Source organism: Nicotiana tabacum, chromosome 15, assembly GCF_000715075.1.
Source record: "Nicotiana tabacum cultivar K326 chromosome 15, ASM71507v2, whole genome shotgun sequence".
Taxonomy (NCBI): domain Eukaryota; kingdom Viridiplantae; phylum Streptophyta; class Magnoliopsida; order Solanales; family Solanaceae; genus Nicotiana; species Nicotiana tabacum.
Genome location: NC_134094.1, coordinates 60,231,098 through 60,303,186, shown reverse-complemented (window position 1 = coordinate 60,303,186; position 72,089 = coordinate 60,231,098). Strand labels below are relative to the sequence as shown.

Sequence of the window (72,089 nt, the reverse complement as noted above, 5' to 3'; positions counted from 1 at the left end):
GCTCCGAAGAATAAGTAGTCCTAACTGGAATGAAGTGCGTGGACTTGGTCAGCCGATCCATAATCATCCAAATAGCATCGAACTTCTTCGAAGTCCGTGGGAGCCCAACTACAAAATCCATGGTGATCCGCTCCTGATGATAGGCTATAATTACGTATTTTAGTCGCTTATTATACTTTAATTTACTGCACTTTAATTGAGTTTGAGCTTTAATCGCTAGTATTTTGCACTAATTGTGTGTTTTATGCCTTGTAGGAGTGATTTCGAGCTATGTAGATGTTATGGAATGAATTCAAGTGATTTGGAGCTTTGAAGTCTAAGTAAAAGCCCAAGAAATTAAGCCGGGATCTTGTTCGGGGATCAACGGATGATAGTTAAGAACGAACGAAGAATCGAGTAGGCATATTGCGCACTGTCTAGTAAAATGCACATAACGTTTCTCTCAGAACTCCATTTGAGCTCCACAATATATGGTTGGAAATCTAACTCAAAGGGCTACAACTCTCATGTTTTATGTTTTTCTAAATTCCAAACAGAACAGGGTGAAAAACACGGTCGAATCCGCAGCCGCGGATGTGAGGCAGAACATTTGGTAAAATCCGCGGTTGAATCCGAGGCTGCGGACGTCCTGACCTGGAAAAGTGTCCTTTTTCACGTAGGAGAAGGTATAATTGTTTGGGCCCGACCCTACTTGGTATATATACATGGAAAATGGTATTTTGAGGACCTTGGACATACTTTTGACACAATTTAGACCTAAGGAGGCTAAGGAGACTGGGGATTCGACCTAAGGAGGCAAGAACACACTAGGAGCAAGGCGGAGAATTCTTCTACAAGTTTCTCACTTCCTTCTTCCTATTTTCTATTATTAGTTATGAATTCTAGTATTGTAGTTATGCATATTATTATGAATAGCTAATTTGTTATCTAGGGTTTTGATGGAACCTTTTGTAGGATAATTCTTGTTATGTTTTAATATAATTTAGCCTTTGAATTTATCTATTTGTTCAACTACGTATTTATTTCAGTTGATTGAATGGCCATCAATTGACTGTGCCTATTTATTATGTGTTGCTTGAGAAATGATACATATTTAGGTGGTTGCTGAACAATGTCACTCCTAACGTATGTGAGAAATCAATACAGTGGGTTTAAAGATAGGTTTAGAAATAACAAAGCCTTGACGTGGTCATAGTGAGCGGTTCGATGAAGCGAACTAGCGTAGTTCGAGAGAATATGTCTAGTAAATTATTGTAGTTGCTCGAGAGAGAATTACGGCACCTAAAGTGCTCACGATCAGTATAGAATACATCGGCAAAATTGTTGGGAACATAGTTGGAAGGATTCCGACAATTAGGAAAATCATAACTCTAAACCTCCTTAATTTAGTCTCCAACCCTTTGTCTCGTTAGTTGATAATTTTACCGCTTTCTAGTATTTGCTAGTTAATTCGTTAGAAATATAAATCTCAATCTTTATAATTTAGCAATTGTTTGAACTTGTGTTTCTTAGCAATATTGAATAATTATAGCTAAGCCTTAGTTCTCTGTGGGATTCAACTCCGGACTCTTAGACCGGATTATATTTGCAGCGACCGTTTATCCTTTTGAGGACTAGAGTTGGGCGTGATCAGCTCCCATTTCCACTCTGGAATCTCTAGCCTCTGAAGCAATCCAACTGGTCTCTGATGCTCATACTTCACCTGCTGACGGTTAAGGCACCGAGCTACATACCCCACGATATCCTTCTTCATTCTCCTCCACCAATAATGATGCCTCAAGTCCCGGTACATCTTTGCGGCACTTGGATGAATGGAATACTGCGAACTGTGGGCCTCATCAAGAATCAACTCACGTAGCCCATCTACATTAGGCACACAAATCCGACCCTACATCCTCAACACCCCATCATCCCCGATAGTAACATCCCTGGCATCACCATGCTGAACCTTGTCCTTAAGGACAAGCAAATGAGGATCATCATACCAGCGCTCTATGATGCGATCATATAAGGAAGACCGAGAAACCACACAAGCTAGAACCCGACTGGGCTCCGAAACATCTAATCTCACGAACTGATTGGCCAAGGCCTGAACATCAACCGCAAGAGGTCTCTCACCAACAGGAATGAATGTAAGGCTACCCATACTCACAGCCTTTCTACTCAAGGCATCGGCCACCACATTGGCCTTCTCGGGGTGATATAGAATAGTAATATCATAGTCTTTTAGCAGCTCCAACCATATTCGCTGCCTCAAATTTAGATCCTTTTGTTTGAACAAGTGCTGGAGGCTCCGATGATCCGTAAATACCTCACAAGATACACCGTAGAGATAAGCCTCCAAATCTTCAATGCATGAAAGATGGAAGCCAACTCCAAATCATGAACATGGTAGTTCTTCTCATGGGGCTTCAACTGACCCGAAGCATAAGCAATCACTCTACCTCCCTACATCAATACGCACCCAATACCAGTTCGAGAAGCATCACAATACATTGTATAATAACCAGAAGCTGAGGTGGAACTAGAATTAGAGTTGTGGTCAAGGCAGTCTTGAGCTTCTGAAAGCTCTCCTCACACTCATCCGACCACTTGAAAGGAGCACCCTTCTGGGTCAATTTGGTCAAAGGCGATGCAATAGACGAGAAACCCTCCACGAAGTGACGAAAATAACTGGCCAAGCCGAGAAAGCTCTGAATCTCAGTAGCTGAGGACGGCCTGGGCCAACTCTGAACCGCCTCTATCTTCTTTGGATCTACCTGAATCCCCTCACTGGACACTACGTGCCCCAAGAACGCCACCGAACTAAGCCAAAACTTACACTTGGAGAACTTGGCATAAAGCTTCTCATCCCTCAACCGCTGCAACACAATCCTCAAATACCGGCAATGCTCCTCCTGGCTACGAGAGTACACCAGGATATCATCAATGAATACTAAACTTGCTTATGACTTGTAGAACCTATAAACATAGAGCTCTGATACCAACTTGTCACGACCCCAATTTCCCATATTAGAATGTCGTGATAGCACCTAATCTCTAAGACTAGGTAAGTCTAACACATGCTGATTTAATAATACAATTGAACTATTTAATCATTTATCATAAACCATTAAATGACATACATAGCCGCAAGCGGCCAATAGTTATACATTTTCCAAAACCGGTAGTACGGAGTCATAAGCACTAGTAAAACACACTAGAATATCTAAACATAATACTATTTTGAATTACAATCTAACGGTAGCATAATGAGTAAGATGGTGACTCCGAGGCCCGCGAACATCAAGCAGGTATACCTTGAAGTCTCTTGTCGTGCAGACGCAACTCTCAACAACACAATCAGAATACCTGGATCTGCACAAAAACGTGCAGAAGCGTAGCATGAGTACACCACAACGGTACCCAGTAAGTATCAAGACTAACCTCGGTAGAGTAGTGACGAGGCCAGGTCAAGACACCTAGAAACCTGTTCAAGATATACATAAGCTAACAACGGAAAGAACATCAATGTAAGACCTACAACAGAAAAATTATTGATTTACAATCAACAATGAAGTAATAAAAACATAAATGGCAGCAAGTAATAAACAAGTAATAAAGAAACAACATAATCAGAACATCGATGAGATGTAAATGAACTCAAATAAGGCAAAACAGATGACAACTCAAATAATCAAATCGCTCCCAACGCATGGACTTACAACAAGAATTACCCCGAGGCACCACACCTCATAAACACAAGTCATGGACCACAATTTCCAAATCTTACACATATGATACCTCGTGCCCACAATAACAATCACCTTCACACGGCAAATCCCGCGTGCTACCATGTACTTTGCAATCGTGATAAATATTAATTTAGATGAACGAAAGATATATTTAAACACCAAAAAACATAATAACAATCATGAATAAAGTAAGGTGTCAAATACAATAATGAGTTTATTTTAGAAATCAAGTAAAGTAAAATAATATACAATTTGTACGAAACAGAGTATAAGATGGGTTTAGTTTAGAAATTAATAAAATTGAGTAAAAGTATCATTTTTAAACACAATAAAACATAAGTTAAATTAACGAATTTAATATAGAATTTGTTAAAGAAAAACATGATAACAAATTAAGTAAGGTCAACATCTAGCAGGGTGATGAGTATAATTTGAGAACCCAATTATAGTGAAAGTGTGATAACCATTTAGAATAATAAAGCACCGAGTAAGATAACGAGTTCTATCTTAAGAGACATATAAAATAAAGCATGTTAATAATTCTTTTATTTAAACCATTATGTTACCAACAACTCAATAAAATATGATATAGTGACTCCACATAATTAAATTTACATTGACAATCAATTCACCAAGTTATAACGGAGGCACAGATTGGCATGTTAAAGCAACACAACAAATCACGCAGAATGCATGACTCACAAAAGAAACCACAATCGTTCCAACACCAAGATAACAATGAATAACCAAACACAATCAAAATGTGGATGACTGATTGAAGGAAGAACAATAGCCGTTCAAATCAACAAGTTGTTCTAACATGGAATGTACAATGAAAATCACAATCGAGGTACTGCCTCGTATTCATATTTCACAATTTCAATCATGATCTTTCCTTATATCGCCGCGTGAGACTTACATTTAGTTTTGAAAATCATTTTTTTTGAAATAACTACACGCATTTTAGCCTACCTTATCTCACCACGTGGCTTCAAGTAGTTCCCCTACTAGCAACACGCGTATCAAGCCCATCTTATCTCACCGCATGCATATCAACCTCTAGTCTTATACCACCGCATGCGTATCAATATCACAGCACAATCACAACTCGCACCACAAGTGCCCATATGCCACAACTTTTCACAAAGTCAACAACACCAATATTTCCACAACAAATAGCCCATGGCTCAACCACAATGTGTACAAGAATTTCAACAATAACAAAATGAATGGGAATTCTCAACAAGGAAAGGTATCTCAACAATTAACAACTTCGCCTCAATGTGATAACGGCTAATACAACTTCAACACCAATCACTCAACAAAATGATATTCCACGAAATCACAACTTCAATTAAAAGTGATTCAACAATTAAGAGGTAACAAGACAATAAGGAAGGCAATAACTTCAACTAAAGCATATAAGAAAAAAATAACAAGTAAGAGGTACAACAAGTGCTAACAAAATCAAATAGAGAATGTAAGAGTAGATTAACAATAAGAGATATAACATGTTATGACAATTCAATTAAAGGCATGGAAGAGTCTAGATAATCTAAAGCGGTCAAATACCACATATAGCCCGTGTACCCACTCGTCACCTTGCGTACACGGCTTTCACATAACACAAATAGCATAATCAACCCTAAGGAGTAGTCCCCCCCCCCCATAAAGTTAGGGAAGATACTTACTTTCAACTAGGCCAACTCAACCCTCCGAAATAGCTTTTCCCCTAAAATTTGCCTCCACGTGGCTCAAATCTAACCAAAAATAACTTAATAACATCAAACAATGCAAGAGAAACCAATTACAATAAATAAAGTTATGGTCTTTACATTTTTCCCAAAAAGTCAACAAAAGTCAACGTCAGGCCCGCCTTGGATTCCGAATCCAAGCTTACTCGAGCGAAGCTCGAACCAATACAAGCTCACACAAATGAAAACCGACTCAATCGGAGTCCGATAGCTCAACCAATTCGCCAAAACATAGATCTTGGGTGTTCATAACTCAAGAGTCCAATCCACACTAATTGGGTCCCATATCTCTCGAAATACTCCTCCAAAACTCGCCAAATTTAAGTATATTGTTCTCCTAATATAGGAAAACAAAACTCCAAAAGAAATCGGGAAATAAACGCCTCTAACTCATTTTCAATTTTTAATATTTAGGACATAACCCTAGGTCTTGATTTAAAGAATTAAATGGGTTTTCTATTAAAATCATGGATTAAAGCTTAAACCAAGGGAATGAATCAAAAGGAAATACTTAGGTTATGGTTTAGACCTTACTCCATGGAAGAAACTTGAAGAACATCCTTGAATTCTCCCAATCCCAAACTTTAAAGATGATAAAAAAAAACTCCAACAACATTAATAGCCAAAAATGCCCAGTTGTTCTGCCTCGTTTCTTGTGCCAAACAATCTTGAAACTCGTTTTTTATGCCTCCAATGGATTCCTCGTGAAATTCCTCAAGTTAGGCTTTTGAATCACTCCATTTGACCTTATAATCAAGGAGATATGTTGGTTTCAATATTTGAAAATAGTGCAGATTTTTTAAATACGAATTCAGTGGCAGTTTCGTAATTAATCTGAAAAATCTAGCAACTCAATTTTTAGTAAAATAACCATAAGTTCCTCATACGATGTCGAAATTTGATGATTTCAGTTGTTATGGTTTTAAAATTATGATACGGATATAATGGTTTAGTTGAAACACGAATCGAAGGCCGTTTTGCTCAATATGGTAACCTTTATGCTCAAATAGACGTCAAAACCGAAAACAATCACCACACAACCCAAACTTATCCAAAACTCATCGAAATTTAATCAAACTTTGTGGACATGACCAAAATCATCGTACAAACTTATTGGAATAATTAAAACCCGATTCTGAGTCCGTTTACCGAAAAGTTAAACCATGGTCAACTCTTCCAACTCAAAGCTTCTAAAACGAGAATCACTCTTCCAAATCAATTCTGAACCACTCGAAAACTGAAACCAACCATACACGCAAGTCATAATACATAATATGAAACTACGCAAAGTCTCAAACCACCGAATAGAACGCTAAAGCTCAAAATGACAGTTGGGTCGTTACAACAACTGTTTTAGCTCATCAATCAGAGGTTGCAAATATACATCAATCAAACTCTTTGGATTACGGGGATCGTGAAGAACACAATTTAAAAAAATATATGGACTAGTTATACACATTTTAGGCGAAAGATTATATGGCATAATAAAGACTGGCCAGCATGAATATGGTGTTGCAGAAACAGAAAATGGCATGAAACCATCAGCACACAAACCCAATCGAACATTCCTCGGTTCACGAGAAAATTCTGGATACGTCCTATCAAAATGATTCCAAGCTTCCCCATCTAAAGGATGACACATAACACTGGGCGACTTTCAATTTTCATAGTGCCATCTCATATGAGGAGCAGAACTCATCGATGCGTACAACCTCTTTAATCTAAGAATAAGAGGTAAATAATGTATCAACTTCACAAGAACCTTCTTCCTGCTGGAAACCCGCTTAAAATGAGGTTTTTCACAAAATTTACAAATTTCTAAATCTGTATCATCCTTATAATACAACATGAAATCATCTTCACAACAATCGATTCTCATAGACGAGAATCCTAACTTAGAAACTAATCTTTTAGCCTTATAGAAATCTTCGGGTATATTGAAAGTTGGGTCAACTAGTTCACTCACAAGGCCAATGAAAGAATTCATTCCCACTTGAGAAATATTGGTATATGATTTGATACTTAATAATCTAACCGCAACAGACAATTGAAAGTGCATACTCCCTTCACATAGTGGATGACTAGCGGCCTCTAACTATTCATAAAAATATTTTGCCTCTTTGTTAGGAACTTGTTCAACACTTTCATAGGGTTCAAACTCGAAGTGCATCCCAATAGCATCCGCAACCATTTCATGGTATCTAGGATGTTGAACGATATTCTCCACCGACCTACTACTTTCACCAACAACTACGTTATGATATACACCATCACTACCATCAACCACTCCATGACTAGTCCACACAAAATAATTATCCATAAACTCCTTTCTATAAAGATGAGTCGTAACATCCTCTGAACCCAAAAAATTCAAACACTTGCACTTCGTACAAGGACACCTTATCATTCCTCCAATCCGAAACGGTTTAAGTGACATTCCATGCCTAATAAATTTCTTAACCCCTTCTATAAATTCCTCCCTTAAAAGCTGACGATTAGGAAAATTCCTATTATACATCCAACTACGATATTCCATCTACACAAAGAACAAATAAATTACATGTTATATTAATTGACTATTCAAATTAATTTATAGAATTCAGTTACATAATAAACTTTATTTACAAAATAGTTAATTTAAATAATTTGAGTGCATATTAATTTTAAAGTTCTCATATATCCATAAATAAGTTCTTTTCAAATTCAATTAGACCATTAACGGGCAATATAATTGAAAAACTTGCAAGATAGCTAACACTAACATTAATCGTAATTAGACTAACTCATTTAATTATAATTTGTTAACACATTCAACTAGACTAACTCATTCAATTATAATTTGTTAACACATTCAATTAGACACGCTCATTAAATTATAATTTGTTAACACATTCAATTAGACTAACACAATTAGTTAACCCTAGTTTTCTAAAAGTAATAAACACTAATAGAACAATATTAGTGTCCCCTAAATTAATAAACCCTAAATTTTTAAAAGCAATAAACACTAATGGAACACTAAATTAAACCCTAAATTAATAAACCCAAAATTTCTAAAAGCAATAAACACAAATAGAACAATAAATTAAATCCTAAATTAATAAACCCTAAATTTAAGAATTAAAGTAACAAAAAAAACTAGGTGACTAACCTTCAAGTGATGGAAGCAGCGACGGTTGAGCAATGGTGAGAAAGGGGGCAGGTGGTGGAAGCAGCGACGGCGGCGAAGCAGTGGTGGTGGAGGAGAAGAAAGTGAGGTTGTGGCGGCGGAGAAGGTGGCAGCAGCGGAGGCGGACGGGATGGGAATGATGGGGGCTTTGATTTTGGGGGAGAATGGAGGTAGGAATAGATTTTGGGTGGGATTTGGGTGAAATCGCTTTAGGGTGGAGGAGGGTGGAGGAGAAAATGAGATATAGAGAAAATAGAGAAATGAGGAAGAAAGCCCGTCGATGGGGCTCTAATTTACATATTTTCGACCGACTTCAATCGAAAAAGGCGGTCGGTACATTTAAGTGAATATTTGATCGTTTGACCATAAACTAAACGACCGAAATTGGTCAGTAATCTAATTTTTAATTTTTTTATTAACATAACCGGCCGAAGTTGGTCGGTATTTAGCGAAATAGTCACAATTAATTTTAATTAAGGACTATATATATCCTAAATATTTATATATATATATATATATATATATATATATACACACACACACACACATATGTATTTAATATTTTATTAGTTATCTACATATAGGATGTTACATATATGTAGATAACTAATAAAATATTAAATACATATGTGTGTGTGTGTGTGTGTGTGTATAAGTATATATAAGTGTGTGTGTATATATATATGTATATATATATATATACACACACACACACACACTATACTTATATATACACACACACATATATATATATTCCCTAATCGTGTGATTTGACCGAGTATATGTTGTTGTTGCTACAACTTAATTTTTAATATAGTACTATATCTTATAGCACTATACACTTGTTTTTAAATGTGTTATAGTGTGTTGAATGCCGATACTTAGACTAGATTGCTCCCACGTTAAAACTCAATATTTAATTTACTAAGGCCATCAGTATGCCCGAGCGTCTTGCCAGTTAAAATCAAGAATGATGCATGTTCTAGGTTAAATAAAGTGATAAAAAACATATCATAGGTTAATCGAATATAATTGAATTTCCAATTGATCCACTGATCAATTAGTGATGCATGATCCCCAACTCTCGATGTACTGTTCTCCAAAACTGCGATGTAAACTGCGTCCCCCGATCTGAAATGATAGACACCGGCACACTGTGAAGGCGAACAATCTCGCGGATGTAAATCTCAGCCAACCGCTCCGAAGAATAAGTAGTCCCAACTGGAATGAAGTGCGTGGACTTGGTCAGCCGATCCATAATCATCCAAATAGCATCGAACTTCTTCGAAGTCCGTGGGAGCCCAACTACAAAATCCATGGTGATCCGCTCCTGATGATAGGCTATAATTACGTATTTTAGTAGCTTATTATACTTTAATTTACTGCACTTTAATTGAGTTTGAGCTTTAATCGCTAGTATTTTGCACTAATTGTGTGTTTTATGCCTTGTAGGAGTGATTTCGAGCTATGTAGATGTTATGGAATGAATTCAAGTGATTTGGAGCTTTGAAGTCTGAGTAAAAGCCCAAGAAATTAAGCCGGGATCTTGTTCGGGGATCAACGGATGATAGTTAAGAACGAACGAAGAATCGAGTAGGCATATTGCGCACTGTCTAGTAAAATGCACATAACGTTTCTCTCAGAACTCCATTTGAGCTCCACAATATATGGTTGGAAATCTAACTCAAAGGGCTACAACTCTCATGTTTTATGTTTTTCTAAATTCCAAACAGAACAGGGTGAAAAACACGGTCGAATCCGCAGCCGCGGATGTGAGGCAGAACATTTGGTAAAATCCGCGGTTGAATCCGAGGCTGCGGACGTCCTGACCTGGAAAAGTGTCCTTTTTCACGTAGGAGAAGGTATAATTGTTTGGGCCCGACCCTACTTGGTATATATACATGGAAAATGGTATTTTGAGGACCTTGGACATACTTTTGACACAATTTAGACCTAAGGAGGCTAAGGAGACTGGGGATTCGACCTAAGGAGGCAAGAACACACTAGGAGCAAGGCGGAGAATTCTTCTACAAGTTTCTCACTTCCTTCTTCCTATTTTCTATTATTAGTTATGAATTCTAGTATTGTAGTTATGCATATTATTATGAATAGCTAATTTGTTATCTAGGGTTTTGATGGAACCTTTTGTAGGATAATTCTTGTTATGTTTTAATATAATTTAGCCTTTGAATTTATCTATTTGTTCAACTACGTATTTATTTCAGTTGATTGAATGGCCATCAATTGACTGTGCCTATTTATTATGTGTTGCTTGAGAAATGATACATATTTAGGTGGTTGCTGAACAATGTCACTCCTAACGTATGTGAGAAATCAATACAGTGGGTTTAAAGATAGGTTTAGAAATAACAAAGCCTTGACGTGGTCATAGTGAGCGGTTCGATGAAGCGAACTAGCGTAGTTCGAGAGAATATGTCTAGTAAATTATTGTAGTTGCTCGAGAGAGAATTACGGCACCTAAAGTGCTCACGATCAGTATAGAATACATCGGCGAAATTGTTGGGAACATAGTTGGAAGGATTCCGACAATTAGGAAAATCATAACTCTAAACCTCCTTAATTTAGTCTCCAACCCTTTGTCTCGTTAGTTGATAATTTTACCGCTTTCTAGTATTTGCTAGTTAATTCGTTAGAAATATAAATCTCAATCTTTATAATTTAGCAATTGTTTGAACTTGTGTTTCTTAGCAATATTGAACAATTATAGCTAAGCCTTAGTTCGCTGTGGGATTCAACTCCGGACTCTTAGACCGGATTATATTTGCAGCGACCGTTTATCCTTTTGAGGACTAGAGTTGGGCGTGATCAGCTCCCATTTCCACTCTGGAATCTCTAGCCTCTGAAGCAATCCAACTGGTCTCTGATGCTCATACTTCACCTGCTGACGGTTAAGGCACCGAGCTACATACCCCACGATATCCTTCTTCATTCTCCTCCACCAATAATGATGCCTCAAGTCCCGGTACATCTTTGCGGCACTTGGATGAATGGAATACTGCGAACTGTGGGCCTCATCAAGAATCAACTCACGTAGCCCATCTACATTAGGCACACAAATCCGACCCTACATCCTCAACACCCCATCATCCCCGATAGTAACATCCCTGGCATCACCATGCTGAACCTTGTCCTTAAGGACAAGCAAATGAGGATCATCATACCAGCGCTCTATGATGCGATCATATAAGGAAGACCGAGAAACCACACAAGCTAGAACCCGACTGGGCTCCGAAACATCTAATCTCACGAACTGATTGGCCAAGGCCTGAACATCAACCGCAAGAGGTCTCTCACCAACAGGAATGAATGTAAGGCTACCCATACTCACAGCCTTTCTACTCAAGGCATCGGCCACCACATTGGCCTTCTCGGGGTGATATAGAATAGTAATATCATAGTCTTTTAGCAGCTCCAACCATATTCGCTGCCTCAAATTTAGATCCTTTTGTTTGAACAAGTGCTGGAGGCTCCGATGATCCGTAAATACCTCACAAGATACACCGTAGAGATAAGCCTCCAAATCTTCAATGCATGAAAGATGGAAGCCAACTCCAAATCATGAACATGGTAGTTCTTCTCATGGGGCTTCAACTGACCCGAAGCATAAGCAATCACTCTACCTCCCTACATCAATACGCACCCAATACCAGTTCGAGAAGCATCACAATACATTGTATAATAACCAGAAGCTGAGGTAGAACTAGAATTAGAGTTGTGGTCAAGGCAGTCTTGAGCTTCTGAAAGCTCTCCTCACACTCATCCGACCACCTGAAAGGAGCACCCTTCTGGGTCAATTTGGTCAAAGGCGATGCAATAGACGAGAAACCCTCCACGAAGTGACGAAAATAACTGGCCAAGCCGAGAAAGCTCTGAATCTCAGTAGCTGAGGACGGCCTGGGCCAACTCTGAACCGCCTCTATCTTCTTTGGATCTACCTGAATCCCCTCACTGGACACTACGTGCCCCAAGAACGCCACCGAACTAAGCCAAAACTTACACTTAGAGAACTTGGCATAAAGCTTCTCATCCCTCAACCGCTGCAACACAATCCTCAAATACCGGCAATGCTCCTCCTGGCTACGAGAGTACACCAGGATATCATCAATGAATACTATGACAAACGAGTCGAGATAAGGCTGAAATACACTGTTCAACAGATGTATAAATGCTATTGGGGCGTTGGTCAGTCCAAAAGACATCACAAGGAACTCATAATGACCATAACAGGTCCTGAATGCTGTCTTTAGAATATCCGAGTCTCGAATCTTCAACTGGTGATACCTAGACCTCAAATCAATCTTAGAGAACACCCTCGCTCCCTGAAGCTGGTCAAATAGATCATCAATGCATGGCAAGGCATACTTGTTCTTCATTGTGACTTTGTTTCAACTGCCTATAGTCGATGCACATCCGCATATTACCATTCTTCTTATTCACAAACATAACCGGTGCACCCCAAGGCGACACACTAGGCCTAATAAATCCCTTATCAAGAAGTTTCTGAAATTGTTCTTTCAATTCCTTCAGCTCAGCTGGTGCCATACGATACGGAGGAATAGAAATGGGTTGAGTGGCCGGCACCAAATCAATACCAAAGTCAATATCCCTGTCGGGCGGCATGCCCGACAGGTCTGCAGGAAACACATCCGGGAAATCTTGCACCACCGGAACGGAATCAATAGTAGGGGTATCAGCACCAACATCCCTTACAAAGGCCAAATAATATAAACAACCCTTCCCAACCATCCGTTGGGCCTTCAAATATGAAATCACCCTGCTAGGAACATAATCTAGAGAATCTCTCCACTCGATCCTTGGCAACCCCGGCATCGCCAACGTCACGGTCTTAGCATGACAATCCAGCATAACATGACATAGAGGCAACCAATCCATACCCAAGATCATGTCGAAATCAACCATAGTAAGCAACAACAGATCAACTCTGGTCTCCAATCCCCCAATAGTCACTACACATGATCGATATACACGGTCCATAACAATAGTATCGCCCACTGGCGTAGATACATGGACTGATGAGACTAAGGACTCACGAGGCATATCCAGATAATGAGCAAAATACGATGATACATGCGAATAAGTGGAATCAGGGTCAAATAATACAGAAGCATCCATGTGGCATACTGAGACAGTACATGTGATCACTGCATCTGAAGCAACAATATCTGGCCTGGCAGGAATAGGATAAAATCGAGCATGACCGCCACCTGATCGGCCTCCCCCTCTAGGGCGACCTCTAGCTGCCTGGGCCCCACCTCGAGCTAGCTGGGTGGGCGGTGAAGTAACTGGTACTAAAGTCATAGCATGACTCCTCTGCTGCACTGAACCTCCCGGGCGACGAGGACACTGCCTCCACATATGCCTAAACTCCCCGCACTCGAAGGAACTCCCTAGAAGTGGTGGTGGTGGGGACTAAATCGGGGCTCGAGTACTAGAGTAACTACTAGAAGGGCCTGGCATAGATAAACCTTGAACGGATGGACCACGGGACGAACTCTAAGCTGGAAGGGCACTGAGAGATGACTGACTCTGACGAGCGCTGTATGAACCATGACTGTATGATGCACCACGATGAACTGGACGGACCATCTGAGCGTGCCTGTAAGGATGACCCCTGCTGTAGTAAGACTGTCCCCAGGAATGAACACCACTTGGACCACCCGAACCTCGAGGCCTCTTGGCCTCCCTCTCTTCACGCTCCTAACTACGGACCATCTCTATCTGCCCAGCAATATCGACCACCTCATTAAAAGTAGCACCAGATACCCTCTCCCTAGTCATGAGCAACTACAACTGATAGGTGAGGCCATCAATGAACCTCATAATCCTCTCCCTGTCCGTGGGAACCAACCAAACTACGTGACGAGCCAACTCGGAAAACCTCATCTTATACTGGGTCACAGACATGCCATCCTGGCGTAGCTGCTCAAACTGTCTGCGTAGCTCCTCCCTGAGAGACTGTGGCACGAACTTCTCTAAGAAGAGAACGGAGAACTCACGCCATGTAAGTGGTGCTGCACCGACTGGCCTCCGCTTCTCATAAGCCTCCCACCATCTGAAGGCAGCCCCAGTAAACTGAAAAGTAGTGAATTAGACCCGACTGGTCTCCAGAATACCTGCCGTGTGAAGAATCCACTGGCACCTGTCCAAAAAGTCCTGGGCATCCTCAGACTCAGCCCCACTAAATGCTGGAGGCTGGAGTCTCCCAAATCTCTCTAGTCTCCTCTGCTCATCATCAGTCATAACGGGACCCATATAGCCCTGAGCAACTGCAGCCGGCTGGGCTGGTAGTACCCCTGGTGTCTGAAGTCCCCGCATCACCTACTCTAGTGTATGGGCGGCGGGAGTCTGAGTACCTCCTCCGGCCTGAGAAGTGGCTACCACAATCGAAACAAAAACTGCCTGAGCAAGGCTAGTGCACACAGTCAAAATCTGAGCCAAAGCCTCCTGAAGGCCTGGAATCACAATGGGCACAGCTAGTGCCTGAGCTGGCCTCACTGGCTCAACCACATCTGGAACCTGCTCCTGAGCTGGAGCAACTGGGGGATTTGCAGGTGCTGCTCTAGCTGTTGTATGAGCTGTACCTCTGCCCCTACCGCGACACCTACTGCGACCTCGACCTCTCGTGGCCCTAGCTGGTGGTACTAGTGGTTGGCCATCCTGTCCGGTAGCACGTGTCCTCACCATCTGTGAGAGAATATAACAACAGAAGTTTAGTTTCCGGAATCAACAAATTCGCACGACAAGAATACAAGAATGTGAAGTTTTCTAAGGGTTCGGCAGCTTCTCGAAGATAAGTACAGACGTCATCGTACCGATCTGCATGACTCTACTAAACCTGCTCATGAATCGTGAGACCTATGCAACCTAGGCTCTGATATCAACTTGTCACGACCCAAAACTTAGCCTATCGTGATGGCGCGTAACGTGGTACTAGGCAAGCTGACAATTCAAAATACTTCCAACACTTTTAAGTAAACAATAAAATAACACAAGTTTGAATAATTAAAGTCCTCATAAACTGGATAGGAAGTCAAACTCAATACGGAAATTCCCAAAACCAGGGTGTCACTGAGTACATGAGCGTCTATGCAACACAAGTCTGAAAATACTGTTTATGAATAGCTGAAACTAAATACATAAAGCTGAAAGATAGGGAGGGAGAGTCAAGGTTTGTGAAGCCGGGCAGCTACCTTGAAATCTCCAAATGATCAGGCTGCACGGATAATCAACACCCACTGTGACCAGAAGCACCTGAATCTGCACACGAAGTGCAGAGTGTAGCGTGAGTATAACCAACTCAGTAAGTAACAAGACTAGCTATTAGACTAAAAGTAGTGACGAGCTTCACGGATGTAGTTCAATTTACAGATAATATAATACAAGGAAAATAGGCATGCTTCCAAGTTTGACATTTAAAGCCCAAAACAGTTAATTCATGTCAAGTTCAATTGAAACATGATATGGAATCTCTCAGGAATTTCATGATAGTGATATATGCCAGCTGAAGCACAACAGTACTGAAATCAAGTGCACATACTCAGAGTAACAGTCACTCAGTCCTCCCATTCACTCCAACCTCACAGTCACTCATTCCTCACAATCTCTCATTTCTCTCAGACATTCGGCACTTGCGCTCGGCACTCGCACTCGGTAGGTACCTGCGCTCACTGGGGGTGTACAGACTCAGGAGGGGCTCCTTCAGCCCAAGCGCTATAACAAGCCTTTCATGGCATAAATTAATAAAGCATGCTGCGGCATGCAGCCCACTCCCATAAATATCCTTACAATCAAGCCCTTGGCCTCACCTAGTCATCAATCTCTCCAACCTCTCGGGCTCTCAAAAATTATGATAATCAACCCAAACAACGATGATATAATGTATCAATAAAGAACAATATCAATAAAAATCAATAGAGATTGAGATATAATATGCAGTAAAACTGTGACTAAGTACAAAACAATAGTTTAGCAGATAATTCAACATGTAACATGACCTCTGTGGGTCCCTACAGTGCCAACACATAGCCTAAACATGATTTCTAACATGATTTGCAGTCCAATTTTTATAACACATGGAGAATATACGTATAACAACAGATTATTCAACTATACAGTTCCATAGAATTGATCAAGTCACAATCCCTACGGTGCACGCACCACACGCCCGTCACCTAGGATGTGCGTCACCTCAAAACCAATCACATGACACATAATACGGGATTTCATACCCTCAGAACCAAATTTAGAACTGTTACTTACCTCAATCTGTGCAAATCCCTACTCCAACATGCCTTGCGAATCTAGCCACAAATAGTCCCGAATCTAGCCACAAACAGTTCGATACAATCAACGCAAGCTAAAGGAAATAATTCCACAAGAAAATACTAAGTTATTAATCAAAAGTCAAAAGTCAACTTAAAAGTCGGCCCCCGGGTCCACGTCTCGAAATTCGATAAAAGTCATAAAATCCGAAAGCCCATTCAACCACGAGTCTAACCATACCAAATTTACCAAAATCCGAAACCAAATAGTTACTCAAATCTCCAAATTAAACTCTCCAAATCTCTAGTCTCAAATTCCCAATTTACACCTCAAAATCACACAATCTAGGTGGGAAAACCAATGGGGAAACATAATTATTAAACAAATTAAACCACAAGTGACTTACCTCAAGAATCCCTTCGAAATTCCTCTCAAAATCGCCTAATCCCGAGCTTGAAATGTTCAAAAATGAAGAAAATCTCGGAACCCTCGTTTTAATATACTGCCCAGCCTTTTCGCTTCTGCGGATCACTTAACCGCACATATAGACGTACTTTAAGGACTTAAAAGCTTACAAAATTTTTAAAATTGCTACAATAACTAAGAATTATGTTAGTTCGCCTTAATTTTAACTTTTTATATTTGTTTCCTTCCATTCTAAATTAGCTTGGTTCTTGTCAAATTTCTCGTTTGACTTGCATTATTAGATAACAGGACTCGATTATCGATTTATTATTTCAAGAGTTATTATCTAATGTTTGATTGGATTCTCTTACAAATATCCTCGGCCTTTACAATGACTGAAACTTTTATATTTTTTTTTTGGAAAAAATAAAATAATACTCTCACACCTAATTATTATTTCAGATAAAGTTGTAAGAGTCGGGAGAAAGACTAGATCTAAAATTTACTCGGACCCAATATTTACAATAATCAATGAATGTAAGATATGTCTTTCATACATATATTATGATTAAGTGAGATGTATTCTCACTTTAATTTGTACCGCTAGTATTAAATTATTTAATTTAATATACAATTGATACAAAATAATTTTTTATTCTTATTCTTAGTATTAGTAGTATTTTAAAAAAGAAGCACTAGTAGTCCTTGTTGAGCGTATTTACACCACAAAAGTGCAATATTCTAATCTTATCAACAGCTTTCTCTCAATTCAGTCCTTTTCTAATTTTATTCGTAGGTCTATCTCCATTGAGAAAAACATAGTAGTAGTAAGTAGAAAAAGAGAAAAGGGAAAAAATGTTTATAGATTGCTAGTACTGATGACTTAGTTGTAACTGATTCACTGGTCAGTAGAACCTCTTCCATTTCATGTGGCTCAAAATTTCCACGTCTTCTCAATCTTCCAAAAAAGAAAAAATGAAACACCACTTTTCAAATTACCACAGTCGCATACACTGACCTTTGGTCTCAGCTTACAGTCACCTTTCACACAATGACGCAAATATACTCCAAAACTATCATTGACATCAACATCACCATCGACTCTGTAAGAAAGAAAAAAGAAGAGTGTGGCTCCGAAACTCTCTTCTTTTTATCTCCCAATCCTTCCCTCTCTCCACACATTCTCTCCCATTTCCACACTTTCTCTTTCTCTCTCTAAACCCTTCACACAAACACTGCTTAATTTCACACACTCACTGTGCGATTGTGTGTGTAGGGAGAGAGTTCTGATCGGTTTATATGGCGGTGAACTCCGTGGCCAACGTCCCGCAGTTACTCTACGCGAACGGGCAGTCACCGAAGATTGTTGCGGGGAGTAAAGACGGCGTGTTTGTTGATTTCTTCGGATTGTACTGTAAATCCAGCAAGCGGGTTCGTCGAAGGATTGGTTATGCGGCAGCTAATAGGAGAAGCTTGATAAACAACAAGTGGAATGCAATTAACGCTGCTCTTGACCTTGAACGTGTTGCCACTAATGCATCTCACCAATCCTCTGATATTGTGCCTAAGGTGTGTGCTTGCTGTTGTATACTTTAGCTATGTTGAATTCTTATTAGAGTAGGTACAATAATTAGCTTCAATGGATTTCGTACTTAGCATATTATGTGAAGAAACATGCATGTTTGATTACTTTGCTGTTGAAAACTTGGGAAGACGGTGATAGGTTGGAAAACTTTTGCTTTAACAAAAAAGTCTGTTTAACATTAGGCATGTCCCTTTTTTGTATTATGACTAGCATAAGTAGGTCTAGTGTTAATCTCGATGCATTAAATTGAGTATGGACATAGTGCTATCATATGAGGTGGGAAGAGATTTCATACATGGAGCATCTTTTTGGAAAGTTACTGGTTGGAGTCCTTGGAATATGTGGTCTGCTGGCTTTCCATGTGCGAAAATGCTTCAGGTTTGTAGGTAGCAAAAATCCATTGAGTTATTTGGTTGAATTATATAAAGGTGAAATATAATTGACAAAATTAATTAGCAACTGCATGCTTTGCATGACCCCGAGGCTGCTGCTTACCTATCATAAGTATATTGCAACTCTTAACTTTGTAGATATTGGATATACGGATTTATGCCATGTGATATCTGAGGCGTGTGTTGATATCTGAGGCGCTTGAAGTTTTGCTAATGGTTGAGAGGTAGTTGGTCTTGATCAGCTTCATTGGCTTTTCTTCATGTGTTGTTTCCCAAGTTGACTATTGTCTGTCGAATTTGTTCTTGAAAGTAGGATTGGCGCATACACCTGCGTACTCAAATGTGATACTTTTCATGTCGCTTTTTAATCTAATTGTTTTGCTAACTTAAATTATGACATTCAAGTTGAAATGGAGAAAGTCTTGAAGACAGAGGCACATGTTTGATTCCTAAAAAATAATAAAAGAGAAAATATCAAAGTGGACAAATGCTTTTATGTGATATTTAAGTTATATGTAGATCAAGCTTTTTCCATAACATCTTCTGAAATGCTCTTCTCTTGGGGCTTTACTTTAGCTTCTCTCTCTATGTCCTTGTTCTACTCTGGCAATATAGCACAGAGATGTATTGCATTGTGGTAACTTCCCCTCTGATCCCCCATGTTTTACTAGGCATCTTACTTTCTGTGCCCCTTTTATTCAAGCCAGTTCACTCTGAGAACTCATCAAAAGACTACTGTCCTCTTGCAATATCTTTTTTTTTTTTTGGTTTTTCTCGTATATGTTTGCTTTGAAATACTGCTATTGAAATGAGTGACACAAGATGCCTAATGGAGTTTGTACCTGTTGTAGAATTCCAAAGCGTTTATTGGGTTTTGTGTAAATAATTCTAATGGAGGATAGAGTAGCATTTCCATGTCATTTCATGGTTAATTGGATGGAAAGATAGTAAGAGGGGGTAAGTCGCTGTTAAAATTGGAGGGAGTTACTTGCCTGATAAAGATGTATGGCATCACTTATGTTGCTATGAGGCATATTACTGACAATTTTAAATGCCAAATCAACAGAAGCCGAAGTAATAACACTGCTTGTTTCTTATGATGCAGCTGTTCATATTGTGCACAATTTTGTTGTGAAGTGATAACTCTGATTTTTTAATGTAAAAGTTACTATGAATAAATTTGTGAGGTTTGCTTTATGCTCAATTATACATAGTTGGTTATCCACCTGGAAATAATGAAAGCTTCTATAACGTCCATATTTGGTTTTGGGGCTCAAAAATCTGAAATGTCGGATATGGAACTGTTGCCCTCATCCACTGCGCAGCTATAAGAACTTTTTTCTCTTTTACTTTAAGGATATTTTGAGTAATTATCCTTCTTTATCACAACTGAATGTTGCACGGACTTATCTTCCCAGGAATAGCATTTTCTTATTTACTTAAAGAAAGTAATGCTCTTGAGCACCATCTCTTTTCAAGGTTTTAGAGCTTGGAGATTGTAGATTCTTGGAGTATTGCCTTTTTTTTGGGTGTAATCTTTTAACTTTTTTCCATAACCCTATGAAAGTACTCCATGTGGCAGGCTTAGATTTCATGGTTTAACTTTTTCAGGTTGCCGACTTGGATGATATAATATCTGAAAGAGGCGCATGTGGGGTTGGTTTTATCGCAAATTTGGACAATAAAGCATCACATGGAATCGTCAAGGATGCTCTTGTAGCTCTTGGCTGCATGGAACATCGTGGAGGTTGTGGAGCTGACAATGATTCTGGTGATGGTTCTGGAGTGATGACTTCAATTCCTTGGGATCTTGTCAATGATTGGGCTGAGAAAGAAGGGATTGCAGTCTTTGACAAGCTTCATACTGGTGTTGGAATGATTTTTCTTCCTAAGGATTGTAATCAGATGAATGAAGCCAAGAAAGGTCAGTCTTTAATATATAACTTTGGAGGATTTGCTAACAGATACTTTCCATTACAACATAGTTCCCCTATACTCATTACTTGGTTATAGGGAAGTTCTTGCCATATCAGTTATCAAAATAGAGTCTCTCTCTCCTCTTTTTTACCCTTGATTAACTTTTTCAGTTTGTGTTTGCCTCCCTGTAGTGTGGAAAAAGTTGAAATCTCTGTAAGTGATTTTAGACCACACATTGTACTCCCTCGCTTTAGATAAACTAAGTTGTTCTTTTTTCCCCCTCCAAAAATTATGTATAATTTTTAAGGAGCCTTCCTTCCCTATGTAGCAGAATCCAGTGCAGCTAAAATAGTTATTCTAGGTAATGTCAATAATATCATATTCAATATCATAACAAATTCACAAAGTAAGATGTTAGATATCTAAACGTAAATGGTTAGAGACTTAGGTATATATGTTCCACACTGGATAAGAATATATACTGTGAAGCATACCTGTAAAAGAATTCAAGTTTAAGGCATTTGTCCTACACATATCAATCTCTTCTCACAAATCTCTTATCTTTCACATGGTATCAAATTTTAGGAAGAAATTGCTCCCCGTCATTAACAGCAACATCTGGGAGAATGAGATATCTTCATACTGTGATTTTTCAACTGTCAAATTTGTTGGGGACGTCGTTGTCTTTGGTGAGTGCCGTGCATAGACTAGCACCATCACAAGAACCGGAACACTCGTGTAGCAAAACATTAAAAGCCATGTCCCGGTCGGAGCCACCACGGTGATCAGAGATCAAAACTTTTAGCAAAAATGTTTAGTGCGTTAACAAGTGATGAAGTTTCTGGTCACTTTCTTCCAAGCTTCTTTCCTCCATGGGAGTCGATTACTCCAATCCTACCCATCCAAGTTTTGACCACCTTCGAATTTCGATTAACCGAACCCAGTTTCCAACAATGTAACAACTCTCCAACAGAGTTCCTCGCTTTCCTACTAATTTTTCGCTGAATCTCCAACAATCGAGTAGACGACCGATGTATACAACAACAACATTTATTCCCTAGTCTGAAACAAAGTTGGGATATGCGATATGAATCCTCACGTCTTTCTTTAAGCTCAAATCATATCATCATCATCATCATGCCAAAATAAAATAAGTGTAGTAGTGAAAATAATTTAAATAATAATAATAATAATAGTAATAACATTAAAAGCTCTCTAACAAATTTAAAGCCTATTCCTAACTAGCAAGTATCACCTATATGGATCTTTTTCTTCAATTCGCTCCATCTTTAGCTAACTATGCAATGACTCCAAGGATTTGTAGGTCTTTCGAGACAACTTCTACATGGGATTTTAGGTCTATCTCATCCCTTTTTAACACCTTCATCTAGGGCTGCTTATCGGACGGATCGGGCGGTTATTTACTCTTAACGGTTCGGCTTATCGGTTATCGGCTTTTAAATGTATTAATCCGCTAGCCACCCGATAAGATATCGGGCGGATTGGTATCGGTTTAGCTATTATCGGGCAGTTATTGGGCCACCCAATAATTAAAAACCTGTTTGGACTGACTACTTTTATTATGGGACCGAACTAAAATTAAATAAAAGGGCTACTGGAAACACCAAGTATAATGTTACAGTTCAGCTAGCTAGTTTGTTGGTCTTGTTCACATAATGACAGAATCACAGTTCATAAAAGTTGTGTAGAACCTTGTGAATGTTCTAGTTAACGAAGTATAATGTTACACAGACAAATCGAATGAACAAGCAGACTAATCAATTGCAATCTAAATGATATAACTGTTAACGAAGGGTGTAGAACCTTGTGAATGTTCTAAGAAGATAATTACAATAAAATTATATTAGTTTTGTGTTTTAAGTGAGAATACAACAAAATGTTAATTAGCATGAAACTAGAGAGTAACATATGACTGAACCCCAAGATATATATTTATATATATATTGTTAACGGGTTAACGGATTATCCGTTAAGAAAATTGAATAATCCGCCCCCAAACCGATAAGCCGTTAATAAAAAAATTTCAATCCGTTCCCCATCCGTTAAACCGTTAACCCGATACCAATAAGCAATTAAGCCACTTTTGCGGTTCGGTTTTCGATTTCGGTTCGGTTTTGAACACCCCTACCTTCATCGATGCATGTGATTAATAATTTTTCGCGATCGAGAACCTAAATATGCAACTTTCTATCTGTTTTGGATTTCACTTTTGAGGCCACTTCTAATCATCCTTCTAGCATCTTTAGCCTCGTTACGGACTTGTGACTCACTATATCAATATCTAGTTTTTTTTGTAATTTTTTTTGCTTAGCTTTGCAATAAACAAAATATTCCATCTACTTTTTCCAGCTATCGTTTTAGGTAATTCTCCAGCAAGCTTAATTCTGTCTCCTGGTTTGTTCTTCGTCAATTCAAACCTTTTCTCTCAATTTGTGGCCATTTTGTCAATTATTAGGTAGGTTTTTAAATATTAATTACCGCCGAATTTGAGAATTCTTATCTAGATTTGATATTCTATACAACATCTGCTTGTACATATTTGAGAATTTCGATTACAAGAAAATGGGATCTGGTAATTCAAGCAATCAAATGCTTTTGTTGCATGATTGTATAATGGTAAAGAAAGAAGAGACTTGGGAATGCATTGCTTGATTATTCCTTCAAGCATGTTGGGGTTTAAAAAGTGTTTACATGTAATCCTAAAAAGAAAAGGAAGTAATTCCAATTTCTAATTACACAGTCTAAGGATTCTAACCTTTACCATATTTTTAAGCAATGAGCTTTTGCCATATTAACAATTTCCTAATTCTGAACACTCTTCCTCAAGTTGGAGCATACATATTGTATGCTTTTAACTTACCACGAATCCATGAGTGATTGTTAAGAATATCCACTAACTGATGGCTCAAACTGACAAATCTTGTCGCAATGCACCCTGGCGTAATGTTTAGCAAATGAAAGACTATCTATCTATATATACTTCATTCAGAGCAAAGTATATACGACCTGATTATCATAAATCAACCGCATTAGTGCATCTCCTCCGCACCTTAACTCTTTAAGAAGTTGCTTTAGCCATATAGGCTCACATGTAGCCAAAATCGGTGCTTGATATTCTGCATCATCACCTGATCTAGCTACTGCATATTGCTTTTTTTTTTTCCCCAAGATATTAGATCTCCTCCAATTAGAACATAGTACCCTGAAGCAGATTGTCTATCTGTAGTTGATCCTACTTAGTCTGTACCAGGGTATCAAATATTATTTGCAGGTTCCTTGTTCTAATACAATAGACCGTGTCCAGTTGAACCTTTAATATACCTTAGAATGCAAATCACCGCATTCCAATGGCTGTAACAAGGAGCTTGGGGAGGTAGCTGATCGTGGAGGTGAATGGTGGTTAGTGGTGGTGGTTGAGCAGTAAAGGCTAGTGTAGAGGTGGTTGCTAGTGGTGGCAGGTTGTGGAGGTAGTTGTTTGCGGTGGTAATATATAAAATAGTGATAAATATTACATGCACGAGAATCTTTAAGTTAACGTCTTAATGATTTTAAGACTCTGTATAAGATTTGAATGATTCAGACCTATTAAGAGTTATTTAGCGATTTTGTGAAAAAAATGCATTTATGGAGTGAGATTTGAATGATTCAGATTCAGATCTTCATAGAGTGGGAAAAAAATGGGGCCCTAGTGTCCCTAAAAGTGGTCTCGAAGGATATCAGAGGTTACCTGAGAAGTGAACTAAAGTTGAACTATCTAACAATGATTTGTTGATTCTCTACGTGGCATTCGTTGCCATACAGTGGTTTGTATCTTTGATATGCTGGGTTTGCTTTATGAAAAGGATTACTATACAAAGACTAGTGTACAATAACCATATGTAGATCTTCTGCCATTTACAGAGCCATCCCAATCCGCATCAGTAAAGACTCCTGTCTAGAGATAGCCATGTTTGGAGAAAAGCAGAACTTTCCCTAGAGCAGGCAGACTTCAGATATCACAAAATGTGAAAGACAACTTGCATATGATGATCTCGTGGATCATGCATGAACTAACTCATCAAGCTGATTGAATAGGCTATGTCTGGTCTAGTGTGAGAGCGATAATGAGTTTTCCAACCAACTTCTGATATCTCTCCTTTTCAATCGACTCTCCAACTCGTGTTTGTAACTTGTGATTACTTCTAATGGGCGAGTCTGCTGGTTTGCAACCTTTCATACCAGTCTCTTTCAAGAGATCCGGAGTATACTTCATTTGAGAAATAAAGATTCCTCTTTTTGATCTAGCAACCTCAATTCCCAAGAAGTACTGCAATTTTCCTAGGTCCTTGATTTTTAATTCATATGCCAACAACTTCTTCAATAAGGTCATCTTCTCTTTGTCATCTCTTGCAATTACTATGTCATCAATATAAACTAGGAGAAGAGTGAGTTTACCCTTTTGATGTCTTATGAAGAAGGGATAGAAGATTGGGTGTCTTTTGTAGAGAATCATGTTCTGATGTAAATTCTCTACGTCTTTGGTATACTTCGTGTACACGGGAGTTCTCTCCCTTTTGATTAATACAATTTACCTTATCAAAAAAATGAAGAAGGTGTGATCAACATTGCTTTGTTGGTAAGCGAAGGAGATCATCGCTTTGCTGAATCTACCTAACCATGCTCTAGGGGATTGCTTTAATCCGTACAAGGCTTTCTTCAATCTACACACTCTTTCTTGACTTTGTTCAGTGTCAAATCCAGGTGGAATCTCCATGTACACCTCTTTTTCTAGGTCTCCATGAAGAAATACATTCTTCACATCAAACTGTTGTAAGTCCCAATCAAGATTAGCTGCATAAGACAAAAGAATTCTAATAGTATTTGTTTTAGCAATAGAGGCAAATGTCTCTTGATAATCCATTCCATAAGTCTGAGTGAATCCCTTTGTCACAAATCTTGCTTTGTGTCTTTCAATCGAACCATCAGCTTTGTGTTTCATAGTGAACTCATTTGCAACCAACCAACTTCTTGTCTAGTAGTGAAATTGCAAGTTCCCAAGTCTCATTCCTTGACAAGGGCTTCATTTCTTTAGTTATAGCTTGTTTTTGTTTAGGATCTGCAAAAACTTTTCTTCAATTGACACAAAAGAAATAGACAAGGCAAAGGCTCTATAGGAGAGAAACAAAGAATTATAGGGGATAAAATTAGATAAAGGTGTTTGGTGCAGGATGCCAAGATCTGACTCCGTTTAATAGTGTTCAATAGGTGAATATAACTCATTATGAAATGCAGATAACTCACCAGTAGAAGAGGATTGAGTATCAGCAGATTGCATGATGACTTCTTCTGCTCTTTTCTCCTTGAGTAAGTTTCCAGATTAGGTCTATCCAACAGCCTAGTAGTCTCCTCCTTAATTCTTTCTCCATTTCACTTTCCCTAGCGGTAGTGGTTGTGGTTTCCACAGTTTCAACAATGGAACTTGGGAGAATCGTCTCTTCCTCCTTATTGCTCTCCCTTTGAAGGGGTGATGGTGTGATACTGAAATATGGCTCAAATTTTCGAAAGGTAACATTTATGCTAGCAAAAGATCTCTTAGAGGGAGGATGATAACATTTATACCCTTTATGTGTTGGAGAATACCCGATAAAGACACATTTAAGAGCTCTAAAATCAAGCTTTACAAAATTCCTAGTGTGAATCAAGCAGACACACCCAAACCTTTGGATGAACAGTATGGTTATTTTTACCCTTTAAAGGTTACAGAGGACTCTGAAAATTGAGAGTTTTAAGTGACATTCGATTGATGAGATAGACAGCTACTAGAATGACATCTCCAGTAAAATTTTGGTAGATTCATAATAAATAAAAGAGACCCTCAACAACCCCATTTTGTGCGCTAATGTAAGCAACTGGTTTGATGGATTATCCCATAAGACTCCAAATGAGCACCAAATCTTTTATCCTTGCCATCGTTAGTTTGTAAGATTTTTTATCTTACTCAAATTGAGTACAAATCATCTTGTGAAATGACCGAAAGCAAGAGAAAACTTCAATTTTAGCCTTTAACAAATATATCCAAGTCATCATAGTGCAACAATCAATAAAAATAATAAACTATCGACTACCAGACAAACTGACTGTTTGAGTAGGACCCTACACATCAGAATGAATAGGCGAAAACGGAGTTGTTCTTTTATTATCACCCAAAGGATAAGAGTTTCTACTATGCTTGGCATACTCACAAGTATCCTAAAACAAGGATTCAAACTTAGTTCTAGAAAACAAGCTAGGATCTAAGAGGTCGTTTGGTACGCAGACTAAATTATCCAAAGATTATAATCCTGAGATTATAATTCCTAGGTTAATTTATCCCACCTGGGAGGTGAGATAAAATAATACCAAGTCTGATGGGATAAGGTGGGATAAGATGGGATATACAAGATTAAGTCTGGGACAAAGTTTATACTATATTTGGTTGACGGTATAAATTTATCCTGGGATAAATTAATACCGTCAACCAAACATAAATTTATACCGTCAACCAAACATAGCATAAATTTAGTACCACACTTTATCCCACCTTATCCCATTTTATCTCGCGTACCAAACGACCCCTAACTTCTTTAAAACAAAAAATCAGGGGTGCCCCAACCGTCTATGCCACTATATTATTTCTTGGTTGACATCCTTATTTCCTCCAAAAAAAGGCTTGATCAGAGTCTCGAGTTCCATCAATCCAATATAAGTCATCGTGCAATCTACCATTGATAATTCTCTTCCTTGTTTGAACATCCTGAATAACTCAATGATCAGGAAAGAACTCGACAATATAGTTTAGTTTTTTGGTAATGGCGCTAACAGATAACACTGAGAACTTAGGGACATGAAAAACATATGATAATGTAATATCAGGTGTACAAACAACAGAACCCGTTCCAGAGACAAGAGTTAGAGAGCCATTGACTATTCTGACATAATTCCCATTGGGACTAGGAGAGTAGTTTTGAAAGCCTTTAGAGGAGCCTGTCCTGTGTCTATTCGCACCAGAATCAATAATTCAAGAATTTAGGTGAGCATTAAAGACAATGCCTCTCTGCACGTAATTGGAAGTGGCAACATTAGAAGAGTCAAGTTTGTCCAGGAGATGACGAAGATGTTGAACTTCATTCGAAGACAAAGCGTCTCCCGAAGTAGATGTCTCCACATTTCTGCAATATTTGCCTCACCCCTTGATGGACCTACACGTTTTTATCCACGACCTCTAGTTGGTCTACCATGTAGTTTCCAACATGCCTTCTTTGTATACCTTGGCTTTCTGCAGTAATCATAGTGGATGTGATCTTTATTGGAAGTGAATGCCTTTGGTTGCTCATGAGACATAGTTAACCCAAACTTCTCGGTTGATGCTGAATGAAGCATGATCCATCGTCGGCTCTCTTCCCGTCGAACGTAAGTTATGCATCCTCAAGAGTACTAACCCATCGTCGACTCTCTTCCTTTTGAACTAATTTATGAAAGAGAACTGCATCATCAGTACAGTTTGCTTGGATATGCTGATAGTACTCAATCTCCTGCCATAAACTAGTTAACTCGATATAGTAATTAGTGTTAGTCAACTCACCTTGCTTAGTGGCATGGATCTTATTTCAAATTTCAAAGATCTGTGCATCATTCCCTTGCGAGAGTAAGTGCACTTAGTTGAATTCCAGATCCTTTTAGCAGTATCAAGCAATAAATAATACTTAAATTCGCGGGGTGCATAGTATTCAAAAGCCATGTCATAATAAGAGAATTATCAGAATCCCATTGACCATACCTAGCATCAGTTCCAATATGTGCTTTCTTTTCTTCAGTAATATAACCAAGAAATTTTCTAGACTTAATAAAAAGCAAACAAGATCTTGATCCGGCAAGATACGTACTAGCCCTATCTAGTTTCACAACACTGATTTGTGAAAGGGAGTAAGTATCTACCGTCTTTGTATCTGCCATAGCATGAACAAATAATACTCTACGTCTTCAATTAGAGAGAAAAATTTCCAGAATCTAGGACCCAACTAACCTGTTTTTTAGAGATGAAAAGCTGGAGAATTCTTGCCGGAAAAGTCTCCATGCGCTGGCGCGTGGGTCTGACACTTTGTCAGTGCCGAAACTTCAGGAGGCGCGTGATGGTGATTCTCCTGGAGCGACTTTCTGGAGTTTGGTCGCCGGAGGCTGAGGAACCCTGTGGTGGTGATAGTTCTTGCAAAAAACAAAGTTTGAATATTCAATGCAAAGTCGCAAACATCATTGTTATGGCAGTGATGATGAAAGAGGGAGGAAAAACTCAACCTCTTGATACAAATATGGAACCCTAGTGCTACGGAGGGAGAAAACTCACCTAAAAAGGCAGCAGTAACTCTGATACCATGTTGATTTAAAAAGAAGAAAAGGCTTCTTTCGTATATGAGTATGTATGTACGTTCAATGAGCAAGGCTACTTATACTAGAGGTCCTATGACTAATTAAGGAAAGGAAATCAGGTACAATCAATTATAGAAAATTACAACAGATCAATTAGAATAAGAAGAAAAACTCCTACAATCAAGCTAGTTAATACTTATAAACACTTTTGGTTTGACCAAGAATTTTACTATTTTATCCTTAATATTTTTTTAATTCTCAAATTACCTTTTAGAAAATAAAACATCTAACCTCCTCTCTACTCCATTATAATTCCTCTTTTTCTCTTACAAACATATTTTTAAATTTGTAACTTTTTTGTAAAAATATTAAGTTTATTTTAGTCATTTTAACAAAAAAACAACTTATCAACACTTTTTTACCAAAAGCATCAACTGCATATTACCCATTTCAGTACTTATATCCAAACATGTAATTGCTTATTTATAAAATTAGATTCAACGGTTAAAAATACTTTGAAGCACTTAAAGCTTATTAAAGTATTTACTATTAGCTAATCCAAACGGGCTCTAAGTTCTAGTTGGAACAACTTGGTGTCTTGGAAGAGCAGAAACAAAGTGGGATGGCAAGATCTTACGAAAGTAGAATATTGGACAAACGCAACTTGTGAAAACTGGGGGGGGGGGGGGAGGGGGTAGGAGAGGTGGAGGAATATCTTGTTGCGTACCTCTTGTATATGGATATTTCCTATTTACTTACGAGAGAATGAAAATGTGAAAATCTCTAGGATGTGTTAGAATGCAAAAAACACGATAATAACAACAAATATACCTTAATGCTAAACTAGTTAGAATGTGCTATATGAATCCTTAATATCTGTGTTGTTACATTTCCACTATTCAATTGTTTGTTTTCTTAAGATAATTTAAGGGTTTTCTACCTTTAGAGGTCTATAAATTCTAAATCAATTTTATTGCATGTGTAACAAATTGACATAATATGCAATACAAAAAGCCAGAGATTCTCTACATGAATACGAAAAACCCAAATAAACTATGAAATTAAAAATCCCAACTGCTCCGTGTTGAATGAAATTCCTACAAAATCTATTTGAGCTTATCTGTCAAAAGTTGGGGCTTACTGGTCTCAAGGTATTATCTGCTTCACTGCATAAAACGAGAGCTTTAGGTGATGGATCTATCTAGAATATGCGGGTTTGAATATTGATTCAATTCTTTTCTCCAAATGTGCTGAATGTAAGCATTAATTTCAAATGCTTATGTGTTTGCGGTATCTCATGACTGCACAAGTTTTACCATTGACACTTTTTGGTTCTCAAAAATGTATATTATTCTGGTAGTTGCCTATAAGCTTTTCTTCATCTATTACCTTATACTTGTTTTTACCTCTTATTGGATCCTCGCATGAAGGGATAAGCATTATTGTGTTGTTTCTAATTTTTTTTTGAATATTGATGTAGTTATTTCCAATATCTTTAACAACGAGGGTCTTGAGGTGCTTGGATGGAGGCCGGTTCCCGTAGATTCTTCTGTAGTTGGATATTATGCAAAAGAAACTATGCCCAACATACAGCAGGTTTTTGTTCGAATTGTTAAAGAGGAAAATGTTGATGACATCGAAAGAGAACTCTATATCTGTCGAAAACTCATTGAGAGAGCTGTGAACTCAGAGATTTGGGGAAATGAACTTTATTTCTGTTCGTTGTCCAATCAAACTATAGTTTACAAGGGAATGCTTCGTTCTGAAGTCCTTGGGAGGTTTTATTATGACTTACAAAATGAGCTGTATACATCGCCTTTCGCTATTTACCATCGTAGATTCAGTACAAACACCAGTCCCAGGTGGCCTCTTGCTCAACCAATGAGGTTTCTGGGTCATAATGGAGAGATCAACACTATACAGGTAATTATAGATGTCAGTAACAGTTTCTTTGGGTTGCTGACTACGCGTATTGTGTCTGTTGTTTTTACATCAACAACCATCTGCAGGGAAACTTGAATTGGATGCAATCCAGAGAGGCCTCATTGAAATCAACTGTTTGGCGTGACCGTGAGAATGAAATCCGTCCTTTTGGCAACCCGAAGGCGTCTGATTCTGCAAATTTAGATAGTGCTGCTGAAGTATGGATCACTGCATCTTTTAGTTATCTAGTTTTAGTAATTATTGAGGGCATAATACCATTCTTTTCTCAGCACTAGGAACTGTTTGACCTTTAATGTTTATTAAGATGGGTTTCTTAGGAAAAAACAAATCTTACTGTTTTTCGGTTGCTGGTACTTGTGTTAAGTTTAAATTGCTTCAGGGTGAATTTTATCATAATGCTTCCAACATCTTATTCTGCTTATCATTTTTCCTCGCAGATGTATAACTTTTTTCATGTAGACTTTTAAACATGAACTGTTTGTTGTTACTCCTTTTTCCTTACTGCTTTATATCACTCTTCTGTAGATATAATGATGGATTTTCACCATCTAACCTTTTTTTTGGATTATCCAGTTACTCATAAGAAGTGGCCGAGCTCCTGAGGAAGCTCTAATGATTCTTGTCCCAGAAGCATATCAAAATCATCCAACATTGACTATTAAATATCCGGAGGTATTCCATGTTGGCATTTAATCTGAATTAGATTTTCATCAGCCTCTGTACTTTATATGTTAACACAGTTTTTGAAATGCGTACTGAGATAATTTCTCTTTGTCGCTTTCCCAAAATTTTACTTATGTTGACCTCTCCTTTAAACCTTGATATTTTTACCTTCTGATTGTACTCCCTCTGTCCCAATTTATGTCACACTCTTTCCTTTTTAGCCGGTCTCAGTCCCAAAAAGAATGACACATTTCTATATTAGTAACAATTTAACTCTAAACTTCCCATTTTACCATTCATATGATGATTTACAGCCACGGAAATTTCTATGGCTTTTACACCACAAATTTCAAAGGTCTTTCTTTCATTCTTAAACTCGTGCCCAGTCAAACACCATCACATAAATTGGAATGGAGGGAGTAACTAATATTTGTAATGCTCGAGATGATCATTAGATTGTTATCTTTAAAGTTCACTTTTTCATGACGGAATATTTCGATCGTTTTTAGGTTCTTGATTTTTATAATTACTACAAGGGTCAGATGGAAGCTTGGGATGGGCCAGCCTTACTCTTGTTCAGGTGTCTTCTGAATGCCTGTTCTATTTCAACTTGTTTGGGTTCTAGTTGTAGTGCTGTAATATTATCTCATAGGAGTTATGTACACAGCTATTGAAATGTACTTTATTAAATCTTTAATAAAAACTAAATTAAGTTTCACGGGGTTGGCCTAGTGGTTAAGGTATGGCAGTAATCACCTGGAGATCCCACGATCAAATTCTTGCTGGAATGCTTGGTCTGAGCTCCGCTAGCCTTTGGTGGGCTGGATTGCCTTAACAATCTGTGTTTGCCGGCTGGATAGATTGTAGTGTTGCACAGTAGATTAGTTGAGATACATGCAAACTGGTCCAAACACAACGCTATAAAGAAAAGGGAGAAAAAATTAGTGTGAACTCTCTTATCCATTTGGTGTATATGGACAGAGAGAAATAGCAGATGTTTCGATGGTATCTCAACTTCAAGCTGCTCCTTGAAGGCTAGATGTTTGGTTAATTTCTTTAGCTGGGTTAACCTTTCCTGTTTAAATAGCATTGATCATTGTTTGGAGTTAGTCAGTTCCCTAGTCTATAGTACTCTCCTTTTTGAATTCAAGCTGACATACTCTCTCTTTTGTAACCTCTGCATCTGCTTGATGCTCTTTAATGAAATTTACTTCGTAAAAAAAAGTGAGAGCTGATGGTTTGAGGAATAGAATGGTCTCTTCAGACATAAGGAAAAAACAGGAGAGAGAACGAGAGAATGCGTGAAGACGAACGTCTTACACCTGATTCCTTTTATCCTTACAGTTATCAATATACACAATTACATTTCTCAAAGTGTCAGTCATATACACTTCTGTAATTACTCATCCTATAACAGCTAGTTTTTTAAGGTCTCCCTTTCACAAATAAAACTGGAGTTCATTTCCTAGATATTTTTTGAAGTCAAGAATGATCTTTTTAGTAGGATGGAAAGTCTTTCTGTTTTCCTGCCTCGTCTTTGATCTTTTGTGTTGAACACTTTTATGTGGCTGAGATCTACCTGATTTGAATAGATGTGAGGGATCACCATTCCTTACCTGCATAGAATCTGGGCTTCCTCTTGTTACCCAGTCTGTTAATGTGATCTCATGCATTAGATATGAAATGATTACTGATGTCACCATTGTTTGCTTCAATATATTAAGCCTTCTCATTCCTCTTAGTGTTTTGCTCTTCAATGATTTCTGCTTATTTTTTATTTAGGTCTGTCCATATAGAAAGTGGAAAGATGCTCTGTTTGATGATATATTTATCTCCTTGAAAGCGTATCTTCAATTATATGTAAGGAACTGAATTATCCCCTAGAATAGAAAAAGAGATGTAAGGTGACTGTGATTGAGGCATAGTCATTGTTGTTGCATTAAGGAACTTTGATATGTAGTTGTTGGAACTTGGATGTGGTTGTGGAATGAAGAAACTAACACTGCTTTTGATACGTCCAAGGATCATAACATTATGAAACTGTGATCTCAATTATTTACTGTTTGTCTTGCTTTTTTTTTTTTTTTTTTTTGGGTGTTCTTGTTCCTTCCATATTTACAGCGATGGGAAAACAATTGGAGCTTGTCTCGATCGTAATGGACTTCGCCCTGCTAGATATTGGCGGACCAAAGACAACGTTGTTTATGTTGCGTCTGAGGTGTGTAAGTTTTGTTCATTTTTCAGAAGCCTAATTCTGATTTCAAATGTTGCAGAAGCCATAAACTATGGCTCGTCTCCAAATTATGTTTCTCCTAACTCTTTCTAAAATTAATCAAGCTGACAATATTACTATTTTCCTATTTGTGTTCTTAAAGAATAATCGATTTATTAATAATCACATTGCTTTTGTTGTCTTTACAACTGGTAAATAATTACAGTGATTGGAAGGGTTTCTTCTTTTGGTTAGGTTGGTGTGCTACCCATGGATGAATCAAAAGTTACAATGAAAGGACGTTTAGGTCCTGGTATGATGATAAGTGTTGATCTTTCAAGTGGTCAGGTTTGTTTTAATATTTTAATCGCATGGCATTTCAATGCACTTTAATTGCGCATGGATACTCATGAATTTGCTTAATTGTTGCTATTAGTACTACTACTATTATTATTACTATTATTATTATTATAATAGTAGTTGTTGTTGTTGTTGTGCTGTTATTCTTTTTTTTGTTGTTGTTGTTGTTGTTGTTGTTGTTGTTGTTGTTGTTACTCCCTCCATCTGAGTTTATGTGACGCAGTTCGGATTTCGATAGTCAAACTTCTTAATTTTTACCGCAAATTCAGACAGAATCTTTAAGGTTTTTGAAATAAAATATACATATTTGAAAACTACATAAAAAGTACTATGTCACAATAATTAACAATTCAAATATTTAAAACGCATATGAAAAATTCGCGCTCAAAGAAAAACTCATTTGGCTCTCGAAATTCGAACTAAATAATAATAATAATAATAATAATAATAATAATAATAATAATAATAATAATAATAATAATAATTATTATTATTATTATTATTATTATTATTATTATTATTATTATTATTATTATTATTATTATTATTAGTGATTATGATTATGAAGTAATATATGTTCATATCCTTCATCATCCTATCATTCACTTCCAAGTCCCAAGGCCCTTTATGTCCATAACTTGTTTGTTCTAATTCTGTTGTTGATTAACAAAGGTATTCGAGAATACAGAAGTCAAAAAGCGAGTTGCATTGTCAAATCCATATGGGGAGTGGGTTAAAGAAAATTTGCGATCTTTGAAGCCTGTGAACTTTCTTTCGACAACAGTAATGGACAGTGAAATAATACTAAGACGCCAACAGTAAGACTTTGGCACTTCACTTTGTATATAAGGCTTTTTACTTGTATAGTTCAGGTACTTCAGATGGATTCATTCTCTGCAACAGTTGATATTTGATATGTGATTGTGTCCTTTGCGCCTAGTGCTAGTCAAGACCTAGCAAGATGTTAATGGTGATTATATTTATCATGGATAATTTGCAAGTCTCCTAAAGTTTCTATCTGCTCATTTGTAGTTACGCTCTCTTTAATTAGTAAGATCTCTTTTAGGCTTTGCTTCAAATAACATTCATGTGAAAAGGAGAACTGCAACTGAGCATTAGCATATGCTTCTAAGGGGTTTGGACTACACGACATACATTTCAATTAAGCAGTGATTTTACTGTGTGAAAAGAAGGGCAACGATACTACTTGAACTTGGTACTTTCGGCACGGTGAAGATTATGGTTTTATTATTGCAAGGCTTTTGTACCTATAGATTAGGTTAAATGACAAAAACACTCTCTGCTAGTTTTAACTTTATCTCTTGGACGTGAAATGAAGAATGAAAGCAAGGAGCATACAAAGTGGAGACTTGTATCAAGATTTGTTGGTGACAGGCTCCGTCATGATAGATGGTATTGACCTTCTCATGGGTAAAACTATTAAATTTGCTAGTAAGGCTCTGTTTACAGAGTTGGTAATTTAGAATGTGGATTAACAGTGTAAAAAGATTAAATGTTAGATCTCTAATCTAATCTGAGGCTCAGAAGAAATCACTACCAAAGGCGTGTGTAGGAGGAAGAAGATTCTCTAGATGCTGTAAGTTCAGAAAAAAAAGGGATAAAGTGATGGAGCCATTGTGCCTTGCAAATGCGGTGAGGATAGCTCTTAATTTAGTGGAAAACACAAGAGATAGAAAACAGAGAGAAGGTGAAGGATACAAGAAAAGAGAGAGTCACTTAGTTTTATATATAGCTTCCTCTTGAAAATCAGAGACAAAGGAAGGAATACGTTCCTAGCTTGTTATTTCGTTGGTCACCACTTGGCATGTTTTCGATTACAGTTGTATTCTATGACAATGACTTCTCACTGTACACGTGAGATTTGGGTCCTATTTCCTTGCACAAATTTTGATTACTATGAATTTTATTTATAAGTTAATAATACTTGAGAAGACAATTCTCATTACTAGTTGCACTGGAATATGTCTGCTTAGTTTATTGATGCATCGGGTGAAGTATAAAATTTTTCCTGATAGCATCCATCGCCTCCCTATGCTGGTTCGGAGTGCAAGTGCTCTTGACTGGAATTTGTTATATCAACCATTATTAATCTTGTGCTATCATTTCCTTTCATAAAACAGGGCGTATGGTTATTCTAGCGAGGATGTTCAAATGGTTATTGAAAGTATGGCTGCACAAGGAAAGGAGCCTACATTTTGCATGGGAGATGATATTCCCTTGGCTGTATTATCTCAAAAGCCACATATGCTATATGATTATTTCAAGCAGCGGTTTGCTCAGGTGGGCAATGTTGTTATCTGTAGTCCTGGATATTTCTGTAAGGCATCTGCTATGTCTTTAGATATGTCATAGTTTTTCTTCCAGCACTTATTGCGAGCTTTGTAAGATGTCAAACTTGTGTCTTTCTCTCTTTCCGAACGAGTCTTTTTGAGTGTATGTTTGCTTATCTTTTCGAATGAGTCTTATGATTTGGAAATTGGCTGAAAGATGTTTTTTGCTTACTTGATATTTGGCCGAAAGGTATATTTGGAGTCAGCGGTTATCTTGACCAGATAGCTATGATGGATTTTTATGATTAGACTTGAATTTGTTGTCTAATATGTTATGTGCATCTATGTCAGGTTACAAATCCAGCTATTGATCCGCTTAGAGAAGGATTAGTCATGTCTCTTGAAGTCAATCTTGGCAAGCGTGGAAATATACTAGAGGTTGGACCTGAAAATGCTTCTCAGGTTGGTTGACTCTTCTCCTTCCTTTCAACTTTTGATAATATGTGGTGTTTAAATTTTTTTTTTATGATTGTATGTTTAGTAAAGATATATCATTTATCATTTGTTGTTTTCTATTGTTTACAATTTTGTATTTGGTCAGGTTATTTTGCCTAGTCCTGTACTTAATGAAGGAGAGCTTGAATCTCTGTTGAAAGATTCACACTTGAAACCTCATGTTTTGCCAACATTTTTTGATGTTGGGAAAGGAGTTGATGGGTCCTTGAAAAGGTCACTATATAAACTATGTGAGGCAGCTGATGAAGCTGTTAGAAATGGTGCTCAATTGCTTGTCCTCTCTGATAGGTCTGATGAACTGGTAAGCTCCCCTTTGGCCATTTCTATGCTACTATCTGTCTTTTAGTTTCATCGACGGTGGCATTGCCTGCATAGTTGTATTGACATTTTGGCCAAGTGCTGTTTGCTCCAATTATATGCAAGTCTCAGTTTTTCAAATTTAAAAGATTTTTAGTTTACCCCTTGAGTAGCAATACTTATTTGTAGGCATATTCAAATTATTAAGGTTATCATCTTCTTTTTTTCTTTTCTGATTCATGATATCTATGAAGTCTGGTTCTTTCTGAATTTTTTTTCCAGTGTGGTTCATTGAAAAGTTTAACTTTCTGTTATAGCAGTCTGTCTTTCGTATCTGTTAATCTATTTGCCCTTATTCTTCCCTGATAAGAACTTTAAAGCTTGTGGTTTGCAAGTGTAATAAACTTATTGCTTGCCATCTCCAGGAAGCTACTCGGCCTTCGATTCCAATACTTCTTGCTGTAGGTGCTGTTCACCAGCATCTGATTCAGAATGGTCTTAGAATGTCAACTTCAATTGTTGCTGATACTGCCCAGTGCTTCAGTACTCATCAGTTTGCTTGCTTGATCGGATATGGTGCAAGGTTAATTCTAAGACATAAACTCCTTTCTGTTTTCGTTTCCACTCCTTTCTGTTTTCGTTTCCAACTCCTCTTTACAAGATCTCTATGTGCTCTCGAGCGCATCGATCCGTGTTCTTTTGTTCTGTCTGTTTGACATATTGAGTTAATATCATCAGATATTAAACTGATCAGAACAGATTCTGAACTTAATCTTAGCCAAAAGGCTGAGAAATGCATCGTTCAGTCTGTATGACATACCACACACTTTATCTATGATCTGTCTCTTAACTTATTAGATTAGTTCTTCAATCTGATTTACCACTGTGGTAAAGTTCTCTTTTGCCCTTAACGTATACATCTGGGGTCAGGTCTGCTGTTGTTTAAACATTCAGGCAAAGACATACTTATATATTCTTTCCTCATTCAGTGCTGTGTGTCCATACTTGGCATTTGAAACATGTCGACAATGGCGCTTGAGCACTAAAACTGTGAACTTGATGCGGAATGGGAAAATGCCTACTGTTACCATTGAACAAGCTCAAAAGAACTTTTGCAAGGTATGCATCTTCGGTGAAAGTATGCTTACTAAATTACTGTTTCCTGGTTGGCATTTTAAAAAAGCACATCGGAGATATATTTTGCTAGTGGAATTTAGGGCTTCAGAAGTGCCTTTTCTTTTTACCTACATAACCGTTTGGTGATGCAACTTGAAGATGCTTGCAGTCCATAATACAGACATTGACTTGATCTTTTTTCCCTCAATTGAAGGCAGTTAAATCTGGCCTTCTCAAAATTCTTTCAAAAATGGGAATCTCCTTGCTCTCGAGGTATCTACTTCCAATATAGTTTGAGCCAGCAATTTTTCTGTTGTAGCTTTTTCTTTCTTTTCTTGTTTTTTTTGTCTTCTTTATTGCAATTTACCTTTCTATGTTTCCTCATCTGCTTCTCTCACAAAAAATTATTTGGTTCAGTTATTGTGGTGCACAAATATTTGAAATCTATGGATTGGGAAAGGATGTCGTAGATGTTGCATTCTGTGGCAGTAAATCGAGCATCGGTGGATTGACCCTTGATGAGGTATTGAAGAGATGAAACATCTGATCTGTGGATGGTTTATTATCTAGCATCACTTTTGGCATATAGTGCCACAACTCTTAACCTTTGTTGCCAATTAGGTGAACGAAATGAGGAGTGCAGACTATGTAGATTTTCTCTTCCCTTGCTTGGTATGCCAAAAGAAAGAGGAAAAGTGGAGGGAGAATAAAGTTTTTCTTCTGCGGCCCACTTATTTCCCTCTCACTTTCTTTCCGTTTTCCTCTCATTTTTCTTTCCTTTCCCTTTTCTAGTGCACCCCTCACATCCCATTGTAGGAACCATCAACCCCAATAGTAGCCAGGAAACCACATTGATGGCACTGCTTCTTTCGGAACATGAGGTCTGTGAACCTTCTAGAAGCTGAATTCTTAATCAGGGATATAATTCTCTGTAGTTTCCCAGACTCCATTTATGGGATTACATTGGGTTTTTTGTTGTTGTTGGATATAATTCTCTGTAGTAAGACTAGCATGCCAGAACTATTTGGGCTAAGACTATTAAAAGAAGTTTTTCATTTATACTCTTCACTCAAAGTGTGGAGCTTTACTTTCACACAGTCTTTGTGGTACACCTGAATTCTTCTTTAAGGGTCACTTTTTAATGATTGGGACACTATGAGTGGACTGTTAGCTGAGCTGTGAGATTCCTCGATTTCAAAGTGAAATTCCTTAATTCTATTTAGCAAGCTGATCAACTAATCTTATTACAGTGCTAATGGAGCCCTGTGCAATGTACTATACATGCTATACATCAGCTGTCTTTGACCTTTAAAACGAATTTGGTTGTATCTGATCGGTAATATAAATGTTCGCATCTTTAATTGTTTTCTTGAGTACATAGCATAAGATATTGATCGCATTCATCATGGAAAATGCAAAGGTGGTATTAGTTTAGAAAATGTACTTCAACAGAAGAAAGGTATTGAAAGTAATGGAATTTGCAAGTATATTGAGAGTGTGTAACCTGTTAGTTTCAATTTCAGTGGGATATCTATTTTGTGAGCTTTAGCTTTAAATATTGATATGCAAATTGTTAGTTGGTTTTTGCATTGGGCCAATCAGACTGCTGGCAAAACTGTTGATTTGATTTTGCGGAAATGTCTAGTCTAGAATTGACATGGATGTATGTTTCACTTTTTTGCATAATTTGTTGACAGTTTGACATGAACAGTTGATTAGAAGTTTACCTTGATCTCTGAAGTTCTCCAAAATGTTAGCTCTGATGGCATGGGCAGTATACTTACAATATGAGCTTTTTTGCAGCTGGCAAGAGAGACCTTATCATTCTGGGTGAAGGCTTTCTCTGAAGATACAGCAAAACGACTAGAGAATTATGGGTTCATACAATTCAGACAAGGAGGTATATTTTTCTAGAGGCTGAAAACTAAAGGTTGTGGAAGTATATTTCATTATTTAATATACAGTATCCATATCTATGGAACCTAAGCAAATGTTGTAAAATTTATTGACCTTTAGTGTTGTTTAAAGCGTGGACGTACCGTGTCTGTTTCTTGTGTCATCTAGAAAGTTAATTCCGGACAAAAACATTGGATCTGTGCACTCAGGTAGAATTTTTCAACATGCTAGACTCCAAGCTTGTAAGGAGGTAGGTCATTAGGAAAGCAATACCAAGCCTTACTAAATGAATTTTCATGTCAACTCGTAATTGTGGTCTGCTGAGTGGAACAAAGTTAAACAGCCTTGGGGCATTCCATCTTTTTTTTTTTTGATGACCGAGAAATCCGTCTGGGGCCGATCCTTTGGACCAACCGTAGCCTTCGAAACTCGGTGGATAATGGGCCCGCCCCTCTACCCTTCTCCACTTAAATACCAGGCTTTGCATTGCATGGTGTGGGGGCTTGAACCTGTGACCTAAGACACAAATCCACCACCCTTTGCCACTTGAGCTAGGCCCTGGGGGCATTCCATCTTTTGAGCATTCTATTTCTTTATCCATGTCTGGAATTTTTTAACATTCTAAACTCCAATAACTTGTATAGAGGTAGGTCAGAGTTACCTCTTACCTTGAGGAAGCAATACCAGGATGTGTTAAACAGCCTTGGCATTCTATTTCTTTATCTCTCTGTATGCGAGGGAGGCAGAGAGAGTGGGATGGAAGAAGAGGAACTCACAAGAAAAAGCTGATATTTCCTCTAGCTGTTTCATACTTAAAGCATTAAAGGAGAGCAGTTGGACGCATTACATAGAAACTGACTAGGAAATTCAGATGAGGGAAGATATGGTGCTGCTATTATCAAATTTGACTAAGAAGAAAAACTGCCTAAACAAAAGAAACCCTGTATTAATATGCAAATGCTATTGTCTGAAAAACATTAAATGTTTGTCTAAATAAGATATTTGTGAAATTAAAGAGTGAACCATGCTCTTCGTACTTATTCTTGTACTGGACTCATAAAGAGATCTAGTTGAGTGGCAAAATAGTTTCCAAGTCGACTGGCTATCTGGATGCTATACAACAACAACAACAACCCAGTATAATCCCACTAGAGGGGTCTGGGGAGGGTAGTGTGTACGCAGACCTTACCCCTACCCTAGGGTAGAGATGCTGTTTCCGATAGACCCTCGGCTTCCTCCCTCCAAGAATTCCCCACCTTGCTCTTGGGGTGACTCGAACTCACAACCTCTTGGTTGGAAGTGGAAACCTCTTGTTTGGAAGTGGAGGGTGCTCACCACTAGATGCTATAAGTTTAGAAATATTAGAATGAAGAATAAGGACTTGCCAAATCTTGATGCGGATCACGTTGTCCATTTCATGCTGGATTGCAAGATTTGAGCAATATTAACTGATGTATTAAATGTAACTTATTTTTCTTCCATATTGACTAAGTTACTTTTAAACAAACATTTGAAAGGATAAGAGAAGTAATCTAGAAAATGGCGATTAGCTTCTGTCACCCTTCACCTTTCGATGCCTGACCAGAGAATAACTGGTAACTTTGCCGGACTTCAGTGAAGACAGTTTTGATTCTATTCCGCCCCCCTCTGTGCGCATTTTTTATGGAGTCTATTTTGAGAGAACGAAGGATCCAAGAAATAACAGCATCGCGTCTACCTGCTGTCTAGTCCTGTAGTTTCAAGTTCCTCCAAGAAACCTGCTTTCTTAGAAGCATATATCTTGATAAACTTATGTATCAGATGAAGCAAAAATCAATGTGGTGCACTAACCTTAAATCATTAAGTGTCGTAATCTGGTGCTTTCGTGAAATATGGATGTGATTGCTATCTGTATTTTGTGAATCAAAAGATACTCTTTTAACCATTTTGTATTGGGAAATGAAAAGTAGGGGTATCTTTGTTTCATGTTGAAGTCTTGACGGCTATTAGTCTGTATTCCTTGCATGATGAAGCTTCAAGCACTTGATTTCATCTCTTTATGTAGGTAATACTCTGATCTTCGTTTGGTTTTCATTTTGTGTCTCTCTTCCCTTTAATTAAAAGGTGAATACCATGGAAACAACCCAGAGATGTCAAAACTGCTCCATAAAGCTGTTCGCCAAAAGAGTGGAAGTGCATATTCAGTTTATCAGCAGCATTTGGCTAATCGACCTGTAAATGTGAGTTGTTTTACTAGTTTCTGTTTCTTGTGATTGGACATTTTTCCATTTTCTTATCATCTGGAGATCTGATTTCATCCTGTAGTTTACTACTACTGAGTATATGCATCTCCTGATGGGGAAAAATACATAAAGACCACCTTAAACTAGTTCCTGATTTTGGAAAAGACAGTTAAACTCTACGAGGGTCCTATGACCCCCATATAGTTGTTCCAAGTGGTATAATTAACACCTTTTAAGCCCACGTGGCATCTATGGTGTTTGCACCAACTGCATGAGGTGAAAGAAAAAGTAGAAAAAATATTTTTTACAGCATTTTCTTATTAAACTTTTTTTTTTACTTAATTTATTTTCATTTCTCTTTACCTTTTCTTTCCTATACTTTTTCTTCTTATCCCAACGGAAAATATGTTTGTGACTGGAAAATGTTCAGCGAAAAGCCAAAAATTGGTTCAAATGCAAATCTGATCTGGCCAACCACTCAGCCGCAACACCCATCGCCATCATTTTAACATGCCACAACACCCATCACCACCATTTTAATCACTAACCTTCAGCGTCAAAACTCCATTTAAATCCAGACTCAACCAGATTAAAAACCACCAGATAAAAAAAATTAAGCACAACTAGATAAAAGAAATTAGCACAACCAGGTGGGGGGGAGTACTGAAGAATCCAACCTTATGATGTTCATTCGCTGGGGGTGACTGAACCCAATTAGTCCCTTTGGTTAGCTCTGGCTTTGTTTGGGCAAGAAGGATAATATAATACATTATAGTGTTATACCAGAAATGGGTTTCTCATCTTCAACATCGTTCAATAAAGATGTTATTCTCAGAGAAATTCATGAAAACATTCATGAGTAGACATCATCTGCTACTTGGCTCTACGGCTCTCTTTCATTTTCCTCAAAGACAACCATCCTAAAACCGGTTATTCTCCTGCTCTTTTTCATTTTGTGGATATCAATTCAATTAATCTTAATAAAAAGGACAGAAAAAGATTTTTAAAAATCAGGATTGGTCAAAAGAGACCCTCACTTTGGAGCCCTGCTCGGTTTGTTTTAGGGAAGAAGGCCGCTGGGTTTTGTTGGGGAAGAAGGAGAAGCGGTGGGGAAGTTGGGTGGGTAATATGTAGAAGGAAATTTACTTTTTCTTTTTTTTTTAAAACATTTTGATACGTGGTAGCGCGTGTCTAACACACACTACTTTTATAGTGGTCTTTGCAGTGGAAGGGGGTAAAGGATACATTTCGGATAAAGATAGTAGAGTAGTAGGACCGTCGCAAAGTTCAAGTGTCATTTTGAAAATCAGGGACTGGTTTAGGTGGGGGTCTTTATGTATTCTCCCTCTCCTGATGCATATGCTCACTCAAATATCACTCCTGAAAGAGCGGATGCATAAGATGCATTAATAGTAATTGCTGTCACGGACATTCTAGTAATATCCCCCGTGTTGTTCAATCTATTAAAAATGAAAGAAAATGTGAAATACACCAAAATAAACCATCTTTTCTGATGATATCTATTTACTGAAGGTTCTTAGAGATCTTCTTGAATTCAAAAGTGATCGTTCACCTATACCAGTTGGAAGGGTTGAACCTGCTTCAGCAATCGTGCAGCGGTTTTGCACTGGTGGCATGTCTCTTGGAGCTATTTCGAGGGAAACTCATGAAGCTATTGCAATTGCAATGAATAGATTGGGTGGAAAATCGAACTCAGGAGAAGGTGGTGAGGTAAGTTATACTAGTGTCCTGTTGAGCACTATCCAGATTTCATTTGCTTTGCTATTGGAATAGTTTCTTTATTACGGAGTATGCTACACAAATGATGTTGTTTGATCGGTTAACTTCAAACAGGATCCAATTCGCTGGAAACCACTTACTGATGTCGTTGATGGATATTCTCCAACACTTCCACACCTTAAAGGTCTTCAAAATGGAGATACTGCCACAAGCGCAATTAAGCAGGTATGTGCACTATGAGTTTGCTCTTCATATCTCCTGATGTGATTGTTGGTCCTTTTTATTGGTAGGTTGTTTTCCTGATGACTAATGGGGAACCCACTTGACTTCCTTACTACTTTTTCAGGTTGCTTCAGGGCGCTTTGGTGTCACTCCTACATTTTTAGCCAATGCTGACCAGTTAGAAATCAAAATTGCTCAAGGTGCAAAGCCAGGTGAAGGTGGTCAATTGCCGGGTAAAAAAGTTAGCGCTTACATTGCGAGATTAAGGAATTCAAAACCTGGAGTTCCTCTTATATCTCCACCACCACACCATGATATTTATTCTATTGAGGATCTTGCTCAGTTGATTTATGACCTTCATCAGGTGAAAGACGTGCTTATTTGTTCCTTTTAGTTGTGATTTTCATTCATGAGCAGTATCAACCCAAAAGCTAAGGTCTCTGTTAAGCTTATTTTTTGATTTTCATTTTCGCTCATGAGCAGGTCAACCCAAAAGCAAAGGTATCTGTAAAGCTTGTGGCAGAAGCTGGTATTGGTACTGTGGCTTCTGGGGTGGCAAAGGGAAATGCTGATATTATACAGGTAATCTTTCATATTTATGGCTTTTATATGCGTTCTTTGTGCTTTGACCTGATCAGAGATTGAAGCTGAAATCAAATGGAAAGAAGAGAAATTAGCCATGTTTCATGAGAGAGAGAGAGAGAGAGAGAGACTGCTAGCTAGCCTAGCTAGCTGATATTTTGCAGCTGGCTGTTATGGTGAACCACTTGCAATTTTCTTTTTCTTTTTTATGAAGTAATAGTTTATTAATGCGGTGGAAGAATTCCCAGTAGATAAGTGGTACACAAAACTAGACTTATACAAAAACGTGCTCTTCTTCAAAGTCTAACCCATGTTTGTACCATAAATCAATTAGCAACAAAAGACAGGTCTTCATCTGCTCATCATCATTTTCACACCTTCAGAGGCTCTCATGTTCCTTTCCCTCCAAAGTTAAAACAACTTGCAATTCTTCTAGGAGTTGAAATCCAAAAGACCATTATTTTTTACTTTTTTTCATGATTAAATCCAAAAGATCATTATAATGTTCAGTTGATTGGTCCAAGTGCCCTATCCCATATCAAAGGCATTTCCAATAGAAAAGTGACAGTCTTTTGGAGTCGCTGAATTTTGTTGAGAACTGAATCCAACATGAAGTGAAAACTTGTTGACTTTCAAATGTTGTAGTCAGCATTTTTGATGTGGCCTTGTGATTGATACATCTCCTTTTTTGGGATGTAACAGTTGGTTGACTCACATCCTTTTTATGTCAAATTGAATTAAGCTGTTTCGCTCTGGCATTGTTGTTAAAATAAGAGTTAAATTATCTATTTGTATAGATTGGAGGGAAAGGCGGGAGTCATCTTTTAAAATTATAATTGGTAAGATATTTGTAATCCTAAAGCTAATTTACCTTTAAAGTCATTCGGTCTGAAATGGAAACAAGGAATGATTCAGTGTTGGGTTCAAAATTGAATTTGAACATCTCCTTGGCCCAATTCCCCGCAACGCCCAGGATTGAACATTTGTAGCGTGGACAAGATAACATCGGGACCCGACATAACTAAGAATTGGGATGGGTTTGGCTCTGCTCCCTTGTTAATAAAATGGATCTTGGGTCTAATTCAACCTAAAAGCTAGCTCATGAAGTGAGGATTACCCAACTCAAGACCATATAAGGGGTTTGTGAGAAAGCACAAGAGAAAAATATATTAGTGATACAATGAGCCCTATTTATACAGTATATATCCTACCCTTATTCTATGTAGGACTAGGACTAATTCATAATATTTACATAACTATCTAACACTGCCCCTCAAGTCGGTGCATAAAAATCATATGTACCGAGCTTGTTACATTAGTAACTAATACGAGGACCAGTGAGAGACTTGGTGAAAATATCTACAAGTTGGTCATTTGACTTCACAAACTTCGTAGTAATATCTCCTGAGAGTATCTTCTCTCTGACGAAGTAGTAGTCAACCTCAATGTATTTAGTTCTCTCATGGAACACCAGATTTGATTCAATATGAAGGACAACTTGATTATCACACACAAATTCCATCTTGTTGATCTCACCAAATTTCAACTCCTTGAGCAGTTGTTTGATCCAAACTAGCTCACATGTTGCCATAGCCATTGCTCGATATTCTGCTTCTGCACTAGACCGAGCAACCATTTTATGTTTCTTGCTCTTCCAAGATACCAAATTACCTCCTACTAAAACACAATATCCAGACATAGAACGTCTATCAGAAGGTGATCCTGCCCAATCAGAGTATCCAACAATCTTCTCATGGCCTTGATCCTCAAGCAATAATCCTTTGCATAGAGCTAATTTTATATACCGAAGAATGCGGACAACTGCATCCCAATGACTTTCACAGGGAGAATCCATAAACTGACTCACAACACTCATAGTAAAGAAAATGTCAGGTCTAGTCACTGTGAGGTAATTTAATTTACTAACCAACCACCTATATCTTGTAGGATAGCTAAGAGTCTCCCCCTGTCCCGGCAGGAGTTTAGAATTCGAATCCATAGGAGTGTCAACAGATCTGTAACTTCTCATTCCTGTCTGCTCAAAAATGTCTAAGGCATACTTCCGTTGTGAGATCACAGTACGTGAGCTAGACTGAACGATCTCAATACCCGAAAAGTACTTTAATCTGCCCAGATCCTTAGTCTGAAAGTGCTGAAAGAGATGATGCTTCAACTTAGTAATACCATCTTGATCATTGCCGGTAATAACAATATCGTCAACATAAACCACCAGATAAATACAGAGATTTGAAGCAGAATGCCGATAAAACACAGAGTGATGAGTTTCACTACGAGTCATGCCAAACTCCTGAATAACTGTACTGAACTTACCAAACCAGGCTCGAGGAGACTGCTTTAGACCATAGAGGGACCGACGCAACCGACACACAAGGCCACTAGACTCCCCCTGAGCAACAAAACTGGGTGGTTGCTCCATATAAACCTCTTCCTCAAGGTCACCGTGAAGAAAAATATTCTTAATGTCCAACTGATAGAGAGGCCAATGGCGAACATCAGCAATGGATAAAAAAAGGCGGACTGATGCTATTTTAGCCACGGGAGAGTAAGTATCACTGCAATCGAGCCCAAATATCTGAGTATACCCTTTGGCAACAAGACGAGCCTTAAGTCGATCAACCTGCCATATGGACCAACATTTACTGCATACACCCAGCGACAACCAACAACTGATTTACCCGAAGGAAGAGGAACAAGCTCCCAAGTACCACTCGTATGTAAAGCAGACATCTCGTCAATCATAGCTTGTCGCCATCCTGGATGAGACAGTGCTTCACCTGTCGACTTGGGGATGAAAATAGAGGACAAAGATGATACAAATGCACAATGGGGTGATGACAGACGATGGTAACTTAAACCGACATAATGAGGATTAGGATTAAGTGTGAACCGTATACCTGTTCGTAGTGCAATCGGTTGACTAAGAGGAGACAAGTCCGCAGTATTAGCAGGGTCAAGTGCAGGACGTGAATCAGATGTGCCTGATGCTGGGAATTACTGTTCACTCCGGAAAAATGAAAAGGTTGTTGGAACTTGATGAAACTTAAATGAAAAAGACTTCGAATAACCTCCTGAATAATATGTCCAAAAGAAGCTTGTCGGAAAAATCACTGTAGCTGCTGGAAAATCTGTGTAGTTGCCGGAAAAATCTCAAAGTGATCGGAATAAAAAGAAAAAGGCATGGGTAGGCTTGGAATGGCCACGCGAATAAGCTGTCTGAAAGAAAAAATTTGAAATCTGGCCGGGAAAAAGCCACACACGCCGGCGCGTGGGGAAGAACTCGGCGGTCGGTTGCGCGCGTGAGGGTGCGTGAGAGGTCGGTTGCCGGAGATATGTGCGTGAGGGTGCGTGAGAGGTCGGTTGCCGGAGATATGCGCGTGAGGGTGCGGGTGCGTGAGAGGTTGGTTGCCGGAGATCTTTGGTGGGGTTTGGTCGCGGAAGCCTTGGGGACCCTGTGGTGGTGTTGGTTTTTGCACAACACCAACGGAAAGTGATTTTGTTACGGACAACCTCTTAAGTCGCTGGAAAATTGCACGGCGACAAGGTCTTTCTTCCCGGAAGTCGCTGGAATGATGCACAACGATAAGTTTCTCACTAATGCTCTGATACCATATGAGAATGCACGAGAGAAAAATATTATTATTGATGTTAATTGTAATACAATGAATTCTATTTATAAGTACACATAATATATAACCTACTCCTATTACATACGGGACTCAGACTAATTACATATATATTCACAAAGCTATTCTAACAGTGAGAAAGCACGGGAGAAAAATATATTATTGATATTCTATTCAATTATAATACAATGAGCTCTATTTATACAATACATATCCTACTGCTATTCTATGTGGGACTAGGACTAATAGCCTGTTTGGCCAAGCTTATTTTTGGGCCAAAAGTGCTTTTTTTGGCCAAAAGCACTTTAAGCCAAAAATTGAGTTGTTTGGCCAAGCTTTTGAAAGGAAAAAAAGTGCTTTTGAGGAGAAGCAGAAGCAGTTTTTGAGAAGCAGAAAAAAGTAGCTTCTCTCCAAAAGCACTTTTCTGAGAAGCACTTTTGAGAAAAATACACTTAGAAGCAGTTTTCAAAAGCTTGGCCAAACACTAATTACTGTTCAAAAGTGCTTTTCAAATTAATTAGCCAAACACAAACTGTTTCTCACCAAAAGCACTTTTTTAAAAAGTACTGTTGAGAAAAATACTTCTCAAAATAAGCTGATTTTGGAAGCTTGGCCAAACAGGCTATAATTCGTATTATTTACATAACTATCTAACAGGGTCCCTCATCCAATGCGGACTCTTAAACACATGGAAAGCTTGTGCTAGATTTTACTTGGAAAATTAGACATAGTAAATCAAGTCTTTTGAGCGGTTGTATCATTTGCAGATATCAGGTCATGATGGGGGAACTGGAGCAAGCCCAGTAAGTTCAATTAAGCATGCTGGCGGTCCCTGGGAGCTTGGACTTACAGAGACGCACCAGGTTATTTACTGCAGAATTGAACCATTTTCAGTGTCTATGTAATACTTCTTCTCATTACATGGAAGTAACTTGCCTTTTATACTTCAATTATTTCTAATTCTATTTATGTTTTTTCATTGAACGGATCTGTGCAGACACTCATAGAAAATGGGTTAAGAGAAAGGGTTGTTCTTAGAGTTGATGGTGGATTTAAAAGTGGATTTGATGTCATGATGGCTGCAGCAATGGGTGCAGACGAGTATGGATTTGGTTCAGTAGCAATGATAGCCACGGGCTGTGTGATGGCCCGCATATGCCATACAAATAATTGTCCAGTTGGTGTTGCCAGTCAGGTAGCCTATGTCCCGTTTTCGATCATCTTTATCATGCTTATTGATAATTGATGAATTTCTGTATAATTTTGTTTCTCAAAACTTTCAGAGAGAGGAATTACGAGCTCGGTTTCCAGGGGTTCCAGGAGACCTTGTTAACTACTTTTTGTACGTTGCCGAAGAGGTAACCTTATGCTCACATGTATAATGTGGTTGAAGAAATTCTATTTTCTGTTTGATCTTTTGTAGTTTTTGGAAAAGAATAGTTTGTTTATTTCCTTTTTTGCATTCTGACTAAATGTTTTCTGCAAAAAGTTTACCTTGGATAACTTGGGGAAGAAACAATAGAATGGACAGTAAAGGGTTAATTATATATTGAAATGGTTCTTTTTCTTTTTATCAAATACATGGTTCAACCATAAATCAAGTTATCCCAGCTACCAATACATATGTGTATTTTCTCTTTACACCAAAATTATAAATGAAAATACATTACTCTCACTATTTTAGAATACACTCTTTATTCTTTCATTCCAGATGAGCCAAGCGATTGTTCTTCAAGCTGTATTTCTTTTGGTGCTGTCTTCTGTAATTTCCAACTCGTGACTTCTTCTCCCTCTATCCTTTGTAAAACCTTTTACAATGTTGAACGTCAAGAATGCCAAGGTCTAAAGCTCAGCAGCAGATCTGCAAGCAACAGGATATGGTCTGTATTCTTTCTGCAGTTCTCATACAAGGAGCACAGACATAGCATATCCAACCTTTTCCTTACGTAATTTTCCGTTAAGATTGTTTCTCACAGTACAGACCAAGTAAAGAATGCTAATTTCTCAAGTGCCTTCTATACCAAACCTTCTCCCTTTCTGCAGTCCTCATACAAGCAACACCAACTTAGCATGTCCACCTACTTCTTCCCAGGTAATTTGTCGTTAAAATTGTATCTAGCACAACTCATCAAGTAAAAAATGCTGATTTCTTTTTTGCCTTGGTGTACCACACTTACTCTCCCATAGCTTCCTCTTATCCCTTTAGACAGCTCAATCTAATATGGTCTCACCGAAGATGATTTCACTACTCCCCCCCCCCTCCTCCTCCCCCTCCATGACACGCATTCCTTACTGAGCTATCATATAGTTTCTGTAAGAACTTATGGACCTCCCAATCTCAGTTATAAATGGTCCTGAAAATAATATCTTGAGTGATCTCCTGGCTATCTCACTTCGGGTAGTCGGGCATTGTAACCTCCATTCTTTTTTTAACTAAACCTAACACATGTGGATGTGCCTCCTACAAAGTTGTTCTTCCCCACAAAAATGCTTCCAGGATAGTATCCTTTCACTGTTCCAAGAGCCTATACAATGTGCTCTTTGACCCTATTTCTTGCCTTCACCATCCCCTTTGGTACACTTCGCCCGTAAGAGTCCATTACCTCATCCAAAAATATCTACTGTTCACTAATTTCATATTTAGGCATTTATTATCCTTCTCCATAAAGTGATCTTCCGTTGAGTGAATATCCACACCCACTTCTCAGTAATGCTGCATTGAAATTAGATAATTTCCGGATCCGTAGTTCCCCTTCATGTGTGGGAACTGTTATCTTTTTCCATTCCACCACATTCCACCAAATGTAACTTCTCTGAACCCTCCTTTCCTTTGTACAAGAATCTCATATTTTCTCCAATATTCCTGTTATGCCAAAAGCATAGAAATAAAACTATATGTGGATATTTCAACATCATTTTCCCTCAGGCTAATATTGTTGCTTCCACATGCTCAACCTTTTCTCCAATTTCTCTTTCCAGAGATTCTTATCTTTGAAATTCCTTCCAAGAAGTAACACCAGATATGTTGGTGTTTGGTACTAGCCCATAACGATCAAAGTCGAAGCGTGAGCCTATTGGTGAAGCAAATCCAATGAAGCAACAATTGGTACCATAGAGAAGCGGCCATAAACTAGAGAGTCTTGACCAATTTGGAAGATCATTTAATGTGGTTGAAATGACTGAATTTTAGGCTGTTTGACCAAGTAGAGGAAACTGAAGCCACAGTACTAGCGACATGGTTTTACAGGAGACAGTTTCAGATAAGGGGTTTGGTCCGGGAACACCAATATCAGTTTGCTGAAGATTCAGGTGACACACACAGAAATCACATATTAAGTTGACAATGATATTAGCTGTGATCTTTCTGTCTGACTGTGACACTCCCCATTGATTTTTCGACTATAGAAGTGATATGAGGGTGATTAATTGTGTTTGAATTGCAATGCTCAAGTTTCTAATGAGGAACTGGAAGAACTGATCTGTTTACAAAGTCACTTCACTTAAGCAAAAAATGCAAGCAAGGATTTGATTTTAGAAATTAGAACCAGCTATTTATCTGTCATGGGCATTTTCATTTGCTGCAAAATTTTAGTTTGAGCTCATCAGCTAGGCCCGTCTTTATTTGTATGTGCTAATTTCTTTTTCTACTATCATTGGCCAGGTAAGGGGCGTGTTGGCTCAACTAGGTTACGAGAAACTGGATGACATAATTGGACGCACAGATATACTTAGACCCCGAGATATATCATTAATGAAAACTCGACATCTTGATCTTAGTTACCTCCTCTCTGTAAGTATTTTGAAAGATGGTTGATCTATCGATCAATTGACAAGTTAGTTATAGTTCATGTATTACTTTCTTCCTTTTTTATTTGGCGAAAAGAATCAAGTCATTGCATTATGCTTGTAGAATGTTGGGTTGCCTGAGTGGAGCAGCAGTATGATAAGGAACCAGGAAGTTCATAGTAATGGTCCTGTTCTGGATGATGTTTTGCTTGCAGACCCAAAGGTAAGTGTGAGAAGTATAGCACGGAAAAGTTTTATTAATTATGTCTAAATTGTTGTACAATGCCCTATTTATATACAGTGATTACATAATAATAGGTATCTACTGCCCGATGTGGAACACTATACATTATTAACTATTTAACACTCTCCCTCAAGCCGGTGCATTTAAATCATATGTACCAAGCTTGTTACCGTAGTAACTAATACGAGAACTAGTAAAAGACTTGGTGAAAATATCTGCAAGCCGATCATTTGACTTCACAAAATTTGTAACAATATCTCCTGAGAGTATCTTTTCTCTGACAAAGTGACAGTCGATCTCAATGAGTTTAGTCCTCTCATGGAATACCGAATTTGACGCAATATGAACAGCAGCTTGATTATCACACACTAGTTCCATCTTGCTAATTTCTCCGAACTTCAACTCCTTGAGCAACTGCTTGACCCAAACTAGCTCACACGTTGCCATAACCATGGCCCGATATTCTGCTTCGGCGCTAGATCGAGCAATTATATTCTGTTTCTTGCTCTTCCAAGAGACCAAATTACCTCATACTAAAATGCAATATCCAGACGTGGAACGTTTATTAGAAGGTGATCCTGCCCAATCAGCATCTGTGTACCCAATAATCTGCTCGTGGCTTCGATCCTCGAATAGTAATCATTTGCCTGGAACTGACTTTATATAGCGAAGAATGCGAACAACTGCATCCCAGTGATTATCACAGTGAGAATCCATAAACTAACGTACAACACTCACAGGAAGAGAAATGTCAGGTTTAGTCACTGTGAGGTAATTTGCCAACCAACCTCCTATATCTCGCAGGATCGCTAAGAGGCTCCCCCTGTCCTTGCAGAAGCTTAGCATTCGGATCCATAGGAGTGTCAACAAGTTTGCATCCTATCATTCATGTCTCCTCAAGAATGTCTAAGGCATTCTTCCGTTGTGAAATAACAATACCTGAGCTAGACTGAGCGACCTCAATACCTAAAAAATACTTATCATTGCTAGTAATAACAATATATCAACATAAACCACCCGATAAATACACAGATTTGGAGCAGAATGACGATAAAACACAGAGTGATCAGCTTCACTACGAGTCATGCCGAACTCCTGAATAACTGTGCTGAACTTTCCAAACCAAGCACGAGGAGACTGTTTCAAATCAGAGAGTGACCTGTGCAATCGGCATACAAGACTACTAAACTCCCCCTGAGCAACAAAACCAGGTGGTTGCTCCATATAAACTTCTTCCTCAAGATCACTGTGGAGAAAATCATTCTTAATGTCTAACTGATAAAGAAGCCAATGACGAACATCAGCCATGGACAAAAAGAGGCGAACAAATGCTACTTTAGCCACGGGAGAGAAAGTGTCACTATAATCAAGCCCAAATATCTGAGTGTATCCTTTTGCAACAAGACGAACCTTAAGCCGATCAACCTGGCCATCCGGGCTGGCTTTGATTGCATAAACCTAACGACAACCAACAATAGACTTACCTAAAGGAAGAGGAACAAACTCCCAAGTGCCACTCGCATGTAAAACAGACATCTCATCAACCATAGCATGTCGCCATCCTGGATGAGATAGTGCCTCACCTGTAGACTTATGGATGGAAACAATGGACAAATGGTACAAAAACATAATGTGGTGATGACATGCGATGGTAACTTAAACCAGTATACTGGGGATTAGGATTAAGTATGGATCGTACACCTTTTCGGAGTGCAATTGGTGCACTAGGAGGAGAGGTGCAGAATCTGATGCACGACGTGAATCATCTAGCCCTGATGCTGGACGTGGACGATGATGATAAGTCAAGAGTGGTGGCCTTGTGGCTGGGGATGTAGGACGATCAACTGTAGACTCCTTAAAAGTCTGAATAGGTAGTAGTGGTTGTGGTGGTGCTGTGGATGTGGACTCCTCACAAGTAGGTACAAGTAAGACTGCAAATATATTAAGATGATCAGAAGAAGTAAAGTAAGGTTGAGACTCAAAAAATCTGACATCGGCTAGCATAAGATACCTACGAAGGTCAGGTGAGTAGTAGCGATACCCCTTTTGAACCTAAGAATAACTAAAGAAGACACACTTAAGAGCACGAGGAGCCAACTTATCTTTTCCAGGAGCTTAGTTGTGTGAACAAAACATGTACTCCCAAAGACATGAGGAGAAAAATAGTATAAGGGTAACTTAGGGAACAATACTGAATGTGAAATCTGATTCTGTATAGCAGATGAAGGCATCCGACTAATCAAGTAACAAGCTGTAAAAACTACATCGCCCCAAAAACGCAGCGGAACATGGGACTGAATGAGAAGTGTACGAGCAATTTCAATGAGATGCCTATTCTTTCTCTCTGCTACCCCATTTTGCTAAGGGGTATACGGACAAAATGTTTGATGGATAATTCCTTGAGAGGTCATAAACTGCTGAAACTGAGAGGATAAGTATTCTAAAGCATTATCACTACGAAAAGTGTGAATAGAAATACCAAATTGATTTTTAATTTCAGCACAAAAATTCTGGAAGATAGAAAACAACTCAGAACGATCTTTCATTAGGAAAATACAAGTACATCTTGAGTAATCATGAATGAAACTAACAAAATAACGAAATCCTAAGGTTGAACTAACTCTACTAGGACCCCATATATCAGGATGAACTAAAGAAAAAATAGACTCTGAACGACTCTCAGCACTACGCGGAAAGGTGCCTCAGGTATGTTTCCCAAGTTAACACGACTCACAATCTAATGTAGACAAATTAGGCACCATCTTCTGAAGCTTGGATAAACTCGGATGTCCTAAGCATCTGTGAATTAGGTCTGGAGGGTCTGTAACTGGACATGCTGTGGAGGGATTGAGTGAGTTAAGGTAGTAAAAGCCTTGTGATCCACTCCCTGTGCCAATCGTCTTCCCCGTACTGCGGTCCCGCATAATAAAAGAATCATCAATAAAATATATACCACAATGGAGGGCACGCGTCAAACGACTAACAAATGCAAGACTAAAAGGACAACCAGGGACATAAAGAACGGAATCTAGAGTGTCATAAGATGAGGATTAGTTTGTTCCACTCCTTTTGCTTTAGTTTAGAACCCATTGGCTAAGGTAACAGTAGGAAGAGATTGTGAATACACAATATTCGACAAAAGTGATTTATTACCAAAGATATGATCAGAAGCTACCGAGTCCACGACCCACGGTCCAAGAGTACTAGACTGAGAAACGCAAGCAAAAGAATTACCAGCAACATGAGTATCACTCCGAGCAACCGAGGCTACTTGTGGAGATGTCTGCTTATTTGCTCGATACTAAAGGAACTCATTATATTCCCCTTCGGATAAAGAAAATCCCTGATTACCTGTAGTCTCTGTTTGAGCAACATTAGCGTTTCTGGGTAGTCGACCATGTAAAGAATAGCAGACTTCACGAGTGTGTCCAAATTTATTACAATAAGAACACTTGGGTCGAGATCTCCCAGAACGACCTCCTCCTCGTCGATTCTCCATAGCTTGAAATGTCCGATTTTCCATTGTCTGAGATGCGAGAATAGAGGAATCAACAGTTGGTGGTGAAACCATTGTGTGACTGGGTGGCGCAGCAAGTCGAAGCAATCGAGAGAATAGTTCATCAACTGTAGGGAGCGAAGGACTAGCCAAAATTTGGTCTCTCACCGAGTCAAGGTCATTAGGCAGTCCAGCAAGTGTAAGAACTAGAAACATCTTCTGTTGCTCTTGTTTTTCAACACTAGCAGTGACTGACATCAACTTCTCAAATTCCTCCATAACTGCCTGCACCTGTCCGAAGTAGGTAGACATCCAATTCATGTTTCTTTAAGTTTGTCATCCGAGATATCACATCATAAAAACGAGATATGTCATTGGTGTATAAAGTACAAGCCTCTCCCAAACTGAATAACATGTCTGGAATGGACGAAACAAAGGCATTATCTTGGAATCAATCGATCGTCACAACAAACTACATAATTGATCATCAACTTTCTCCCGGAGTGCTTTGGCTTTTTCATCTCTATCACTAGTCTTCTTGGCTAGGTGATCTTGACCCTTGCACCACAACTCAACAGAAAAAGCCTATGCTAAGTAGTTTGAACTTCCCATTAAGGGTTTCGAAGTAATCATCAAACTTGAATTTCCAGAACCCGTGCTTTTAGAACCAAAAACATCAAACCCCAAAGACATTGTTGGACCAAATAGCACAGACAATCAAGACCAATAAAAAGCTCACATGAACAGTGAAGAATAAAACACCGTCTCTTGTCAGAAACTGAACTGTTGCCAAAATCTGCAAATAGTCGCCGGAAAATAAAAAAAATTGTCGGAATTTGGTGTAACTTGGACTGATAGGCTCGGAATCACCTCGCGAGCCAACTGTCCAAAAGGAGTTCCATCAAAAACTGGCCGGAAAAGGGTTCACGCGTATGACAGACGCGTTGTCGGCGCCGGAGGTTCTGGGTGTGCGTGACGACGCGTGACTGGTCTTCTGCCGGGATGGTTTCTTGGGCTTTGGTTGCCGGAGCCTTCCGAGTATGTTGGTGGTGTTGGTTTTAGCACAATACTCACCAAAAAGGAGGTGACGCGATCAGATCTGGAAAAAGTCACTGTAAGTTGATGCACAACGACTGTCCGACCTTTCCGGAGTTTCTCACGGGTGCTCTGATACCATGTGAGAAGTATAGCAGGGAAAAGTTTTATTAATTATGTCTAAAGTGTTGTAGAATATCCTATTTATATACAGTGATTACATAATAATAGGTATCTACTTCCCGATGTGGGACACTATACAATACTAACTATTTAACAGTAAGGTCACTAAAATTTTTTCAGCCATAAATCAAAATGTCCAATAAATCATGTTAAGAGAATGAAGCTTGAGCCAAACTCAATCCTAAAAGCTATCTCATGAAGTGAGAATTCTCCAAAGACATATAAGGAGATAACAACCCATACCCTTGGGACTCTTAACACACCCGCACTTTGGAGCTTGGACAACATACTATGGGGCCCTTCATCACTTGCTCTGGTTCAAATCGCTCAAGTTCTTTTTTTATTTCAAGTTAGTTTATAAATTTTTGTTCAATTTGTTTCAAAATCTGATAGATGTTTTTTAGATGCAGCAATTCTGGTTAGTTTTTTGGTCGGTTGCTGATTCTGATTAGTGTTTTAAGATGAAGCAGATTTATATACATTCCATTTATTTTATAATTTCTTGAAATTTTTATAATTTCTATGTAATTTTACCTTTTTCTAATATTTAATTTTAATTTTATTAATTTGTAAAATATTTAGAATTAAAGATACATGGGGCTTACGCCCGACTTACACCTTGCCCGTATCAGGTAAAACGCCTCGCCTTGCGCCCTCGCCTTTCAAAACACGAAATATATCTCATAATATTTTGTCTGTGACACAAGTTTATTTGGTGCCTTCTGAATTGAAATGAAAATTCCATCGAGAAATTTCCATATTCTTGAAGAAATTATAAGGGACCAATGGACAAACTTTTAATATGCAGATATTTGATGCGATTGAAAATGAGAAGGTGGTCAACAAGACTGTTGAAATATACAATATTGACCGTGCTGTATGTGGGCGTATTGCGGGTGCTGTGGCTAAGAAATATGGTGATACTGGTTTTGCTGGGCAGCTGAACATAACGTAAGATTATCTTTTACGTATTTGCGATTCTAATAATTAGAGTCATATATCATCAGTATGAACAAGTATGTCTTTCTCGCGATGCAGATTTACTGGGAGCGCTGGCCAATCATTTGCTTGTTTTCTGACACCTGGAATGAACATCAGACTTATTGGAGAAGCTAACGACTATGTAGGAAAGGTTTGTTGAACAAATAAGATATGCCCCATGTGGATTTGAAACTCTCTCTGTTATGGTTTTTCCTAACAGGCCATTGGTAATTGGTTGAGTGTTATTCTGGTAACACATGCCACATGTTGTTTCTCCGATATGCGAAGTAATATTGCCGAGCTGTTTAGTAAGCTCGTTATCTGAATTTTAAGAATACAATATTCCATCCATACTAACAGAAGTTACTGGTTCAAATTTCAAAGGGCATGGCTGGAGGAGAATTGATTGTAACTCCTGTTGAAAATACTGGATTTTGTCCGGAGGATGCCACCATAGTAGGGAACACCTGCTTATATGGAGCGACAGGTGGTCAAGTATTTGTCAGAGGTAAAGCAGGGGAGCGTTTTGCTGTGAGGAATTCTCTTGCTCAAGCTGTTGTAGAAGGCACTGGGGACCACTGTTGTGAGTACATGACAGGAGGGTGTGTTGTGGTGCTTGGAAAGTAAGTATTGTCTGTTGTTCACGTTCCACTCATACAGTGTAGGATTCGTAACATGGATTTGAGCTATGTTTTCTTGCTTACAACAGGGTTGGTAGAAATGTAGCTGCTGGTATGACTGGGGGTTTGACATACATTCTTGATGAGGATGATACCCTTATATCTAAGGTTTGATTCAAATCAACTTTGTGAACGTTTGTACATTCTGTTCATGATGTTGATGTCTTCAAGTGCCTCTCGATTTGCTTTTGTACAAAGTTTATGAATTATCTGGATCTTACATAGGTTATTTTACATTCTAAAAACTAATCATATTAAATTGCAAAATTTCCTTGAAATTCATGCTAAAGAGAAAACCAAGACTAATACTAAATTTATGATCTCATTAATGTACATAGAAAATTAATGGAAATTTGTAGAGTTCTTTTTCATTTATAATGGTGATATCCATCACAAGCACAACTTGCCCATAACTTGCCTATTTCATCGGGTATTCGGTTATCTGTTATCTTCCTCTAGCACATATATCGGGTAACTCTGCACATTAATGTTTAGACAGATGGGGAAAAGATCACCTAGCGTGTTTTGACTTCGTCGGCATTTGTAGGTTGGTCTCTCATGGTTCTCATTCCACTTCATTGATCACTAGAATTCTTTTAGGAAATCACTCTCTGGACTTGATCCATAAATTAGAAGTCTGCTACAGAATAGTTGTTGTTCCCCAGACACCACTTGTGGGATTACACTGGGCTGTTGTTGCTACAGAATAGTTGTTGTTGTCAGATCAAAGCTCAGTAAGCAGATAATTCTTGCCCTGTAGTGTAAGATTTGAAAAGAGTAACTAATTTTCTTAGCAGACCTTGTGGTGAAGTTGGATCATAAGTTCATAGTGCTGTAGCTTTTATTCGTTTTTAGGAAGCTTATTTTGACAGCTATACCTTCAGATGTCGTGAGTGATAATTTTCAGCACTACCATAATGTATTACATATTCGATTTGGTTTCTTGAAGCTGCATTCTTCTCCATACATTCTCTAACACTCTTAATATTCGTTATAGGTAAACAAGGAGATTGTTAAGATCCAGAGAGTGGTTGCTCCGGTGGGTCAAATGCAGCTAAAGAGCCTAATCGAAGCCCATGTGGTAAGTACACGTATAATTTTCTATGCCCGTGCATGTGTACGCCCACCCTCATATATACAATGCTCGACTAAAGATACAGCTCATTGGGCATAATTACATCTTTGAAGTGTCATTTATGTGGCTATAATTTGATTTGATAGTCTCCTGTCAAACTTTTTCAAGTATATGGTCATCTATAATTCGAAGTGTTTGTTTTTGTTTTGTTTTTGTGGGGGAGGAGGGGTTGAGTGGGTGGTTGTCGTACTTCACTTAAATCTTTCTTTATCCAAAGATATTATCATGGGCTTTTGGCCTTCACCACAAGTATCAATAATACGGTTATTGATGATGTAAAACTTAACACGAACGGCATCCGTCCTATTCTTCGAAAAATTTAGGTGGGCCAGCCAATTTTTAGACCGCTAATTACTGTTTAGTCGCTGTTTGAAATGTTATTGCAAAATAGTCGGTGCTCCATTAAAATAAGTTGGAAAGGACTTTTCTGCCCTTTAGTTTCCAACATTAATATCCTCATGCCTGAACTTGCGACTATACAAACGAATATTCTCTTAGCAGCTTAGATGAATAACGTAGCCGAAGAACCCCTAACAGATCGTTGTTTAGAATTATACTTTCTGATCTTATTAAGTTTTCGTCTTACTTTCTAAATATTTTCCACGAGCTCCATGATTCTATCCTTGACTTCTCAACTGCAGAACTAAAAGCTCCATGACTTTATTCTTGAGTTCTCAATTTTAGAACGACGAACCCCATGACTCTATCCTTGAGTTCCTAATTGTAGACCCACGAGCTCCATGACTCTGTCCTTGAGTTCTCATTGTACAAGCACGAACTCCATGACTCTATCCTTGAGTTTCAGATTGTAGAACCACAAACTCCATGACTCTGTCCTTGGGTTCTTAATTGTAGAACCACAGACTCCATGACTCTATCCTTGAGTTTCCAATTGTAGAGCCATGAACTCCATGACGCTATTCCTGAGTTCTCAATTGTAGAACCACGGAATCCATGACTCTATCCCTGAGTTCTCAATTGTAGAACCACAAAGTCCATGATTCTATCCTTGATTTCTCAATTGTAGAACCACAAAGCCCATGACTCTCTCTGAGTCCCCAATTGTAGAAAACTCTATGACTCTCTCCTTGAGTTCCTAATTGTAGAACCACAAACTTCATGACTCTATCCTTGAGTTTCCAATTTTAGAACGACAAACTCCATGACTCTATCCTTGAGTTCCCAATTGTAGAACCACGAACTTCATTACTGTATGTATGATGCTTCTTCTCTAGCTTGGTAAAGAGAAAGCTGTATACACTAACACTTCAAAACCATCTACAAGTTCATTGACTAATTGACGAAACTCTGGATGTTGCTCCTGTGTAGATCTTAAAAGTTTGAGGATTTTGCTTTCCTAGTTCCAGAAGCATAGGCTGCAATACACGATCCAACTTGTACGTTTAGACAATGACAATAATAACTGACCAAAGAGGATTTCAGAGAGCACTACTTGCTTTTAAAATGCGCGGGTTAGCTTGAACCAAAGAACGTAAAGCTTGAAGCTGTTCAATTTGTTTCTCTTTCCTGCAACTAACGCAAAGAAGAAGCAGCGTACAGAAAGATGGGGAAAAGATGAAGTGTAGATTTTCTTAGGGGTAATTTTTGTCCAACTAATTATACAGTGGCTAAATATTGATTAGTTTTAGGATGGTGGCTAATTTCTAGTTTCCCCTTTTTCCCTATTTTTCTTCTCTGCTTCTTTGGGTCGAAGTAGTCTTTTCTAATAGATTTATATTCATTATACCTAGGAAAAAACTGGCAGCACGAAAGGCTCAACTATTCTCAAGGAGTGGGACAAATATTTGCTACTGTTTTGGCAATTGGTTCCACCCAGTGAAGAAGACACTCCGGAGGCCAGTGCTGAATACGAGCAAGCTGCTGCTGGGCAGGTCACTTTGCAGTCTGCAGAGATACCATTGAAGTAAATCTCACATGCGCACAGCCATGACCATGGTTCTAAGCAGGAGACAGTTTGTACAGGAAAGAATGATATTGTCTGCACGGAAGGACGGTTAAGTCTGAGGGATCAAAACTCTTAAAGGTGCAAGCAACTACCTTTGTTGAACAAGGCTGATCTTTGTGATGCTTCAGCAGCTGTCCAGTGATGCCGTAGAAACGCTAAATTCTTGATAAATTATGGCATAATATTGCCGTTGCTACTATTTGCTTAGCCGAACAACTTGGAAATTCAGGTACAATGTTTTAGACCTTTTACTAGTTCTTGCCCCTAATTTTTTTCTTTTAAGGCGGTTTTCATGCTTGTGCTTAATAAGTTGTAACTTGTATCATGACATTAACAATTTCATGAATGTGTAAATTAAAGTCATCCAAGCAAATATTTGTTTGTTGGCGCACCGATAAGTTGCAGTGCCAAAAGCTTCCTTTTCTTTAATCCTGAATAATTCAAATACTACAAGGAAATGATATTTCAGCGTGACGATGAGCTATCTTATACATATTTACGAGAAAATGATAAACTATCTTAATGACGAAGACAACTAGAAAAATCACGTTTTGAAAATGGTCCCGGATGGTTAGTTTTTGAACAGCTTTTTAATATTTAGCCACCATTTGAAATGTATTTGAGAAATAGTGATGTGATTCAAGAAGCAATAATAAATGAATAATAACCAAACAAGCAAATAAAACAGTAAGGATATGATTAAGAGATAGAAATGAGGGAAATAGACTTTACAAGAAAAGAAGCGATAATCTAACAACTAAATATATTAATCATTAGCTTCAATCCAAGAGAAAAGGGGTTGAACTTATACACGGATCCATAAAAGGAGAAATCCATGCTAGGTCCGATTAAAGAGAGAAAAGGGAATAACTCTACACTCGCCAAGGAGTGCCAATTCTCTAAACAACACAACCTATCTAAAATGAAGACTTAATAAAGTATTTAAATCTTGGTCTTAACTAAGAGTAAAAATGACTAAAATAACCATAGTCCCTAAAAGAAGTTTAATCGTCTTGAGTCTTGTTGTCTTCCTTGTAAATAGTCATTTAATCACGTTTTGAATTTTAAAGTATTCCTTCCACGAACCCCTACAACACTCTAAGCTCTTGATGGATGTAAGGTTGGCTCCAAATTCATGATAGCTATTCCCTCTTTCTTTAAAATTATTTGCCTTCAAATTCAAACCCTGCACAATATGGATGAGATTAATAAAAATCTAACAAACTCACCAAAAGGTATGACCAAGATATATCAAACACAAGCTTATGCATTCATCCTTAAGCACATAAACACCTAGAAACAAATTCGCAATTTTCCAAAACAAAAGCACACTTTAAAAGGTAAATGCAGGGTCATGAAATTCAAGAAAGATCAAATTCTCCAACATAAGTAAGACATACTAGTGAGTACCTAATTTTTGACCATATTCGAATTTGTTTCCAATTTTTAGTATTTAAATATCTTTTGAGTTTAATCTACATATTTAGCTTTTATTTTATCTTTTTATATGTTTTACTTAAGAAAATTGAAAATGATAAAAAAGAGAGTCACGTTTTTAGTATAAGTTTTACCTTCATTTACATAAAAAGAAAAGTTCCCAAAAATATAGTTTTATTTAGTTTAGTGCAATTTCTCAGTTAGAGGCTTTCAATAAATGAAAATTGAGTATGTAGTAATTTTGCTTTGCTATTTTTTGACTTAGTAGGAGTAGATTTTATTTTATTTATTATCAAGAAAAGAAAATAAAAGAAAACCAATGCAAGAATGCCATTTGGCAAAGATTCCTTTCTATCTCTTTTGATAACAAACTTTGGCCCACCAAGGACCACAAATCACAAAAAGAAATTTCCTTCGGATTTTCTTTGCACAAATCTCGGAGAGCAATTCATCCGGATAGACATTTCCCACCATTCACATCACCAAGGTGGGTTGTGAGTTCGAGTCATCCCAAGAGCAAGGTGGGGAGTTCTTGGAGGGAGGGAGCCGAAGGTCTATTGGAAACAGCCTCTCTACCCCAAGGTAGGGGTAAGATCTGCGTACACACTACCCTCCCCAGACTCTATTAGTGAGATTATACTGGGTTGTTGTTGTTGTCACATTTGCACACACTCGTATCTTCCTACTAACTTTCTCTCCCTCATCTCTTTGGCTTATAAAAACACACACATATTCTATACTATATAGATAGAGGCGGAGAACACCTGAAAGAAGGCAAAAGCTTGGAAAGAGAGAGTAAAAATAGAGCTTCCTTTTTCTTCCTTAAATAATTTTATCCATCTCTATGATGACCAAACATTCAACAATTTTCAGCCATGGAACCTACTACAAATCATCATTTTTAACACCATAGACCTTCCATTAAAAACTCTTAGCAGTTGCTCACCTTCCCACCTCAAAACCAACCCTTTAAACATCCCTCATAAGCTATGAATCACATCTAAAACTCTAGCAAAAATCATCCATGAGAGGCATCTGAACTACCTCCAAAAATACACTTGAAAAACCAGTCAAGCTTCAGCCTCAAAAATAGAGAAAAAGTAGGTTAAAAATGCCACTCCAAAAATAACACCAAACCACCCAAAAAGTAGCCCCGAACAGCCCCAAAAACGTAGCAGAAAACGACCCAAATCAGTCCAAAATCCAGCTCAAAAACTAGCCAAAAACACAGCTGAAATGTCCCCAAAACTCAGCTGAAAAACGCAGCAATGTAACCATGAAAACACCATGAAAGCTGGCCAAAACCAGCAGTGAAACAACCCCGAAATCACCCAAAAAATGCTTTCCCGAAAATATGTCACGATCCCAAATTCTCACCTTAGGATGTCGTGATGGCAAGTCTCTAAGACTAGGGAATCCTAACATATATTAAGAATTAACAGAAATAACAACTTAGATATTAAATTAAACTATTAAACTATCATAATAAAACTCAAACGATACAACTATTAATTATCTACCAAAACCTGGTGGAACTGAGTCATAAGCTCTACATAGAATGCATTTATAATTTCTAAATACAACTCTGTTTGAAATGAAGATAAACAGTAGTAAAGCCATAGAAGAAGGTGACTCCGAGGCCTGCGAACATCGAGCATGTATACCTTGAAGTTTCCGGAATAACTGGTCAATCACTGGCGTCTAGCACGAGCAGATGTACCTGGATATGCATAAAACTGTGCAGAAGTGTAGCATTAGTATACCACAACGGTACCCAGTAAGTATCAAGCCTAACTTCGGTAGAGTAGTGACGAGGCCAGATCAAGACACTTACTAAACAAAGAAACATCAACAAAATATAATATAATCTAATGACAGAAAGCGAGGAAATAGATGACAACAGAACAGTACGATGATATAAGACTAACAATGAAAATTAAAGCAATAAAGGACAACAAAGAGTGCACATATGATGGGAACAAAAAGTTATCAAGTATCGTGAAAGTACAAGTAAAAATACAAATGAAGGGAAGACAATAACTGCGCAAATCAACAAGTCCTTTCACGTAGAATGTACAACAAGAATCACAATCGAGGTACCACACCCCATTTCACCTTTCACAAGTCATATTCACAATCTTTCTTATATCACCGCGTGAGACTTGCATTTATTTTAAAAATATTTTTTCCGAAATAGCTACACACGTTTTAGCCCTCTTATCTCACTGTGCGGCTTCAAGTAATTCCCTTGTTAGCGACACGCGTATAAATCCCACCTTATCTCATCGCATGCATTTTAATACCCACCCTTATACCACCGCATGCATATCAATATCACAACACAATTATAAACTCGCGCCACATGTGCCCATATGCCACAATGTTACCAAATCAATAATAACAATATTACCATAATACATAGCCCACGGCTCAACCACAATTTGTACAAAAATCTCCGTACAAACAAAATGAATGAGAAACAACTCAACAAAGAAAGATATCTCAATAACCAACAACTTCAATCTCAATGTATTTGTAGCTTTCATAACTACAACTTCAATAACTCACAAAGAAGGTGAATAAATGGAAACTTTCACTTCAAGTGCATAATAAGCTTAACAATGAAGGAGATAGCATGAAATAGCAACTACGTCTAAGTGCATGAGAATAACTCAACAATGGAAGGAATAATATATAACAACAACTACAAATAAAGGTACATAAGGAAAAACCTCGATAATAAAAACTAGCACATGTAATAACAACTTCAAATAAGATATGTAGGAGTAAACTTGACAACGAAAAATAGAACAAATAATTATAACTTCAATTAGGAGCTTAAAAGTAACCTAAGAGTATAAACCAGTAAAGTACCATTTATAAGCCCGTGTGCACACTTGTCACCTCGTGTACACGTCTTCCACATAACTCAAATAGTATAATCAACCCAAATCCTAAGGGGTAATTTTCCCCACACAAAGTTAGGTAAGGTACTACCTCAACTAGGCCAACACTCAAAAATAGCTTTTCCCTTAAAATTCACCCCCACGACTCAAATCTAACCAAAAATTACTTAATTACATCAAACAATACAAGAGAAACCAATTACAATTAATAAAACTATGATCTTTACACAATTTCCCAAAAGTCAACAAAAGTCACCCCGGGAACGTCCGGTCAAAACCAGAGTCCAAGGGTAGATCTTGACTACCCATAATCCCACGAGTCCATATATGTGTTTTGTTTTCAATTCTGAGTCCAATTCGACTCTCAAATACTAAGTTTTCATTTTTCAAAACATAGACAGAATTTTCCAAAATTTCTTTTTGATTCTCATAATTTTGATGTTAAATCTCATATATAATCATGTAAAATAGTTGGAAATTAATCAAAATCACTTACCCAATGATTGTAGGGAAAAATCTCCTCTCCAAATCGTCTTCTACCGAGTCTAGGATTTTTTAATGAGAGAAATGAGATAAAATCCCATCTTCACAGCCCTTTTGTTTAGTTGCAGATGTCGCAATTGTGACACTAGGTTCGCAATTGCGAAGAAAGCCCCGCAATTGCGACGCCTGACAGCCTAAGGGGAAGTCGCAAATGTGATATTGGCTGCGCAATTGCAAAGCCTGCTCCCATCGCAAATACGACATAATTATCGCAAATGCGATCCTACCCTTGTCCAGTCCCTCTTCGCAATTCCCCCTGCTATGATCGCAATTGCGATGCTTGTGCTCGCAATTGTGACACCTGAGGCACCAGCACACCATCAACCTATGATTGGGTCTAAATCATTCCGAAACACATCCGAAACTCACCCGAGTCCTCGGGGCTCGAAACCAAACATCCACACAAGTGTAAGAATATTTTACGAACTCGCTTGCACGATCAAAATACTAAAATAACATCTGAAACTATGAATCGGACATCAAAACGCATGAATTTTAAAAGTGAGCTCAAGGACCTTTAGAATTGCAACCAAGCGTCCGAATCTTATCAAACCAACTCCGAATTACGTCAAATTTTGCAGACAAGTTTTAAATAGCAAAACTAACCTATTCCAAGTCCCAAAACCAAATTCTGAACCCGATAGACACAAAGTCAACTTACGGTCAAACTTAGGAAAACTTCTAAATCACAAATTGCCAACTTTAGGCAAATCAAGCCAAATCAACCTAGGGACCTCCGAATTCAATTATGGGTATATGCCCAAGTCCAAAACATCATTCCGGGGTCATTTTCACAAAAGTCAAACTTCGGTCAATAGTTCCAACTTAGGCTTCTAAACCAAGACCCAAAGGGTCCAAATCAACCCGAAACCTTCCCGGAACGAAATTAACCAACCCCGCAAGTCATAAAACCACAAATACATATCTGTGAAGCATCAAAATGGGAAACGAGGCTCAAATACACAAAATGACCAGCCGGGTCGTTACATTCTCCCCCTCTTAAAACAAACTTTCATCCTCGAACGTGCATAGTGACGTACCTGAAGTGACGAAAAGGTGAGGATAATGACTCCGCATGTCGTGCTCGGTCTCCCAGGTCACCTCCTTGACCGGATGACCCCTCTATTGAACCTTCACTGAAGCAATGTTCTTTGGCCTCAACTTTCGAACCTGCCTGTCCAAGATGACCACCAGCTCCTCAACATAAGCCAAATCCTTGTCCAATTAGAATGAGCTGAAATCTAATACGTGTGATGGATCACCATAATACTTTCGGAGCATGGAAGCATGGAACACCGGGTGAACTATCGATAAGTTGAGTGGCAATACAAGTCTGTAGGTCACCTCACCAACTCTCTCAAAGATCTCAAAAGGGCCAATATACCTAGGGCTCAACTTGCCCTTCTTACCGAATCTCAGCATGCCCTTCATGGGTGAAACTCTGAGCAAAACTATCTCTCCTATCATAAATTCTACTTCACGAGCCCTCCGATCAGCATAACTCTTCTTCCTAGACTGTGCTGTACAAAGCCGATCCTGAATCAACTTGACTTTCTCCAAGGCATCCCGAATCAAATCAGTGCCCAACAACCTAGCCTCTCCCGGCTTAAACCAACCAACTAGAGAACGACATTGCCTCCTATATAAGGCCTCATAAGGAGCCATTTGAATACTCTATTGGTAGTTGTTGTTGTAGGCGAATTCTGCAAGGGGTAAACACTGATCCCATGAACCTCCGAAATCCATAACACATGCACGTAGCATATCCACCAAGATCTGAATGGTGCGCTCGGACTGCCCGTCCGTCTAGGGGGTGAAATTCCATGCTCAACTCGACTTGTGTACCTAACTCCCGCTGCACAGCTCTCCAAAAATGTTATGTGAACTACGTGCCTCGATCAGAGATAATGGACACCGGTACACCATGAAGACGAACAATCTCACGGATATAGATTTGAGCCAGCTGCTCTGAAGAATAGGTAGTCACAACCGGAATGAAGTGTGCAGACTTGGCCAGTCTATCCACAATAACTCATACTGCATCAATTTCTTCAGGTTCGTGGGAGTCCGTAAATGAAATCCATGGTGATACGCTCCCAATTTCACTCTGGAATCTCAAGTCTCTGAAGCAAACCGCCCGGCCTCTGATGCTCGTACTTCACCTGCTGGCAGTTCAAGCATCAAGCCACAGACTCTACTATATCTTTCTTCATTCTTCTCCACCAATAGTGTTGCGTCAATTTGGCAACACCCGAATGAATGGAGTACCACGAACTGTGGGCCTCCTCGAGAATCAACTCCCAACCCATCCACATTGGGCACACATACCTGGCCCTTCATTCGCAACACCCCATCCTCTCCACTCGAAACCTCCTTGGCATCATTGTGCTGCACCGTGTCCTTAAGGACAAGCAAATGAGGGTCATCATATTGACGTGCTCTGATGCGCTCATACAAGGAAGACCGAGAAACTATGCAACCAAGAACCCGGCTAGGCTCCGAAACATCCAATCTCACAAATTGATTGGAAAAAGCCTGAAAATCCATAACTAGTGGCATCTCTGCTACCGGTAAGTTTGCCAAACTGCCATACTTTTCGCCTTCCTACTCAATTCATTGGCCACCACATTGGCCTTCCCCGGATGATATAGTATGGTGATATCATAGTCTTTCAGAAACTCTAACCATCTCCACTGCTGCAAATTAATGTCCTTCTGTTTGAACAGGTGCTGGGAGACTTTGATGGTCAGTAAAGGCCTCACATGAAACGCCGTACAAATAATACCTCCAAATCTTCAATGTATGAATAATGGCCGCCAACTCTAAGTCATGCACAAGGTAATTCTTCTCATGAAGCTTCAACTGCCAAGACACGTAGGCAGTCACCCTACCATCTTGCATCAACACCGCGCCAAGTCCAATACGCGATGCATCACAATACATGGTATAAGACCTCAAACTTTTAGGCAACACCAACACTGGGGCTGTAGTCAATGCAGTCTTGAGCTTCTGACAGCTCTCCTCACACTCCTCACACTCCTCAGACCATCTAAAAAGAGCGCCCTTTTGGGTCAATCAAGTCAAAGGTGTAGCAGTGGACGAAAACCCTCTACAAAACGGTGATAATATCCGGCCCAACCAAGGAAACTCCAGATCTTAGTAGTTGAAAACGGTCTGGGCCAACTCTGAACTGCCTCAATCTTCTTCGGATCTATCTTGATCCCCTCACTGGACACCACGTGACCCAAAAATGCCACCGAATCAAGCCAAAACTCACACTTGGAGAATTTTGCATATGACTTCTTCTCCCTCAAGGTCTGGAGCATGATCCTCAAGTGTTTCTCATGCTCGTCCCGGCTGCGAGAATACACCAAGATGTCGTCAATGAACATGATGACAAAAGAATCAAGATACGGCTGGAATATAGTATTCATCAAGTGCATAAATGCTGATGGGGCATTGGTCAGCCTAAAAGATATCAGCAAAAACACATAGTGACCATACCGAGTCTTGAATGCAGTCTTCAGAATATCTGAATCCCGAATATTTAGCTGATGATACTCTGACCTCAAATCAATCTTTGAGAACACTCTAGCACCCTGGAGCTGATCAATAAGTCATCAATGCACGATAATGGGTACTTGTTCTTGACTGTAACTTTGTTCAGTTGCCTATAATCAATACACATCCTCATAGAGCCGTCTTTCTTCTTCACAAACAGAACTGGAGCACCCCAAGGCGAGACACTCGACCGGATGAAACCCTTATCAAGCAAATCCTGAAGTTGTTCCTTTAACTCCTTCAACTCCACTGGTGCCATATGATATGGGGGAATAGAAATGGTTTGAGTGCCTGGCACCAGGTGAATACCAAAATCAATATCCCTATCGGGCGTCATGCCCGATAGGTCTATTGGAAACAAATTTGGGAAATCTCTCACTACCAGAATTGACTCAACGGTAGGAGTATCAACACTGACATCTCTCACAAAGGCTAAGTATGTATCACGCCCCTTCTCACCCATTACCTGTGCCTTTAGAAAGGACACCACCCAACTAGGAATATAATCCAAGGTACCCATCCACTCCAACCGCGGCAACCCTGCATAGCCAATGTCACGGTCTTGGCATGAAAATATAGAATAGCATGATAGGGTGACAAGAAGTCCATGCCTAAGATCACGTCAAAGTATACCATACTAAGTAGCAATAGATCAACTCTGGTCTCAGAATCACCAATAATGACTAAATACGACCGGTAAACATGATCTACAACAATAGAATATCTCACAGGTATGGACACATACACAGGAGCACTCAAAGAATCATG

The 72,089-nt window shown here is 38.5% G+C and overlaps 1 protein-coding gene and 1 pseudogene across 1 annotated transcript; one reads left to right on the top strand and one right to left on the bottom strand.

The window, feature by feature from the left end:
* Positions 1-18,416: 18,416 nt before the first annotated feature.
* Positions 18,417-63,247, top strand: LOC107781744 (ferredoxin-dependent glutamate synthase, chloroplastic). Its single transcript, XM_075230850.1, has 33 exons — positions 18,417-18,935; positions 20,955-21,267; positions 31,144-31,586; positions 31,673-31,804; positions 32,181-32,279; positions 32,780-32,850; positions 34,392-34,488; positions 34,738-34,830; positions 35,515-35,660; positions 36,984-37,143; positions 37,485-37,595; positions 37,735-37,950; positions 38,372-38,529; positions 38,936-39,065; positions 39,277-39,335; positions 39,480-39,585; positions 40,866-40,962; positions 43,062-43,177; positions 44,714-44,911; positions 45,035-45,145; positions 45,267-45,506; positions 45,626-45,724; positions 50,136-50,231; positions 50,366-50,563; positions 50,652-50,726; positions 53,030-53,158; positions 53,279-53,377; positions 58,921-59,063; positions 59,151-59,244; positions 59,478-59,716; positions 59,803-59,881; positions 60,771-60,854; positions 62,660-63,247. Exons 1-33 carry the CDS (start codon positions 18,666-18,668, stop codon positions 62,834-62,836), a joined length of 4,878 nt encoding a protein of 1,625 aa, XP_075086951.1. The 5' UTR covers positions 18,417-18,665; the 3' UTR covers positions 62,837-63,247.
* On the bottom strand, positions 38,644-38,741 carry LOC142170079 (U2 spliceosomal RNA; annotated as a pseudogene).
* Positions 63,248-72,089: the final 8,842 nt, after the last annotated feature.

Coding starts and splice junctions, on each gene's coding strand:
- LOC107781744 (XM_075230850.1), top strand. CDS start 18,666: ATGGCGGTGAACTCCGTGGCCAACGTCCCGCAGTTACTCTACGCGAAC. Junction 43,178..44,713: donor TGGCTAATCGACCTGTAAAT/GTGAGTTGTTTT, acceptor TATTTACTGAAG/GTTCTTAGAGATCTTCTTGA. Junction 59,717..59,802: donor TGTGTTGTGGTGCTTGGAAA/GTAAGTATTGTC, acceptor TGCTTACAACAG/GGTTGGTAGAAATGTAGCTG.